Source organism: Notothenia rossii (genome assembly GCF_949606895.1).
Source record: "Notothenia rossii genome assembly, chromosome: 1".
Classification (NCBI taxonomy): Eukaryota; Metazoa; Chordata; class Actinopteri; order Perciformes; family Nototheniidae; genus Notothenia; species Notothenia rossii.
In genome coordinates, this window is record NC_136912.1 from 19504858 (window position 1) to 19565805 (window position 60948).

The window sequence follows — 60948 nt, forward strand, 5'->3', positions numbered from 1 at the left end:
GGCTAATTCTGCCGTCAATCCCTCCTCAGTGACAACATGTTAAATCTTGCCTCAGTGACAACATGTTAAATCTCGCCTCAGCAGGCGGTCAGCGCCGGCTATGGGAGGGTATTTTTGTTTGGTGCCGTGTACCGTACTGAGCAGCTTTCTGTTAAAGCCTCTCCAGGGCAGAGGGTGTAGTAAATGCAGAGCCAGGTTTACAGGATTGTACCTTGTCATGTTTGTCAAAGACGCTCTGGAGAAAGAGGTAGGCGTTATGGTTGAGCTCCGTGGTGCAGTCTGGAGGAAGTTTCAACCTAAAAACAGTGAAATATTAAAGCAAATTGTACGGTCAATGAGCAGAACCCAAAACAAACACACGATTAAACAAGAGGATACATATTATATACAGTTGCCTATTCAAAGTTCTTTAGCGGTTCTCTCTTGGCAAATCTAATAAGGGCACAGAATGACTTTTCTTTTAACAAGGCATGTCCACAGGATGGAGTTGGTGGTGGGTGACTAAGAAATTAAGCCTGAGACTCACGGGGGGAACAGGTAGTCTTGATTTAACTCCAGGTCATCGTCGTAACCAAACCTCCTCAGCACGGTCCACGTAGTTTCATGGCGCCCCCGCTGGATGAACAGAGTGTGGAGGAAGAGGAAGCCTAGAGAGGAATATCACAATAAACATCAAACAACACTCAGAAACCATTTGAAGATGTAAACATGATATTGAGGCCATTCCATGTATTCCTACCTTTCAGGGTGAGTCCGTTGTCTCGCACTCCTTCACTCAAATTCTTCCTGACCACATTTTTTACATCCTCCAACGCCTGGGACTCCAGTGGGATGTTGAAGCTTGTCCTCTGAAAGATCAGACAAAAACATCATTGTTGTTAAAGGGAGACAAAACAGGTCCTGTGCAAATTGTGATAAACCTACTAACCTTTGTACAGCAGTGATCTGTGGACTTACCTGGAAGAAGTTGAGCTCGTTATCATTGAGAATCCCATCATTATCCAGGTCAGACACTTTAAAGATTCGAGTCAGGGCTTTGATGCACAGTAACTTCATCTGGGAATCAAATAGGCAAATCAAAATGACTTCAACAGAATCATTTTGTAGTTCCCCTTTTGCTTAAATTCAGTTTAAAACCCACAATGACCTTCCATTTTTAGTCTGTGTGCTTAAAACCGCTACAACGTTCTGCATTACATAGCTCTGTCAAATCTGAATTCATTGGAGATTCTTTCTTGATGTAAAACAAGCTGACAGTGGTGCAGAATTCAAACAGCATATTTCTGCTCTTACATTTTTCTTCTCCGGGCAGTAAAGAGGACCTGTGGGGTGCAGCACGGCCTTTTGGGCGTAGTAGAACAGCTCTGAGATGTTCTTCAGGTTCTTTGCTGAACACTTTGAACAAAACAAGAAATGGGAGAAGGGAGTTTGGTTGTACTTTATACATACTGATTTACTTTTTAATAGAGACGCCTTTGCAACCCTGTCAATATATAGTGTTATGACAAAGAGGGGCTATCCCTATACACATACCAGTCTGTGTTTGTGTGTATATGACTGTGTTACTGTACATGTGTTTGTGGGAGCTAAGTCGGTGCCAGACAAGGTATAAGCAAACAGGATCAGTCTGAGCAACATGCCTGGTTTAATTAACACCGAGTTAACCTCAAGGTGTCGAGTATCAAATCATCTTGGCTTCCTCGTTGTAAACACTTTATATAGTAAACGTGCTTCCAGTTTGTGTTCGGGCAGCAGACAGCCTATCCGTTTTTAAGAGTACGCTTAAGACCTTCCTTTTTGATAAAGCTTATAGTGATCAAATAAAATAATCTAATAAGAGTGCATTGACGTAGATACATTGTGCCTCTTCACCTATACATTTTAGTTCTTACTCTTTCACTTAAATCCTAAAAACTTAGATCTTATATTTAAAACTTTATCCAAAAACTTTTCCCCTCTCTGACCTAACAGGTTGCAGAGAACGCCTAGCCCGGCACCGGGAGTGTGGAATGTAGCCACTGACCTACTCCTATACCTCTAACCAATTCAGGTTCCAGTGGGGACCTTTCTCCCTGCGTGTGCCTCTCCACCTCTGTTTCCTACTTCTTACTTGCTACCCTTTTCCCTCAACCTATCCTAAGGGAGTGCATGTATGTAGACACGTTAGTTTAGCTGCTATAGGCTTGGACTGTTGGGGGGGGGGCACCTTATTCCGTCTTTCTGTCTGTTTGTACCTGTGTACTCTCATGTTCCGATTAACCCAGCTTCCCCCAAATCTCTTTTTTGTGTCCATATATACGCCGGGATCCTGAGTCGAGGCTAATCCTGTTGCTGTGGTCGTGTGTCCTGGATCCTGAGTCCTGGACTTCGAGTCGTGGCTGAACCTGTCACTGTGGTCCTGCCTGACTCTCACCATACTAATTCCCTGATGGCTCCCACAAGATTGCTAACATCCTCGTGGATTCATCTTATTATTATAGACACATGCATTTCCAAACATTTGGTCTACCTACGCTGTAAAATGTATTATCTCTTTGATTTACACACGGCATCTATTGCACGTCTGTCCGTCCTGGGTGAGGGATCCCTCCTCTGTTGCTCTCCCTGAGGTTTCTCCCATGTTCCCCTTTAAACTGTGGGGTTTTCTCTGGAAGTTTTTCCTTGTACGATGTGAGGGTCTAAGGACAGAGGGTGTCGTATTGTCATACTGATATTCTGTACAAACTGTGCACTGAGACAAATGTAACATTTGTGATATTGGGCTATATAAATAAACATTGATTGATTGAAAGGGCTTTACTTAGATATCGCTGTAGAAATGACAGAAACCATTTGTATATTATCTGTAGATATTCTCTTTCCACATTGTCAGCATAAGAAAAAAAAATAAACCTCCATTTATAAAGAAAGTAATGTTTCTACATCAACTTAAGTGTTTAAAACGGGCTGAAAAAACCTGAAGAGCACTGCCAGTAAACAAGAAGATGTCAACAGCCAACCGATGGTTATTATTGAGTACAAACCTCTTCCCCACTTTATGTTCTGCTTAATGACTATATTATTGATTTCCATTTTTGTTTACATCCCTTTTGACTATGTGCACTGAGCGAAATATGTGTCTGCCTGATGTCTGAATCAATAGCATTGCTACTGCATTTATTCAATGTGGAAGCATTTATCATCAGGTAAATCTGAACAGATGAGTATTATCAAAGCATTTACTTTACGGTGTTACGATTCAGAAACAGTGGGAGCAGTAAAAAGGGCGGTTTACTCTCTCACCTCGACACAAGTCTCTATCTCACTGTGCCGGTTCATGATGGGAAGAATGGTCTCCATGCTGCTGTGCTCCACCAGGTCCGACTTGTTCCCCACCAGAATCAGAGGAACCCTGGGCACAACAAACACGTACACATTGCAAAGTATTCGTACAACTAAAAACGTAAACATATAAACATGTAAAATGTGGTTTTTATAGAAAAGTACTTTGGTATTTTCTCTCTCAGTAAAGCAGCGACTCATTCCACAGTGAAAACCTCTAAATACAGGGCAATTAAAGCAAAATCTGCTTACTCAAGCTCTCAGCTTACATAGAAACATTTGTGAGAAATGTTCCACCCCGTTACTGTAGGTCATTGCTTCAATCACAAGTTGTGTTTTATGACTGGCCTCTTGCTACAGGAAATGGTCCTTCACATAATTCCCCCCGTAATAATTGCCCAAAACTGAGCTAACACAGAAAACTCTGAACTCTTTTTATACAAGTTCCCACCTGCTGTCCTTGTCTGTGTTATCATTGATGAGGGGGAGCCAGTGGCTGGTGACCTTTGGAAAACAAAAATAGATCATCACCATTATGATGGACAAATTCATGAGTGACACATAAGTCAACAGCTTCACAAATGTTACTGTTAACCGTAATACAAACCAATTATTGAAATGCTAGCAGCCACAGAGGTAGCTCACCTTTTCGATGGAAGTCTTGTTGTTGACAGAGTAGACAATGCAAATGACATTGGCCTATGAGAGAGATCAACACAGACACCCATTAGGCTTAGAACTGAATCAGCACTTCTCTCCAGGTTAACAGGAAAGCATAATGTGTGGACTGACCTTGGAGATCTCCTGAAACAACTGCTCATCCGTCTGCTCTGCCTCTGTAGAAGGAAGACATGTGCAGTTTGAAGTAAAGTATTATTTAGGTTTAAAAAGGTGACTAAAGGAGTTTGTATATTTATGATTTCACAACAAAGGTCACCACAATTTAATGAAGTGTCTGGGGCAGTTCATGTCTAGTACTGTACCTGAATAGTCCACAATATGTGTAGGAACTCTCTCTGGTGTGACATCTGCAGGTATGGTGATTTCCTCAGCTCGGTAAGGAACCTAGGGTAAAAGCAAAATAGTGATCACTTACACAGACATCTTTATAACCAGGTAAAAGGCTTTAACTAGTAGCAACAATAAGACTTTCACAAATTACAGCCAGACCTTGTAGTGTTAAGAAAGTCACCATGCGATTAAGTTTCATTAACATCTGGCCAGTAGTTTTTAAAGTAATCATGCTGAGAAAAAACAAAATGAACCAGATAATCAGGTAAAATTAATGGTGTTAAACTCAACCCAAGGGAATTATTGATTAAGTTCAAGGTGGAGAGGCATCTTTAAGGATATACAAAATCTGATAATAATGTATACATACCACAGTTGGGAATTCCTCGCTGACCAGGGACATAATGAGAGACGTCTTCCCCACTTTGGCTGTCAAGGGAAGAAGAAAAGAGTTACTCAACAAGCTTTCTGGGCCATCTGACTCAGACACAGAAGGCCTCATTGTGGAAATCACAAACACCACAGGGCAATTGTTTATGGATGTAAACATGATTTGCAGCTTTCATGCTGGATTTGTTTCAAAAAGACTTAACCTTTAATACAATGAAAACAATATTTCTAACAGCACAATTCCCAAAATAGCTGGGCTTCCTGTGAAAAAAAAATACCCACAGAGGGAAGGAGGAAATATGGAAAATATAATTCACTCTCTGATGTTGACTTCCACTTAAAACCATGATATTTAATGAATTAAATACCTAGACAAAAAACTATTTTACACAGCACACATTACCAAGCTAGATTTTCAAAGTTATTTCTTACACTTGTAAAATATGATTTGTTTCTTAAGCTTTGCTATTAAAAAAGAGAAGTATCTCTGCATAAACCATATGATTTCAAAGTTATATTTAATAAAACAATGGACAGTCAGCTTGCAATAGCAAAGCATAGGTCAAAATATAAAGTCAGCAAGCTGTGTTTAGCTTAGCTGGCAGTTAGCTGTGTAATGGGGAGAAAAACTACTATTGTTTTTAAAAAGCTTTATCAATGGAGGGTTTTCTACGAGTGTCCTGGATATGACATGCAGCAATACCACTAAATTACATACAAGTTAAAGCAAAACAGCACACAACATCAGTATGATCGTGATGGTTTGTGTCAGTCAGCAGCATCACAAGTCCAGCTGGTAGCATCAGGGCAAAGTCACTACTGAAGGCTGACGCTGCAGACCACAGATTAACACACTGTGATGTGAATGTATGCTTTACTTACGCTCTCCCACCAACAATATCCTCACGTCCTTGCGCATCTTGTTCAGCGTCGGTAAACTGTCTTGTATGAAACATCTATGCTCCCGTCTCGATGAAGGATACAATCAGCCGGGCTCTCGTCGGCCTGGCTCGCTTGCTAACGGAGCTACGTTTGCATGACAGCTCCGGTTTACGCTGGTTCAGAAAAACACGGTGCACCGTAACGTGATGAATATGTGCAAACCAGTAGCTCTCTCAGTTACTAACAAGGTGTTTTTACTATAACCCCTCTGCTAGGACCAGTAAGCCATGCAGCTGCGGTCTTCAGCCAGCTAATCTTTAAACAAGTTACGAGCGCTAGCAGTGCATTCACTAACGCCCCTTCTGGCTGCGAGCAAAGATCGTATATTGAGAAATAATCACCTTAAGCCCGCCCATCCACTCGGTACGCAAGAGAGAATATTTTTGCAGTGAGTTAGTCAGAAAGGGGGTATGGAAGCCCATTCATGTCAATACAAAAATATGGTCCAAAAATAAAAAACACATACTGTAAGTGATAATAAAAATAAACTTCAAAAAATCTAAACAATAACAAACCTTCATTACAGAAAAAATATTTGTGTGTAGGCTATATTTAAAAGAAGTACAAGATATACACAAATATATTATTCAATACAATTATTTTGAGGTAGGCCCGCTCATTAATTATTTTAAGTCATAACTACACAATGTATACATAATTTCTTTATCTGTAAAGAAACATGCAATTCCAGTTGTCAGATAATTCTAGCAAATTTACATTTATACATTTACTTCCAAAATGTTAGACGTGGCAATATAACATAACTTCAAAGTTATAAGAGTACATGCACTTAAGTTAGCTATTTCCCAACGCTGCTTGCTTAAAATACAGAGATCTCAATGTTTTTCAGACTTATCTCTTCGGTGGCTGGTTAACTCTTTTTTATTTATTTGTTTACATTTTTTGTCCCCTGAAAATGGCCTGGAGTGAGAGATCTTAATTCTTTCCACAGCTCGACAGCGCTTGTCAGCCAATACTGGCCCCAGGCTATAACAACAATAGAAACCTGAAGTTTAGTACACATTTATTTAGACATTTGCAACATGTTAGCATAGTATAAACAGTTATAAGGCATTAAAACCAAATCTTGCACTTAGCTGGTATACCTTTCAATGAAATTATGGCATCCAGGTAGTTGTCCATGCATTAATACATTACTTATGATACATCATTACTGTACGGTGTTTATTTGTTGATGAATAACAAAAGAAACAACTGTTGCCCTCAAATTGGTGAACATTAAAGCCAGGATTACATTATTTATTCAATTTAATATAGTTTGAAGCTTTATTGACAGCTAAAATTAATATGTGTAAAAAAGACTTTTTCCTAATGTGCAAATTGAGTGAAATAAAAAAACATTTAAAAACAGAACAATTGCAAATTATACATAGGCCTACAATGTAAAACATGTTTATTCTTCTCCCCATATATTCATTAATAAATATAATATTAGTTTTGAGTGCATTAATAATGTATTGAAAATACTTCTGTGATGTCAATGTGGCCACAGCAATGTAAGGAATTCGGGCTAATGATGTGCAGCAACATCCCAGCTGGCAGTAACTTCTCCAAGGTCTCCATGGTGTCATCAGACACCGTATAGTCTGTACAAAATGTTGGAGCTGGTCATTTATTTGTCAGTGCTGTTAACCAATGTTGCCAGTAAATAAGAGAGTCTTTCACATCGTCAGGTTTAGGAGTATATTTTGGAACTAGATGCTTTCAGTCTGTTAGGTCCCAATACAATAATTAAGGATCCTCAACTCATGCAAACCAACAAGTAGAGCTGATCAAGTCATTTTCCTCTCCTCATGTTGGCTTCATCTGCATCAAAGAGAGAAAGAAGAGAAGAGTTACGACTCACAGATGAAGAAACTCGAACACATCACCTGCGCTGTATCATCTGTAACAACAGTATCTTACTAGCGTAGTCCTCTGGGGTCATGGGTTGGGAGATGATCTTTCTGAAGGCCTCCAGCCACTCCTTCTGCTCCTGATGCTGCTCACACATAAACACATACTGCCTGTCCGGAGTTTGCAGCATGATGCCACAGTTCCACCGGCCGCCCCTCGAACTCCGCCCGATGCTCTCTGAAGCAGAGTAGCTGTGGCTCTCCGTGCCGATGAAGACAGCACCCAGCTCTGTTGCATCCTAACGGGGAAAAGCAAAAAGAAGAGCATATTAAGCTACCATCTCCAAAATTACGCAATTTATAACAGATTATTGAATAAAAGTATAGATATGTATAAATGACATGTATATTTAATTAAATATTTTGTATGGAGGAACTTTATACAAACGTTGTGACACATGTGGTATTATCTGTTAATTACCAGGGGATTTTTAGAATACAGAAGTTTCCTGTTCATGGAGCACAGTGTGAACCACCTCTTCTTGAATGGCTCCCGATGCTAAAAAAACACGAACAAAAACAAACAGACACACAGACAAAGGAGATATAGGCACAGAGAGAGAGAGAGTGAGAGAGGGGGTGAACTCAAATATCAGACATAAAAAATGTAAATCATTTTTGTAATCAATTCAGATAGTTGACAAACCGTCGGCCCAGTTTTCTCCATGTACCCCTCCTTCAGGCAATATCTTGTTAACTGGGGTATTAACTGTGAAAGAGACACAGGCAACACCGATAACTGAACAAAAGTTGCAGTTCAACACAATTTATCTGAGCTTAATTTCATTAAAAATCTTTCTCACATCATTATCTCGAAGAGTGGGGTGTTTCCTCTGCAGGTAGGCCAAGCGTGTTGCCCGAATAGCGTTGAACAAGGACACAATCACCTATAAGGCATGGGACAGTTTAATATAATTTAGGTTAAAAAAAGAAAAATCTTTAGCTGAACAGCTGTATTCAACCAAACAAACAGTATAACACAGCCGCAATTTAACATATGGCAGGAAAATGCTTTAGTAGCTATTAGAACAAGATATCATTTCCACAATGATGATGTGACTCCTCTGTGACTGCAGGCCTCTTTGATAACCGATGCCTAAATGACAATTATAGACCAGAACTATTTAAAAATGGTTTGGTGTAGAAATGAATTGCTTCAGAGAGCTAATATTGGTCCATACACTAGTAATTAACCAGTAAACAAAGAGGATTAAGGTGTACATTTTTTTAATCTATTTTGAAAAGATTTTCATTACAAAATATGAATCATATAATTAAAATGGGTATTTTGTAATCAATCAATCAATGTTTATTTATATACATTTATTTAAAATGATATAAATTGAATTATAGCATAGAAATACTTTTTTTAATTAAAAAACTTAATTTAACATTTGGATCTGATTTGTTTCCATACTGTGGCATTATAATTCTATTTTTTTGGTTTAACCTTATATATTACATTTGCCAAAATAAAATTGACAAAAATGTCAGTCAAAGCATATTACTCAAAGCTTTTAGTAAAAAGTAGGACAAGAAGACATTTTGGAGAGTATATAAAGTCCCTTATCAATTATGCAGAAGGCAGGTTGGGTCCCACCAGGCACTATATCTAATGTCCTGAGGTTGTGTTTGAATAAACCGAGTGCAAATCATACCATTAAAGAGAAGGGGTATTCAGCACAGGTGAGAATATGTTCTCCCCTGGGATAAGAATCATTAGTTTGGGGAAATGGGTCAGAGAGACCTGTGAAGGATTTTAAGGCATTCATCACTAGTACTACCTCCTGGCTCTCTTTGCCTCATTCACAGAGTAAAGTCTGACATTGAGGTTATCTACTTTAATAGACCCTCTAATGGAATTGACTCTAGACCTTTCTTTAACCTTGTCACTGCACACTTGACTGTGTCATTAGTAGACGCTCAGAACAACAGACGTCTATGAAGAGTGCAGAAGAACGCTTTGGCATGGATGGGTCAAAGAAACACAGTACTCTCACCCAGGAGACCACCATTTGTGAGACAAACACTGAGTAAATTCTCCTGACAATGTTTTATTTCCTGTGACGTCGTGTAAAGCTACTGCTGCCCGTGGCGTCATTATAGTATAGCTCAGTCGAATCGGACCAGACCAGTGTGTGAGTCAATCAATAAAATGTTTAACCTAAGACACTTTTGCCCACGAAACTAGGAGATGAATCCATTCATTGATGGATTGAACACTAACGGTACGTCCACACGGCAGCGTTGCGTGCTTCAACGGAGACGCTTCCCATTCAATTTGAATGGGGTGACGTCACGCTTTGCCGAACTGCATTGTGGTTCCGTCGCGTCGTTTTGCCTCCGTTGCTCGCTTCGAAAGTTGAGAAAAGTTCAACTTTTCAAGCGTCGACGGAAGCGCCAGCAAATCAAATAATATGCCAGTACAAGCTCTAGCCAATCAAACCGCGTGCTTGTGTGTCCGGGGCGGGAGATTAATGTGATTGGTTGTTGGTCGCACGCCAGACACGCCCACCGGCAAGCTTCAACGCACGCTGCAGTGTGGACGTACGGTGCGTCCACATGGTTCGGTCGTGTGCTTCAACGGAGACGCTTCCCATTCACTTTGAATGGGGTGACGTCAAACTTCGCTGAACTGCATTGTGGTTCCGTTGCTTTGCTTTGCCTCCGTTGCTCGCTTCGAAAGTTGAGAAAAGTTCAACTTTTCAAGCGTCGACGGAAGCGCCAGCCAATCAAATCATATGCCGGTACAAGCGCTAACCAATCAAACCGCGTGCTTGTGTGTCCGGGACGGGAGATTAATGTGATTGGTTGTTGGTCGCGCACCAGACACGCCCACCGGCAAGCTTCAACGCGACGGAACCGTGTGGAGGTACTGTAGAGTTGGATTGTATCCCTGTGGAGTCTCGTCTCCCATGTTACTCTCTGCTTGACAAATTGAAAACGACTATAAACGATTATAGTTACCCATCACAGTTATGATTTGTATTTCAACGTTGTTTCCAAATAGAGCTTAATTCTATATAGTTTACATTAATTCTATATAGTTTACATTAAGTATATCATCAAATGTTCCACATACATTTAATTCATTGGTATCATCTCGCTGAGGAAATTGGGGAAATTATGTTTCTGGTTGTTAGGGTGTTTGTGTGTGTTCCGCTCATTTTTCATTCTAAGGGACGCATCAATTCTTTGATGATCATGTGACACTTTCACGTTGATGAAAGAATAGAATCCTTGATCATCAAAGCCGAATTATGTAGGATTCTAGAACTTTAAAACCCTTTAAGTCTAGAACTAGAGACTCAAACTTCACTCAGAAAACAGCTTGTTTCAGAGAAGACATGTACTCTCACAACTTAAACTGGAAAATGGAAATCATTGATTTCGACTCAACAGAGGTTGACCCTCCCATTAACTTCTACCTGAGTTACCTGGAAGAAGAAATCCAGAGTAAACTGCAGGACAGTGAAGCGAGGATCACCCCAGGAAAATCTGAGGGCAGAGTCCTTCTGGAAATACAAGAGGACTCACTGGCCAACTTCATTGATCTTCTAAGAGAAAGACAGGAAGTCACCAAATGCTACCCTGAGAAAGAAGAGATGCAGAAAGAGATTGGTGGCCTGAAGGCCCAGCTGGCTGAAAGCAGCAGTGTGCTAGAGCATCTGAAAACTCAGCTGTTAAAGATCTGCCCCATGCTTCGCCAAGCCCAGAAAGATGTCATGCAACTGACCTCCACAAACAAGGACCAGAACGTTTCATTGGAGCACATGAAGGAAGAGAAAGAGGCCCTTCAGAATAAGCTTCATGCTGAGAGACACTTTCTGGTAGTGTCAAAGACCAATGTGGAGGTGGACCTGGAGAGCTATCTCCAAACAGAGAGAGAGGAGAACAAGAACATCCAAGTTGCCCTGGAAAAGGCAGAATGTGTCTCACAGATGCAGTGCCGCCGCTTGGAGCTGGAGAAAACCACTCTCCAGGAGCAGGCCGAAAAATCATCAGCCGCCCTTCTCCTTTGTCAGGAGGAAAAAGCATCCCTGCTGACAGAGTTCCAGCAAAGAAAAACCTCCCATGTGCCTCAGCTCAGTGAGATTTTGAGAAAGGCTGAGCAGAAGTTGGAGCTTGATCGCATCAAGTCGAAGGATGACAGGTCAACCCTCCTTCAGGCCACACAAAGCCTCCAGAAGACTCTGCAGGAGAAAGAGCAGGAGTTGCAGAAAGCTGAGAGCGCCATGAAGTCGCAGGTCGAGGACGCTGAGAGCCAGATCCCCCAAAAGAGCGAGGGATGGTTCCCAAAGTTCTTCTAAATCCCGACCGGGCACATGTTGCTGATCTGGGTCTATAAGGCCCACTGAAACACCTTCAGCTTCAATAAATGCACATTTAAAATGTAATGTTTGTTTGGTATTTAAAATCCTAAGTAGCACTAGAGTATTGTGTGAAAATATTTATGAATCATGGGGAAAGCATTGAACTGAATATAGTTTGGCTTAACTGTTCTAATCTAGATTTTATGTTGATCAAAATATATATATTTTTTCTTAAGACTCAATAGCATATTGGTTTGTTAACTTTCACATTGCTTTACTTAAGTATGTGAACAGTAATGCAATGCATTTGAGTGAAGATTTTGTATGCGTGTTGTTGTATTAGTTGTCGCACTTCAGCATCTTGAATACTAACTTTTTTTACTTTTTTTTTAACCTGTGTGACTAACAAAACATGTCCTGGCAAATTGTTAACTTCACCTGATTCACAGATATCTTATTCTTTTAAGGAACTTACTGCTCACTGTAAAAACATGTTTTTACCTTACCTCAAGTCCTAAACACATGGAACAAATCAATGAAGATCAGACTCAAAGGAAAGATCAATAGAAATAAAGGGCTTCCAAACACACCTGTCCTTTCTCGTGATAAACAAACAGATTCCTGGTGCGTTCCCCATGCACGTAGGATATCTGCAGACCGTGATTGTGACCAATCTTCTCTGGCTGAAAAACTGCATTCAGGTCCTTCATGGAGATGATAACTTTGGGTAGCTTGGACTTGTTTTTTTAATGAGAGGATAGAGGAAGGAATTCAAAGATTTAGAAACTACATTTATTTCACTGTGTATGCTCATAACACTTTGCAGACTAAGTAATGATCTGGCAAAACTCACATCCTCTTTAATAAAGTATCGAAGGGTGAAGTCTTTCTGAGACAGCTGGAAGATCCTCTTTAAAAACTGCTTGTTGTCTTTGCCCTTTTTCCATAGAGTTGACTCAAACAGTTCTGCGTTAGATACATTACATAAATAAAAGAGATGAAGGGCAACTCAACTTTATATATAATCTTATATATAAAAAACAAAAAAGCATAATTCTGAATACTGATTGGAAGAATACAGTTATGTTAGTATAATGGCAGAATGATTACCTGAGCAATAAGCTTGCTTAAATAACTCGTTTTCTCCTGTGAATTCTCTTCTTTCATACTTTGCACGGATCCATTGATCCTTGAGAACCCTACAAGGAAGCAAAACACAGTTTAATGTTTCCTTATAGACAAAACAGAAGTGTTTAGGTAAATACCAGAAAAGTTTCTTTGATGAATGATTCTATTCATAGTCTGTAGTGAAGGCTCCACTTTGGTACCTAACTCTCAGTTCCTCTTTCTGTACCTCTCCACCCACATTCATTAGAAATACTTCACTTTTTACTTCCACTGGTCTAATAGGGTGAATGGATGGTGAATGGATGGTACGGTCACTCACATGCAGTCTTTCTGTAGCGGCTGGTAGAAGAAGGCAGGGACACACTTCTCAAATATGGCTTTGGCTACAGTATTTCCTCTTTCCTGCATGAACTGACACCACAACATTTAAAGAGATTGATATGTAAAAGTTCTAACAACAAATTCCCTTCATTTCATATTGACGGATGCCTGCCTTGCAAAACAGGTGAATTGTTTGAGTTAAACCAGAAAGATTTACATTTAAGACAGAGCTTAAAATTGTTCCTATTACAAAGAAAACATGTACAGTCCAAATGTTGGGATCAAAGTATACTTTTAAAGATTTAACTTGAACAAAATAGAGCACTAACGCAGTGAAGAATTTAGGATTCTAGACTTAAAATTAAATGGATTAACCGTCACATGTGCTAACAATAGATTTTGAATAATAAATACAATAAATGGAACAATAGCAATTTCAATTCGAATTAAAAAAATATATAAAAATACTCATGGCATCAAAAAAGTTCACCTGACTTCTAATAAAAAATGTGTTTCAATATTAATATTGCCCAACTATTAAATGGACTGTTCACATATAATATTATGGATAAGATAATGCATAATATAATGCTTAAATTGAAAGAATATTCAAACATGTTAATAGATCTCTATACAAAATGAATACAAAGGTAAACCTCTACTAGTGAATCGTCCCAGTGATCCAGACGTATGGATTTCATTCTGCTGACAGCAGGCAAATTACGATGAATCCCCGAGCAGTTCAGGCACACAAAGATACCAAGAGTGTATGAGGCCCAGTCAGGATCTGTAAGAAAGAAAGAAAAGGTTTACACTGTAGGAAGAAACTAAATACCGCTCTAATTGTATGAGCAGCAACTTCAGACTAGAATAGAGTACATTGAAAGTGACAATCTTGTTCACAGTTTATTTTGTAAGTTTATGTACACTAGAAATCTGTAGAACTAGGGAATATAAAAGTATTTCATGTATTGCTTGTCTCTCCCTCCTACACAGATTATTAACTGTCTGTGACAATGATTGTGGCAAAGTGTTAGAAGGAACAATGAAGTCATACCACAGAATATGCAGCAGCCACCACTTCCCCTTATGAAAGTTAATTATAAAACGTGACTTGGTTATACAACGTAGATATCATTCTGTTAATAAACAACATCACGTGGCCTGATGCCGAAGGTTACTTTTTCTCATTCTTTTAACTTTAATAAAGTAAACATGGTCACTCAAATAGAGTTAGGGTATTTGACAGGACATGTATAGTTGTAAATCAGTCACACAACACAATTGCTATCATATAATAATAAATTGTGGTTATGAATATTTGTCAGCGTACTCACCAGGAACTCCACAGTCAGCACAAAAGGTGTTGCCTGGCTGTCGCACCAAATCGAACATGATTTTGTTATTTCTCTCCACACAGGCCATCAGTGAAGGTGGTTTGCTATGTCAGATTGACAGACTCCCAACAAAAGAGCTACTTGGTATTACCTCCATATTGATCCTACGCTGTGATTGTCACAGAGCTGCTCTGCATGGTAGCAGGTGAAAAACATGACTTCTTCTCACTGCCCAGTAGAAGCATTTCCTCTTAACAGCACAACATCATGAAGTTGATTGTTCTGCACACAAGCGCAGAGGTCCACAAATAACAGAGAAAGGAAGTGAAACAAACGTCACTGTGTAAAAGATTGAGTGTGAGAACGATAGACATTGAAATGTGACTTTGACTGTGTGGAGAAGTTATTTAAAATACATTTTGTTCATTTAAGAATATTTCATTTAGTCCATTTCAATTTAAAAGCAATTGAATGTAGGGTAAATATATAAAAAAATATCTCTTTATTATAAAAGGCTTTGTAGATAAATACATTGAAGCATAACACAGTTTAATACCAATCTTAACAACCTTTAATAATAAAAGAAAATAATGTTATTACATAATAACCCAACTAGCCTAAGAATCTTCACCTGTCCTTATCTAAAAAAATAACATGGTCAGCCCTCTATCAAATTCTACTGACTTACAGTATGTTGTGATTATGTGCATTTAATGGATTCTTTTGTCATTTTCTAAAACAATAAACTGAATTACTGTCGAAAACATTACATAACTCTGAGGAAATGCTGTTCATGTGGCAATTACGACTACTTCTCAAACATCCAGATTTAGCAAAGGTCATATCCCTGACTACATATTGCAACACAATCCCCCAACAATTGTAGACAGGAAGTTAAAAGAAAAAATCTGAGACTAAGCACTTCCTTTTTGCTGAAATGTATACGGTCAATACAGATGGCTGAAAATGTAAAGCTGCACTGATGTTTTCTGGCCAATATACGGGACAGGCAAACGGCAAAACAAGCTAATGGACACACAATATTTTAATTCATCTACAGTGGGGCAAAAAAGTATTTAGTCAGCCACCAATTGTGCAAGTTCTCCCACTTAAAAAGATGAGAGAGGCCAGTAATTTTCATCCTAGGTATACCTCAACTATGAGAGACAGAATGAGAAAAAAGAAAATCCAGAAAATCAAATTGTCTGATTTTTAAAGACTTTATTTGCAAATTATGGTGGAAAATAAGTATTTGGTCAATAACAAAAGTTATACTTTGGTTTCATCTGAACATATGACATTCTCCCAATCCTCTTCTGGATCATCTAAATGCTCTCTAGCAAACTTCAGACGGGCCTGGACATGTACTGGCTTAAGCAGGGGGACATGTCTGGCACTGCAGGATTTGAGTCCCTGGCGGCGTAGTGTGTTACTGATGGTAGCCTTTGTTACTTTGGTCCCAGCTCTCTGCAGGTCATTGACTAGGTCCCCCCGTGTGGTTCTGGGATTTTTGCTCTCCTTTCTTGTGATCATTTTGACCCCACGGGCTGAGATCTTGCGTGGAGCCCCGGATCGAGGGAGATTATCAGTGGTCTTCTATGTCTTCCATTTTCTAATAATTGCCTATTACCTATTGCAGATTCAGTCTTCCCAGCCTGGTGCAGGTCCACAATTTTGTTTCTGGTGTCCTTTGACAGCTCTTTGGTCTTGGCCATAGTGGAGTTTGGAGTGTGACTGTTTGAGGTGGTGGACAGGTGTCTTTTATACTGATAACGAGTTCAAACAGGTGCCATTAATACAGTTAACAAGTGGAGGACAGAGGAGGCTCTTAAAGAAGAAGTTACAGGTCTGTGAGAGCCAGAAATCTTGTTTGTTTGTAGGTGACCAAATACTTATTTTCCACCATAATTTACAAATAAATTCTTTAAAAATCAGACAGTGATTTTTTGGATTTTTTTTTCATTTTGTCTCTCATAGTTGAGGTATACCTAGGATGAAAATTACAGGCCTCTCTCATCTTTTTAAGTGGGAGAACTTGCACAATTGGTGGCTGACTAAATACTTTTTTGCCCCACTATAGGTAGCTTAGCTAAAACTGTCTATTACAATAGCCCTTCAAAAGAAAATCTAAATAAATCTGTCACATGGTCATTGTGGAGGCTTTTGTTTTTAGCAATGTTCAGATTTAAAAAAATGAAAGTAGCAATACCACAATGTTAACATGCTTTGTCATATCCTGCATTAAAATATCCATTAGGGAAAGTTGCGAAAGCATTATCAGCTAAATGTACTTAAAGTATTACAATGACTTATTATGCAGAAGAGTAAGCAACATTTTCATATTAAAACTGGTGAAAATGAAGTAAATTAAATAAAACATGTATAATAAATATATAAAACACATTTGATAAACTATAGACCAATATTTGGAGTAAGATGTACAATATTCAGCAGTGTTGTAAAAATAAAAACTGCAGTAAAGTGCATCAAAATGTTGCTTATGTACAGCTATTGAATACTGTTGTATAGTAAGTTACCACATGAGCACCACATTCAACTATACACTCCCATACATTAGGTGGCACTATTAACCTTTAACGTCCATTTGCAATCCACAAGTAAAACAGAGAAGAAGAAAACCGGAACCCTTGTCGCATTGTTGTTCTAAGCCGACGTAATGAAACAGTCGGACAAGAGGGCAAACTCTTCAACCTGTATAATCATGGATGTATAAAGAGAGTATAATGTTGTAACAAAAACATATACATATTTATTTTAAATAACGAGAATGTGGCTCGCCAGGCGATTTCTGTCTCCGGTCGTTCAGAGAAGTAAGTTGTAAAATGATGTCTCTGTTTAAATTCCCATAGTAGCAGTGTGATGCTAATTAAATGTAGCTAGTTGTCACAGTTGCAGGTTCTGTTGCTATTTCAACAGTTTTATATTTTTTAGACTTTTTCTTCTCGAGTTTTCACAGTGAATATTAGGTCAGGGAGATAACAGTGAGTTAACAGACACTACGGCTTTCTTCTCACGTGTTGAGGAGTCAGCCTGTTAGCATTTTGTGTTTTACAAAAAACATGACACAGGTGGACAGAAAGTACAACTCCAGGATAGACATTTTAACATTCAAAATGTTTTATGTCATATCATAACACAACTACAGTATAGTGGTGTGTATGATTCCGATGATTATTTGCACTATTAAGTGTCATATCAGAAGAAGAGGAACCTTTATTGATCTCCCTCGGGGGAAATTCATTCAAAAACATGATTAAAAAGTCAATCAAAACTAATTGTGTATTTAACAAATACTTAATCTGAAATAGGAAACTGTATTTTTATTTTTATGTAATTGTCTTATTACTTAACATGTCTAGCCCTTTTCATATACAAGATATATGTTCATATATGTTCTTGAATAAATAAATACAAAAATATATATATTCACCAGGGTTGGTTTGTGTTTCCTCTGCAGGTCAGTATGTGGGACAGTCTGGTTTATTCCATCGTCCTCGGCATGGCTGCCTCCCGAAGCTGGAGCCGCGGTACCTCCAGTGCACAAGTTGCTGGCAGAGCCGGGTTCCCGTGGCAGGCTTTGAGACCCTGAACGCCTCCATCACCTCCACCTCAGAGCCCTGCGATGAGGCCAATAGATCCCTGGATGCCTGCTACACATCCGATCAAAAAGACACCATCCTCCAGATGCTCAACAACGCCTCACCGTCAGAGCTGGCAGGCGTCAAGCTCCTCCGAGGCCGCAAGTCAGTCAACATCGTGGAGTACAGGACTAAAAACGGACCTTTTAAAACTCTGGAGAGTGTGGTGAACGTACCGCTGCTGAAACACAAAAGTGCTGTCACTGTGTTCAACTCCATCCTCAACCCCGTGAAGAGGGAGAGGAACGTGAAGATTCAGTTGGCCAAGTTTATCAGGCCAGAGGTTGACAGGTCCTGGTTGGAGGTAAGGTCCTTGTGTATTTCCAAACACCTGCACTTGTCTTTACATGCATCACTGGCCTGAGGGTGCCTGTGGGGCACAGCTGGCTGAGAAACTCTGTTAAGTTATGATAACATATCTTATGGGATAAAGAACCAAATGCCACAATGGGCACAAAAGAATTACAGAAACATAAGCAGACAGAAAATACCAAAAGAGAATCAAAACAATGAATACATAAAACATAACTTGGGATGCGGAAGTCACATAGATGACTAGAGGGACAAAATGACTGCCAAGTGCCACAAACTAGCATGATCACAAAAAGACACACGACTACAGAGGAACAGCAAATGATTATTAAGAGACATAATCAAAGACTGAAAATGATGTCATAGAAAATCAAAAATACGTCTAAAAGACACAAACTACCACAGAGAAACTAAATGACTACAAAGGGGCTATACAAAGATGCCGTATTTTGTGTGTCTGGATGTCATAGCACTGACTGTCTTATTTCAGAAATCAGGATCATTCACTGTAACTATCATGAATCTCTATTTGTCTGCTTAGGAGGCGAATGCAATTGTGTCAATCGTGTGCGGGACTAATAAAATCGCCTGGGCTCATGTGGACCGTGAGATGAAGGTGTGGGATTGGCAAGAGCTGGAATGTCCACATTTCCTTAAGGGAACATACCTGGCTTCTGCTTACTTGAATGATGTAAGTATAATTACCAGATTTCCCCTGTTACAATTGAAATGTTACACTAGTCGATTCGTTTTGAGGAGAGAAAAATATATGACACCTATTGTCAATTTGTTTTCCCTTTTTGTTAACATCTAGATGTCATTTAAGGCACACAAAAAGAACCCAAGTACTAATAAAAAAATGTATACTGTTTCCTGTCTGCCTTCAGGTTTCTGCAGTTCTGAAACTCCTCCCCTCAGCTGACTTTTACATCATCGAGAAATCCTCCATCTCGGTGCAGAACACAGGTCTGTTCCCGATCATGGCCCACATGAGGACTGTGGAGGCCATGCTGTTTTCTCTGCTGGAGCCGAGAAACTTAGCCCAGGAGTCCAACATACCTCCAAAGTGAGAGAATTACAACTTTACCAATATAAAAGCTGCCTAAATACTGTACAAACACACATGACATTTATTGTGAAATGTACTTTGAACAATGACTTGTTCCATAATGTCCCCCCTTGACTTCCTTCCTCTGCAGGGTGTTGAACATGATGCGTCCCGCTGTGGGGCGTCACTTTGAACTCATGGTGGGCGACTCGCGGGCCAGTGGAGCGCGGGTAGTGCGACAGCTGATGTCAGATTCGGTGACTAAGGAGATCCCGAGGATAAACTTCCCCCCCAATCTGCTGATGAAGTACAGGAATGCTTTCCAGATGAACAGCAAGGGCGAAGGAGAGGAACTCTGTAACGCTCTGCTCCAGGCTGTGGCTTTTTACGAACTGCTCAGCAAATCCTCCGCTTAGCCGCCACATGGTCTGATCTCATCCCAGGAGCCAAAACAAACCTGGGAGTGGAATTATGAGCCTTTGTGGACTTTTAACAAACATGTACCTCTTGAACAGATTTGGGAGAAGGTGATGATACAAGATAATAAATAAGTTTGTTGTTACATGAAACACTCTTAATCCTCTCGTTTTGGTATGCTTAGCATGAGGGTTGCTGCAATGTTTGGTTATTGCTGCAGTGGACCTTCATCATAAAGTAAATGCTGTCAGGATTATGCAATAACTTTTAGGAAAAACACTGCAATGATCTCAATGGCAACCCACATAAGTGCCTGAACACTCGTCGTTTAAAAATGATCACTTGCAAAAATTGATTTTATTTACTTTTCACAGAAATTAAACGTGATTTCTCATCAGCTGCATCAAATTCATTTGGAAGTAATTAGGTGGAGATTGTTATAAGTTAAATGCACAGAAGTAAAATAAAACACTGACTGGAGTAATGTGAGGTTCTCTACGGGAAATCTTCTGCCAGGAGTTGGATGGTTGACTTTGAGAGGCCCAGGCGAGTGCTGCTGAGGTAGTTCAGACACCTACAGTGCGGGAGCAATCATTAGAGTTAGTCTGCAGGTCTTAAGTATTATTTGTCATCTGTCACACTGACTGCCCTGGTGTCACCAGTTTATTATAATGAAGTTAAAGGAACACTACAACCCAAAAATGGCCCTTTGTATTTACCATGATTTACTTACCATGAATTCTTAAATAAAACGTTTTCTAACTTGACTACACAGTGAACCAACAATCACAACAAGTAGACATAAGAACGTTTTTCAACACATCCATTCACCATCTCTTAAAACTCATACAATATAATCCAAGTCCTATGCCCACTCCCCCCAAAACAATGTACATGCGGAAGTGGTTTTAATATTAAGACTAGCTGAAATGAGTATGTAAAGGAACAAGGGTGAGTAATGGAGATACAATAGATAACTTTGCTGGTGAGGTATTTCTTAATAGTAGATTTAATTTGTTAAAAACAGTGCTGTCATCAGTGCTAAATTATTAATCACTTGTACTAAAGGTAGTTGGCCTCTTTAATTTAATTGATGTGTCCTGTATTGTGTCCGTCTCACCCGATTGGCTCCTCTTTCTGTTCTCTCTGAGACCGACAGATGTATCGGAGGACGGGCATGTAGTCCACACTGACGGCTCGTCTGTTCCCCAGCAGGCCGAAGGATTTACTGCCAAGCACTTTCCTGCTCAGCTCGTACCTCCGCCTGCACACACTGGAGGGAAAGACATGCATAGTGTTGTAAACTATTTGTTTTGCTAACTTCACTGTAAACAAAAAACCCTAACAGTCCTTAAAGGTCCCATGTCATGCTTTCCCGGTTATTACCCGTCCCCTTGTGTGTTATGTAGCTTTTTCTGCATGTAAACGGTCTGCAGAGTCACAAACCCTCAAAGTACACCCTGCAGCGAGTAAAACTCTAACACAGAGAAGACCTTTCTATGCTGCCCCAGAACGCCTCGTTGGACATTTCTCTTTTTCCATCTTTTTCTTCCTGAGTATAGTGACGTAACCATACCCAGGTCCAAATGGACCAATCCGCGGAGCTCCTCACACACACTCACTCAGCCTTATCTTTTCTCAGCCGCACTACTCCGCGGAGTTTCGCCGGCACACACCTTATCTTTTCTCAGCTACGGCTCCGTGGATCTCCACTCACAGTTCGCCACACACTCCCGTGTGTGTGCTCAGGCTGAGTTCTGCTGTGTCTCGCAGACCCCACGCAGTAACCAGCAAACGACACCAGTAATCCAGCTCACACTGTCCGCTCCTTGAGCCTCAAAGGGCGGAGCAGCGACCCCTGCAAAGTCCCGCCAACACGGCACCCAGACCCCACGCAGCATTCTCATCTGTTTGTCATTACTGGTGTCCTTTTCTGGTTGCTAACAAACACCATTGTAACACATAAACACACATCAGAGCACACTGGGCTCACAGGGAGGGGGGGGGGGGGGCACATACTATACAGAGGTGCTGTATGAGAAAACCAATGTGATTTTGGAACATTGAACAATGTAAATCTATTCTAGTAGACCTCAACAATGGAATTATGATCAGTGGAAATGGCCATGACATGGGACCTTTAAAAAAACACTGATATGCTTGGTAGTAAAAATAATAATAATTCAGAAGTTAGGATGGAGAGTAGACTCACCTTGCTGTACACGGAGATTGCAAACTAAAGCTGAGGCTCTGGTGTTTGGAAGAGGCAGGTAATGTCAGTCTCTCCACCAGCCTCCGCCAACTTGCGTCTCCCACTTCCTGTTTATATTTTTGGGCTTCAGTCCACGCCTCAGACACTCGATAGCAGCACCTGTGAAACCCCAAGCCCTCAGCAGCAGCCTGGACGTCCAGCAGCCCCTCCTGGCTCAAAGTCCAGCACACATCATCGTCTGCACTCATCTCATCCGTCGTCCCATCTTTTATCTCAGCCCCCGTCCAGACAAAGGTCTCAGGTCGGCCTGAAACCAGCGGCGCTGCTGCAGCTGGCATTGTTGAGTCAAGGTACGACATGAGGTCAAAGAAGTCTGTCAAAGCGTCCAGGCAGTCGGTTTCAACTCTGGCTGCTTTTTCTTCAGTCTTGTCTCTTTTAGTAGCAGCTGCTGAAGGAGCCCTTTTTGATGATGATGAAGTTCTTTGTGTCAAACTGGAAGATGATGTGACGTCAATCATTGCTGTGATACATTTGTTTCTGCTAAGCCTGGAGATGTTCTTAACAGATTTGCTGTTGGTGGCTGATGCCTTAACACTGACATATCCATCGAGCAGCTTGATGTGAAGATTGATGTCAGGAGGGTCCGGCTTGTTCTGCAGCGCAGCACGAGACCCCGGGGCCCCGGCGGGTAGGAGAAGCTCCAGGTTTGAATACAGAAGAGGAACACCCCCTCTCCAGCTCTCTGCCAGGAGCCTCAGGAGCTGCTCCGAGTCATTTTCAGACCAAACATTAGACTAAAAAGATCAACAGACGATGTCAGTTTTTGCCCTGATAAAAAGTGAAAGGAGTGATTAAACACGATCTTAACATATCAATACTTGCCTGTAAAAGGTTTACCAGTTGGTTTTGGGTAACAGTGTGGAGACCCAGCATGCTAGCAGCGCAGCATGGGTCGGATTTAGGAAGCTGGAGGTCTACATCTTGTCCTATTTTACGAACACTCAAATCTAGATAAGAGAATATAACATAAGTTGGAGCTTTATATATCCTGAGATTGCAGAGTAGGGATTGCAATACAAAGTAGAACAATCTGCAAATCCTGCAAATTTGAATTGATGTTATTGGTAACACAACTCTTGTCTATTAGGGGAGTGATTGTGATTTATTTAGAGTAACTCACGCTGTACATGAGTAAGCTCCTCACAAGATGTCTGTCCTCCTCCACTCTGCAGCCAGAGCTGCAGCTGCAGCAGACAGCGCCTGACGTCTCCTCTGCACAGACTGACCAGCCTCTTGACAGCGTCCGGCTCCAGCTGCACGCTCTCAGCCAAAGCCACCAGCTGCAGGTAGCTGCATACATTCACCTTGTAATGCATGAAGTTTTTGACAAACTGTTATTCATGCTAATATTTGCCATCATGATTCTGCATGTGTGGGAAGCCTTTTTATTTCACTGTAGTACCGTCTAATCCAACATTTTACGATCTGAATTTCCGGATGTAGCAATAAGCTTGACTCCAACAAAAGTAGGTCTCAGGAAAGTTTGATTGACTGTTTACTTAAAGAAAAAGGTATTAGTACAAACACATCTTTTCAAAGGTCAAAAAACTATTTTGTTCCGTGATTCTTTTTCCTAATTAGCAGCAGCTGCGGTCGGCTATGACGTAAATTGTATTACAGCTGATTTAAATAAATGATATAATAATACTAATAACACAGAAACACAATGTTCAAATATATATATATATATATCAAATTATACATTTTAACATATGGCTCCTACAGTTACAAACATACACTGGGTGAGCTACTTCAGGAAACATCTGAGTATGCCACACTGAAGTTGTACAATATTGTAGAAATTAAAGTCTGACTTACCACTGATGGGGGTTTGAAAATGATTTCCTCCAAGCTGCAGTTAAATCTCTCCCTGAATAAGGGATCTAAAGAAGACATTTATTTGATTTAGTCATACTTATTTATTTTCCATCACAACTTGTTCTGAAAGCTTTTCTAAAATGACACAGTGTATGGGTTTACCATTGGTGGTCAGAACGACCGGTCTTTTAGTGGTCGTCATGAACGTTTTGATGGCCGAAAAGAAACCCACATCATCATGAAATATGACATCAACCTGCGGTGGCAGACAGATGCAAAAAGGATCAGACCAGCCTAAACATGTGCAGACTCAAATCCAGATAATGATATGTGTTACAGTGTGGGTTTGCCAGATGGTTTACCTCTTCAAACAGAATGAGCGACGTGGCAGTCTTTTTGCTCTGCGGCACCGTTTGATCAGAGCCTGGTGATGGGTTTACGGATTTCCTGCCGTCTGGTTCATATGATGGCAATAAATCCCCAAAGTGTAAGCGATCTGGTTTGGCCTTCATTTTAAAGTAGTTGGTCAAAGTGACGTTTGCTTGATTTGCTTTTCCTTTGCGACTTGGGTGACCTAAGTTCTGAGCTGCTTTCCTTTTAGAGGTACAGGTGATGTTTTTGGGACGCACTGTTTTTCCTGTGAAAGAAAACATATTAAAGCCTATCAAATATGGAGCATCCAATTCTGTCTTCATGTATCCATTTAAACACTATTTAAAAAGGTCCCCTATTATACTGTTTTTCACCAATATATTATAGGTCTCTAGATATATACAGCAAATGCTCTAGGAGGAGATTCAGGTGATAAGGTGGGGGGGGTTGGTTATTGGCTAATGGTTGGTTATTGGCTAATGGTTACACAAGCCAAAACGTTATGACATCATAAAGTGGCCTAAATCTGATCAGCTCATTTTCAGATAGATCAAGACAAAAAGAGAGCAAATCTTTTTTCCTGACACGTTCAGAATCTCTTTACACAGAGGGGACACATAACAACGTATAAAAGACATGAAAAAGTGGATTTTGCACAATAGGTGACCTTTAAATCCAGCACCATCACTTTCTTACAAAATAAACTGTTGCGAGTTTGTCTCAGTAAGTCAGTAAGTAAGAGATGATTATTATGTTTATCTGGACTTCAGAACACACAGTGTATTCTCACCAGGTAAAGTGTCAGGTCTAGGAGGGCAGCTGTTGATGCTGTAGTTGTTGAAGTAGGTTGGTTTCGGTGGGTCCTTCCCTGGCATCTCCACTAGATGGGACTGGGTAGCTTCCTTCAGCTGGGACAGAACATGGCGGCCACTGCGCTGGGAGGAGCAGTTCACCTCAAACACCTTTGTTTGGAAATGAAAGATGAAATAAAGTCGAATTCCTCTTAGTTAGGTTACATAGCCAGTTGAATTGGTCAACTTGCTTTAAATTGGTGAACAGTCAGTGGGATAACCTCAGATCTCACTGATTATGAAACAGTTTATTTAGTCATTAACAAACTGTTCATATTATCCTTTTAAATCTTTTTGTATTCTTCTAAGTCTTCTCTTACTGTATTTTTTGGATGACATTTTTGTTATCACAGTTGTTCAAAGAGGTGAGCAGAAACGGAGATTTTCAACCCTACCAGGCATCAATTATTGGTGGAAATGAATAGCACATTTTTTGGCATGCATGATTATATTTAAGATATGTATGGATATTGTAGATGATCATGATTTGGCAGAAGAGATACAAAGATATTGACCCAGTTTGAACCCAACCTTGAAGCCAAGCTCCTGGGCGCAGGCGTACACCGAGGCGGTCTTTCCCACCCCTGGAGGTCCGGTGATCAGCATGGTGTTGCAGAGCGGCTCCTCTCGGTCGCCCTCGGCCCCCCCCTCACCCTGGAAGTCTCCACAGTCCCATGAGTCTGCACAGGAGGACAGGCATGCATTTTCCAACCAAATAACCCCACACATGGAAAGTTCTATAATATCCTGAGTCATTAAAAGTCACGTGCACATTATAAGCAAGCTTGTCACCAATTTGTTGCTATACTAAACATTTGAAAATGCCAAATTGACCACATTAAAAGTTTAACCCTGAGATACAAGAGCAAATGGGATAAATACCAGCTCATACCATTGCTGTTATCTTCTTGCTTCTTCTCCTCCATTTTTCTCCTCTCATCACAGTCAGCTTTTAGTTTCCATTTCTTTAACCAACTGAATTCAATAAAAACACACAACAAATGAAAAGATTATGCCCTCACGGGTTTTTCTACTACAATATCAGTAAAGTCTGAGGGGGCGTATTGTATAAAACCAACTTTTGTAGTTTATTCACAGAGGCGGAGTTCCCAATGACTTCACTTATATGCTGAGGACTGTATTTGTCTGTCCAGAGAACATCCTCAAAACTGGAATCTAGACAAACGAAAAGGAGGAAATGTTATGTGTGTGTGCTATTAGAGGGCATGAAACATGTCATAAACCAATCGTAGTTTGACAGGTTTACCTTTTTGAAGGATGTCAGAGGTTTTGAGTGGCTGGATGCAAGACTCTGATTGATTTATCAGTAGAGGAAGGGGCTCACAGTGGTTCACCAGGCCTGCTGGGCCCCCACGTTGCTGCCTCAGCCTGTGAGTACGACTGAGCTTGTTGCTTCTGCGCTGCTGTTGGACCAATGGGACAGGATATTCCTGGATAAAATGTGTTGACACGGGACAGTGACCCATACCAACGGTATCCTCTTCTGTGACATTAGACCTCAGACGTTTGAACACCCTCTCAGAGTTTTCATTTACCCGTTTTCTCTTCTCAGTTAAGTGGATTTGACGAGAACTTTCTGCTTCGGAAAGAAGAGCAGAAGTTCAGTTGAACAAAATCAAGCTTTAACTTACTTTTTGAATGCATAAACTAAACTAAATCATAAATTGAAAGCACACTCAACATAAAAGACTGTGACTCAATCTAACCTGTGGATCCCACATTCGGCAGCCTCTCACTCGCTTTCTTCTGCAAAGTATTGAACACTGATTGCACTGATAACGCTGGGTTGGAGGTTTGGATTTCCTCCATGCAGATGTGCAGAGCTGAGGCTGACAGCTGTGCTCTCCAGGATCTCTTTCTCTCTGTTGGTGATGCATGCTGCTGACTTTTCCCCAGCTGCATATCAGGGAGCACTAATTGCTGCACCTTGTCTGCAGGCTGATCCAGTTTCACTTCCCGGCTCCGTTTACTCTGGCTTTGCTTAGTTGTACGTAAGAAAATTGGTGCAATTTTAACGTATTTTGGGCAAAAAGTCTTCCTCTGCTCCTGAACTGGTTTAACTTGTGTGGTGGAGATGCCTGCAGGAGCAACATGTGTGTCTCCTGCAGCCAGCGAGGCTGAATCTTTCTCTGGTGATGTTTCATCATAGGAACAACTCGAGTCTGACAACACCAACCTAATCACCTCGGCTGTTCTCGGCTGCTCTCTGCTCGGACACGGAGCATCTTTACATTTGTTGCTCCGCTTGAGTTTGTTTCGCATCGTACTCCTAATTTAAAGACTCTTGGCATTATGCTAACGACAAATTGCTACACTAACCAAGCGAGCGAACTAAATAGTTCACTCCTCCGACTCCCATTCATCTGCTCCACAGTACCTTAATTCATTGTAGCAGGGAATTGAAAAAGCCAAAAATAAAACAAACTTCTGATTTGAATCCAGAAACATCCCAACTACCCTGAAGTGACGTTTAAAACGTGCGCGAGACGGTATGATATAACCAAAGATCGTGTTCATACAAACAATGAGGAGGCTCTCGTTTAGTTTAGCGAGGCTACCAAACTCACGATGCATACATAGGGGCATAGTTTGAGTTTTTCATCACATACGCCTAAACGTTGTTACAAACTGCGGACTTAAATACATAAACAATACTTGGTGAAATTGGTGTAAGATACAGATGTTCGTCGAAAATCCCATCTCAAATACTCTTCCTCGGAACTCATTGCAGAGTGGTAGCTCCCTCCCGCTGTTGTCACCAGATATTGTACATCTGTAGTGTAGATCTTCTTTTTTTTTGCCTTTACAGAGATGTAAAAAAGATAAAAAGTTGAAGATAACTTTTAATTGATGTGTTTTTATTAATCTTTCGTTTTTGTAAAGCGCTTCGTGCTGCATTTCTTGGATGGAGGGTGCTATACAAATTATTAATGAAATAAAATAGCTTGCCACAATGTCTAAAAGGCTCTATATTTGAAGAGTGAGTTCCTTGAAAAATAAACTCACTGCTTATTTCTTATTTAAAAAATCACGAGACAAATAAAGAAAGTCTAACTAGGTGGGACAGTGACAGCTTTGGCCAAAACAACATGTTACTCTCTTATATGAACCTAGTCTCTGCCTTGAAAGCCATTTAAAGCACATGAATGTGTGAGAGCCACCTAAATATGTTCATTACAGCCAGACGGTGGACGATGGAGCACTCCCTTTCCTTCACAGTAGCTTGAGTAAAAATATGGCTTTGGAGTGTCAAGAGGTCAGGGGAAATATTTATTGACACTTTTTGGAAACTGCAGGAACAGCAGAACAACTTGCAATATGGAATATTTCTTCCCTTTAGAAAATAAGCTTTCTCTGGATACACCTAATATATCTGGGAAATTTGCAAGGTCAGAATGATGGGTAACCTTTTTCCTTTAATATTCACTGGAGATACAAAGTTGACTTGTTATACATATCCAATGTTGCCTTGTTTGAACATTCATTTTAAAAAGGGGTCTGATCTTTAAAGCTTATTGACTAAAAATGATGGACCAAACTACATTCAGCTATGTGGTCTGACTATGTGGTCAAAAGTTCAAGAAAAAAGTGACTTTCAAGTTAAGAAAAGCCAACTGTTTTGCAGGTCTTAATTATATCACCTAAAACTAAAGACCTATAACATAATATGCAGCTGGTAATTTCTCTCAAAAGACAGCTATGCAATTAATAACAACACATGTAATTCTTTATATTATAACATATACAGTATGTCCTTTTTAAGTCAAGGTCCACGCAGATTCAAATTGAGTTATTATTTAACTGGAATTGCCAGTCCATGATAGAATGTAATAATGACTAGCGTCCATAAATCACTCAAACATGACAGCCATGAATAAGGTCAAATGTATTTTATTTCTTTAAATATAAAAGTCCCCCTAACCAGAGTGTACATTTTTTTTTTTTTTACATAAAATGGTGAATATGTCAGATGAAAACAGAAACCTTCCATGAAATGAGGAGTATTGTCAATTTAGTTGTCCCATACAGCCAGAAAAGAGATGTCTGTTGAACGAATGAATGTTGATGTGCACCAATTTAGGAGCACCCAAGAAAACACAACTACAGCTGCTTTTTATGTTGTGGAATGAACAACAGAAAATATGCTAAATAATATGCAGAACTAAAAGACTGATGAAATATTCCCCTTTGGCATAAATTGCACCCCACGGGACATAAAACTGATTTGGATCTGAAAACCATACATCCAATAAAGAGCATATCGCGTTGAAAGAAAAACTGATATCTGTTCATTATTCGATTCATACCGGGACAGAGTTAAACATTTGATGAGATTTCATTTCTATCAATAGCTTCCGACATTCATGTTGAAAGAAAATGAAACATGTTGAAACCTCAAAGTGAAAACAAACTACAGGCAATCAGAAAAAGTTGATCACTTTTTATCTTGAAAGCTATGCACGATAAATGGGATGATGTGCTGCTGGTTGTTTTACGTAAATAAAATATTCAGAAACAGTGATTTCCCTGGCTTTCCTTTAGCTGTTATCAATGCAGGCCGAAAGGCTTAGGGGTGATGAAGTAGGAGTTTTCGCATGGACCCAAACCATAATTGAATGTGGTTCCAGATTCCAATGCTTACAGTACAGTACAGTACAGTACTATAGTCATTGCAACCATTGGGTTCCTAACAAGCTCTACAGGCTTTATATAATCTATAACTTGGTGCCAATAGTGTGGACTTTGACTGTAACTGTCAGACCCTTAAAAGGAAGTCTCATTCACAACAGTGAAATTGGAGCCCGAAAGTGTCTCCACTGATGACACTGGGAAAGCTGCATTTAACATTTGGTGCAGCAGGAATAAAAAAAAAAAAGAGGAAACAATGTCAAGTTAAACTCTCTAAATACAAACACCAAGTGCTAAAATAATCAGCTAAAATGATAAGTTCTCAACAAGGTTATTGTGTATGTGTACAAATAATTAAGAGTGACAATGTTACCAGTACATTTTTTAACTGTAGTCATGATACAGTTGTCTATCACATACCAAAGGCAGTCGCGCCACATCAGACCGTTTGTTCACTCTCTCACCCAAAGGCAGATAGTTCAATGGCTCCTACACATTAAGTAGGTTCAACTCACATTCCACAGTCCTCATCATCTTGGTTTGTGTAGATGTGGGTGATTCACTTTTTTTTTTTTTTAATTGTTCATATTTGGTTCAGTTCACAAGTTCCCAAAACTTGTTTACCTTGTATACTGGTCTGCTTGTGGTCAGATCCTCAGCTGACCACTTCTGCCACCTATCTAAGCACCATAGAGTTGGAAATGTTAATTCAGGATGAAACGAAAAAAACAAAAACAATACGAGAATCGTTGATCCATCCATCCGTCATCAGTCTGTAAGTGTGCTTTTTGTCCTCTTGCCCAGTTTCCCTGCGGTGGAGGGGGTGACGGTGCCGTTGCAGGCTGCTGCTGGTGCCAGACTCTGGCCCGGCTGCGCCTCCTCCTCCTCCGTGTCTGGAAGCTCCTCCTGGATCTGTTTCAGGCGGGCCATGGCATGGTCGATGGTGGCTGTGCTCACCAGGTTGAAGTCATGCATGCTGACTAGATGCAGGAGGAAGTTGCGGCAGAGTTTGCGGCGGATTATGTGAGCTCCATTGTTTTCCGCGAAATGCAGGATGGCCTGATTCATCTGGTTATCTGCTATGAAACTGGAGAAAAGAGGAACTCTAAACAAGAGTAGAGCTGCAAAGATTAGTCCTACTGTATATGTGACTAAACAAAAATTTATCTGTCAAGATTAACATTCATAATTATACACATTAACCAACAATTATATTGCTTAAAGCTTAAAGGTCCCCTATTGTACTGTTTTTCATCAATATATTATAGTTCTCAGTTATTTACAAAACATGGCTCTAGGAGGAGATTGAGGTGATAAGGTGGGCGGGTGTTAACTTGGTTGGTGATTGGCTAATGGTTACACAGGCCAAAAAACATTGTGACATAAAGTGGCCAAAATCTGATCAGCTCATTTTCAGAAAGGTTTTTATAGAAATGGATCAGGACAAAAAGTGAGCCAATATTTTTTCCTGAAACTTTCAGAATCTCTTTACACATGTTGATGTATAAAAGACGTGAAAAAGTGGATTTAGCATAATAGGTGACCTTTAAGGAATACTTCATGAAGATGCAGTAATGTCTCCCACGTACCCATACTTCATGACGTGCAGATTCCACAGCTTCATCACTTCTTTCTCTCCTTCATTGACATCTGTGAACTCATCCAGTTGCTGCAGGTAAGAAAAGATGTGAGATTAGGGTGATGCAAAAACACTGATGACTAACTACCATGCACCATGGTTATTCGCAGTGTAATTTATTTTTTGTTAAAACCTTCGCTGTTATCTCGACAAATACTCACATAAACACATTCTAATGACAATTGGCCTTGAGAGCAATGGAACAACTTTAAAAAGCAATATTAGCAGAATCAGGGAATCAATACTAAAATATATAATTGTGTACGGGTGTTAGAGCAAGCTGAAGATGTGTTCTGTGTTGTTCAATAGTTGTTGCTCTGAGCATCTTTAAGTTATTTATGGGAAGAAGGACTGAGCCAAATGCTTTGACCCTTTGTTGCCATGGTAATCCGAAACCAAAATATATATTCACTCAGTATGAACCTCCAAAACACTTGCACAGACAAACCATTTTTATGAAATTGTTACAAAAAATTAATGTAAATCAAATGACAATAAACCTAAACATGGCAGAACGTGACACGGGGATAAAACAGTAACACCACCCATCCCTACCCCTAATCAAGAACAACTGGGTAATTATACACAGGTGTAAAGACTCAGCCAAGGTGAGATCATAAATTTGTTTTTCTTTGTGGGAAATTGAGCTTAAAGTGTGCGTGTACACCCAGTTCAACAGTGAGGCCAGAAACCAAACAGCAGATGAGTAATGGCTCCTCACCGTGGCAGTCTTCTCTCGGAGCCAGTCTGGATCCCTCTCGTCCTCGCTGTCCTCATCCATCTCCTGGGGCCGCAGGGGCATGCAGCTGTCACTGTGGAAGTACAGGCGGTTGTGTCCGCTGACATAAGTCCTCTGCTGCTCCAACTCTCCGTCCTCAGTCTCAAGGAACTCTGACAGACTCGCTTTGATCCTTTTGGGCCTAGTGGACAAGAGAGAGAAAGCACATTTTTGTAATACTCTCTCCCTTATTAGATATTATATATGCTGATACGGAATACTGCCACAATCTCTTGGTCTTACGGCCCGTCCACACACAGGCATGAAAAACATCTTGAAAAATCTTGATGCTGGGCGTGTCTGAAGCTTGGCGATTTCAGGCGCCCAAGTCGACCAACAACCAATCAGGAATCTCCCACCCGCCCCCGGCATACAAAGCCGTCCATTCAATGTTAAAACGAAGTAAACTGGATATAAACTCCCCAAACTGGGGGAAAACCTACCAGTTTCACCAACTGTCTCTGCCACCTCCCTCCGGTTTAGGTCCCGGTAGGTGAACAGAGAGCAGTCGTAAAGGACCGGGACATTTCCTACAGCGATGATTAATTTATCCTCCATTTTATGACATATGGAAAAGACCTACGGTATCTGCATACACGCGGTTTGATTGGCTAGCGCTTGTACTGGCGGGATTTGCATAAACGGGATTTGATTGGCTGATGCAAGCTTCGAAAGCATCGGGAGCATCAAAAGTTGAACATTGGTCAACCTTTGATGCTCACGATGTTTGCAAAGCCATGCTCCGCTCCCCACAATGCAGTTCGGCGAAGATTATAAATCTTCTACGTCACCCCATTGAGATTTTTTTCATGCCTGTGTGTGGACGGGCCGTTAGTCTGTTTTGAGCGGGCTCCCTGTTGATGACAGCTCCTTGATGTTAATTTAATGAATTACTAACTCAACCAGACTGTGAAAATCAGATTTAACTGATAAGTTAATTGCATTGTCCAATTTGAGTTCAATTTAAACACCGCTTCTGAACGGAGGTCACAAGTTTACCTGCAAACCAGTATGTGAGTTACAGCCGTCCTCTTAACGGGGCCGTTGCGGCTGAAAGCGAAGCCGGGCTGGCTGTGGATGTCCTGAGGGTTGCCAACGTATGAGCCGTCATAGCTCTCATTGATGGACACGTCTATCCGCGCTCCTTTGGGGTGAGGCTGCAGAAAAAAAAACAAGTACAAAAAGAAAAGGAACATCAGAGAAACTCTTGAAGAAATTTGCTTTAAAATTAGGGGCAGGTTATCATTCGTTATACACGTGATTTCTCACTTAAGGGAAAGCCACACTGTGCTTTGGATTAAAGTGCTGTTCAGACAGAGAAACAAGGGTTCCCTAGGGAACACAGCTCTGTAAGAGAGTAGAGAGGGTAAGAAAAAGGAGCGTTTAGCTGCTATTATAAAAAGGTAGGTATAATAGTTTTCCTAGACCCCTTGTTTATCTGACCCTGATACTGCCCTGCAGTCAGGTCAGGTGCAGACAACAGATCTGTTTAAACTGTAAATAGCTCAGAATTAAGCTGCAAGGCAGATTACAGAGAGAGGATACAGGGCAGTCTCCCATGTCTGTATTCAAAAATGAATTATGTGAGGGTAGTCTCACTTCCTGGCAGGCCAATAGGAGTTATTTATTGAAACAAAAACCTAGTAAAGATACAGATTTGAGGAGCCTTTACAATGTGGCCCAAGTTACTCAGTAGACACATCAATAGTAACCTACATGGCTAATAATGTTATATATTTTTTAACTTTATTGGTCTTGCACATTTTTCTTATTGTGGCTATATATGTGTAACGACCTGCAATTACTGCTGGGACAATATATAGTCAGACCAAAGTAGTTATCGTTGTTGTGTCAAATTATCATATCATCATATTATCACATATAAGCATATATTATGTACTCTGTTCAATTGTATGTGTTTGTCTTGTATGTGAGTAACAGACATATGTTAAGGACTGACATTCCACGGGGGCTAAAAGAAATGTTTGCAAATGGTTAAAGGACTGGGGGTTTTATGGTGTAATGGTGGGGGTGTTTCGAAAAGCCTAAGGTAGTTTATGGGTGGGACTAGTTGGCTGCTTCCTTTCATGAATATATAGTGTGACTGTTACTGTATTCTGGGTACAGAACCTCTTTATCCTCTGAAGATGAAGTTGTTCTGTCCCTGCATTTGAGATCGATTTCACTTGTGTTTCGACTTTCTTTATTAAACACAACAAAAGACAAACGTTATCAAAGAATCATTTATCAGTTTCCCTCAAGAGGATTAGAATTCCATCCACAATCGTGACAGGCCTAACTTAAACGTTGCTACAAATCAGCTGGCGTCTTGTTAAGATGAGCAACAACCACACACACACACCTACAAACAAACACATTGGGTTTCTTACCACGTAGTTGAAGATGAAGCGCGAGTGGGACATTTTGAGGTGTTTGAGCAGGCTGTAGAGTTTGCTGCAGTTCAGGGTACACCAGGGACAGTGAAGGTCATCCCTCGCTTCAGTTTGCTGCCTTGTGTTATTGTTGTACAAGAACTAAACATGGATATATTGCATTAGTTACAAGGTGAACGAGAGGCTCAGGTTCCATCAGATGTAAATGGATGATTCTATTCTATTCTAGCATAACATCAGCGTTACTGTCACATTTTGCTACACAGACCATAGACTGAGTGACACACAGGGTCTGAACAGTGAAACGTGTTTTTTGGCTACATTTACGAACATTGTACTAGTCTTGATGTACATTTATAAACCAGTTCAACTCTCAAAATGTGACAGTAATTCCAAACATGTGACATTATACGTACATTTTGAGCAACCTCACCAAAAGACTCTTGTTAATCAGTGTCCCAGGCCCAGTTGTGTTTCTTACTGTGTTGTGGTGTACCTGATAAAATATACGTAGCTTCTGCCGCGGCTCACACAGGACCTGCTCTTTCCTCGTCTGAATGTCTGTGCACACTGACTCTTTCACTGCTGACGGGAACAGATGAACAGGTTACTTCTTTGGACAATCGCCAAATCATCACTTTGATTTCACACATTTAAACTGAGACAAACAAGCACACATTTCCCAAACACTTAATACACAACATAGCAGGTTTCATCTTCATGTTAACGTTATTGCTTTTTAAACAATAGGTGATTTAACTGGTTTATTACACGTCGAACAGATAACATGACCATTGACCATGCAATATTTGGTTGCTTTTTGCCTTCATTCCACAACCGTTGTTAAGTTCAGTTTAATTCGAGGGGAAACTTTTCTTTTTTAATGTTTCTCATGGGATGCATCAGCGAGGGATATTAGAAACAAATTCCTCCGCTGTTGAATTCATGTTTCTCTGTGGCTTCATTAATGACCAGTGCTAAAGAGATCCTTGATGCCATTTCAAATCTTTGAGACCCTAATATACATATCCTCTTAGTTTATAATTAGAAACAGTATAACATAGAATTCTGCTGTATTTTTCAAACTAGTTGTTTACCAATGCATCAATGAATTCCCATAGCTCGTAAACAGTAGGCACACATTTTGTTTGATACTAATATACACAGACTTCGTGCATGACTTCTACTGACTTAGAGCCTTTTTAATTTGCCAGCAGTTACATAGTCACGTAAATATTGCACAGACTCAACAGCAATGACTTGCTGGAAGCCTACTGCCAGATTCAGTTATAAATAAACCATCCCACATTGGGCGGAAAAATCTAAAACCATGATCCATTCGGCTTTTTTCAGAGAATCTTGACTGAAATAAATAGATTTTATTGAGGCCTTTGCTTGGTATTATCTAGAAGCATTTGGAATAAGGCAGACATGTTCACTATGTACTATTCTTCCCATCATTCATCATATATAGACAGATGTGTTTTGCCCCTAAATAGAAACATAATATTTAATGCAATTCAAGTGATTTCCAGACAATGATATTTATATCCTCCTATTATTCTAATTCAGCCTCAACTTATAAGGTTCAAGCTACCCTGCGTTGTTGATGTACTTACTCATGAGGGCAGCTCGGTGATTGCTGGTTCTGGTCTCCATGGGGCTGGAGCTGTCGGAGTTGCGTGTAGCAAGGGGTTTTGCTACTGGGGCAGTGGACTTTCCGCTAGCATCGCCTGTCCAACGCAACATGAACTGCAATGTGGGTCCCTGAGAAAAGGTCTCAAATGGTGGCCGTTTCTGCAGGACAGTAATAAAGAGTAATGGTCAGCAATGTGTTGATGTGAAGAGGAAAACAAAGACAAGAAAGGAAGGCTTACAGGAGGAAACCCTTAAACACGTTATGTACAAACCTCCCCCACCTTTCCATCGAGAATGGTTTCCCACGTAGCGCGCTTCTTGCTGACAGGGCTGTCCTCCATCCCTTGCATCGACACTTCGTACTCTCCATCCAACAGCTGCAATCTCCTGCAGATTAAAAGCAATGCTTTATAAAAAAAAAAGGTAAAATCAAAGGAACGACAAAACAGTGATCTTAAAACTGAAATCTTACCTATTCTTATCGAAAACAGTCATCTGTGCAACAAAGGTCTCTGTGGTCTCTCCTTCTCTATGGGATGAACTTCTTTTCTTTCTACTAGGTGCATCTGTAACTTCTTTGCACAAGAAAACAAAATACAAAAGTAGTGTGAGATATTTCATAATAAACCAGCAATTATTTGAGTTACATCTATCCATCTAGGGTGCCCACACTTTTTTGGCTGGTGAGCTACTTTTGAAATGGCCAGCTCACCGAGGTCTACCAACCAAAAATAAAATCCCAAATTGCAAGGGTTGCTGAATAACACGTTTTATTTATACATGGGATATGGGACTACAACAGGGCTGCAAAAAAACGACTAATTTGATAATCGATTAATCTATCGATTAATGAAACGATTAATCGACTATTCAGACTATTACTGTGAACCTTGCACAATTTCTCACACGCTCTTATTTAGCAATCAACTTTTAGATTTAGCTTGAGGTTGTTTTAGGCATGTGGAAACTAACAATGAAGACAATAAAGATGAATACTTGATTCAAAAATACAAATATTATTAAATTAACTTAACAAATTGTGAACAAAATTAACATTGATTTTTATTAATTATATAAATAATATTTCACATCAAAAGAAACAACAACGTTTTAACAAATCGTATTAAATAATCTGATGACAGAATTGTAAACAGAATAGCTGAAACTTTAACAAAATAAATAACTCCGTTACCTCTAATCATTAACCCATGTTTGTATAATGTAGTTAACTCCGTGTGTTGCTGCTAGCATACATAACACCTGACGTGGAAACGTTACTCGTGGATGGGGCTACAGAGCTACTAGAAAGACAGTCGAACCCGGTGCATTCCTCTGTCTGGATGTGGTGCACTTTTGCTAAATGTTTAGACAAATTGCTCGTGTTACCGCCCTTACATGCTAAACTCTCTTGGCAAGGAGCATTGTCCACCTCAAGACGGGTAACATGTAACCACACTTTTAACGGAGCTGGATTTTTTTTTGTATGAATGACTCGCGATCTACCAGCATTGCCCCCGCGGTCGACGTACTGGGCACCTCTAGCATATGCTTGATTTACACTGCATGGCTCAGCCCGATTTACTTCAGATACCAGCCCCTGGAAAAGGACAAGCGGGAATATATAATGATCGCAATAGCAATGCTGCATGAGAGTATAGGACGGTAGTGTATATGGCTTATTGTGCGTGCCATTTAAAAAAACAACAATCAGTGGTAGGCACTGAGTTAACTCCAACTCCTTGTATCGGCTCAGCCACGGACGTATAAATAGACCCCAATACAGCGTTTGAGACGGGCCCCATTTTTCCTAATGATTGTTGCTTAATGGTGTGAGAAGCCAAAATGGCTCAACTACTTAATAATGAAATTGCCCAGATTTTCTGCAGCTTTGGGGCCTTAAAGCAAGCACACCAGGGTTCCACTTAACTCCACTTACCAGATATTCAGTCTTACTGATATAAAGGGAGGTAGAAAATACCTCCAACGTCAGCCATTTGTGCATTTTACAACTAGCTAACAGAAAAATAATAATCTTCTGATTTAAAGATAAATCTTTCCAAATTAATGTCTATGGTAAAAAATATATTTGGGCCTAATGGCACCACAGGACAGACCTAGAAGTGATCATTTCACAGATTGAAAAATGTGCAGCTTTTCTTGGGGAATGGTGGACGGCGTAGAACACAAACTTTTTCTAATGGAAAACCAAAAAAAGAGTTGAGTTGAGCTGTGCTGTGCAATGCAGTGAAAATTTAGCAATTGTCTCCTTATGATGATCTCTTAACAACATCCCAATGCAAACTGTACTTGGTCAAAACAGATAACAAAAGACTTCAATGTGGATTTCCTACCAATGTTCTCGTTGGCCTCTCCATTGACCAGGCCATTGGTATCCCTCCTTCCTGTGCGTGACACCCTGAACAGGAGCGAGTAAGACTTGACCATGTGGCTGTTGCTGGGCTCAAACTCATTGCTGGAGACGAGTAAGGAGGGGTAGGAGCCATGCTTGGTTTGGTTACTCTCAGGATTCAAAGGCACCTGCTTTTTACCTGTAGGCACTTGCTTTACGGGGCAGCTGACATCCTGAAAGAAAAAACAACCAAACTTAATTGAACAAACAGCACGAGTAAGTAAGACAACATGACTGGCTGCTCAAGTGAGAGACTGTGTTAATATGTTACTTTACCTTGCGTTTTTTATGGCAGACTTTGACAAGTAGTACCTCTAAAGACACAGAATTTTGTTCATTTTCTGAATTCTGAGATGGCTTTTCTGTAAGGAGAGAAAAGGTTAAGTTCAGTGTCAGTCCTTATATCCCTTTTAGATACACAACATAATATTAAAGTGAAACACACATGATTGTCAGAGCATAACTAGAGTCCAAACAAAACAAAAAACACAACTTTGATTTGATTTGTTATCCCTTTGAACAAATTCACAACACGGTAAAAATCCTGCTCACCATCCTTATGGAAGAACCCAGTGAATGTTAGCTGTAGATGTGAAGACAAACTGAAGAGAAAAATACGAAAGTGAAAATAGGTAAAATCAAGCACTCATACTATTAACATGAATGTTCATTCTCATATGTTCGTAAATGATGTCAATACAGTTTCCCTAATAATTAAAGTCCCTTGAAAATACTACACCATTAGGAAGGGACACAACAATGCTTGTACAGTAGAGCTCTGTTACCTTGGAGAATCCTGCTCTACCTTCATCTTCTCCACAGTCTGCAACATATCATCCACTTTGAATGTTTTTCTAAGAGGAAAGATGACAAGTAACAAAGGTTCAGAAATAATACATTACAACTGTGACAGAGCATACATCGGATTAAACAAAGGAACTCTATTAATATGTCATAACTGAAAAAACATCGTCAGAGTTTATACCTTCTGACATTTGATCGGCTGTTTCGATGAGACATGAAGGTGAGCGTCCTGTGCATAAATATGGGCTGAAAATTGTACAAAAAAGCATTAATTAGTCACTAACTTTTAGTCCGATGGGTAATTAATAATATGTACAGTAATTCACTCACTGCAATCAAATTCCTTGTGCGGAGGAATCTGTATATCTGAGTTGGTTCTGGAAAAAAAAGAAAGTGGTATTATGATATTTGGTAAATATCGCACTGCCGTTACTATGTTTCCTGGTTACGTTTAACCAGGAATCCACTTAAATCTGTAACATAAGCATAAAAAACGGGCTGCTCTCATTTTGACAGAGTGCTTCTGCCCAACAACAACAACAACAACAACAACAACAACAATAAGCTGCTAATCCCATCCTGAGTCAGCATCTAAATACGTCATCCATATTGTTGATTACACATGCCAAAATAAGGGGTGTTAACAGGTGGTGGATTAGAAGCTAAAACAGCCAAAGTTAAACTGACAATATAATAAACTATTTATTTCTTCCAGTCTGTTAAGTGCCACCCTTAGAACAGCTAAAATGAAATTAATTTAGTTAGAAAATAAATAATCAATATCTGGAGCTCCCTTAAGGCTGCCAAGTAGGGAGGCCTGTCAGTCAAATGCAGTTTTTGTAAACAAAATATGCAGCAGCAAAGATAAATAGGTAACAAAATGCTAATTGAATATACTGAAAAGTTATTCTCGCGTTACCAAGACAGAAAAGTGAAATTACAAAGTGAGGAGTGTTGAAATCTCACTTTCAAAGGCCTGCAGGAACAGCTCATGGTCGGCCTGAATCTGCTCCATCTTCGGCTTCTTCACAGAATTCATCATTGCTGATGAGGCGGGGTACACAGCGCCGTTAGCTTTGCAACTCGCCCCACTCATAATATAACCTGAGTTCTGCGAGTCAGACGACGGCACATGTTAACACACTCATCATTACAGAACAAATGGTGGCAATACAACATGTTAGCCGGTAGGCAAATACTCGAGTTAGCAGTCGAGCTAACTAGCTTGGGTAAGAGCACAATGCTAACATGTTAGTTAGCTTGGTATTCCAGCGAAGTATTCATCCGTGTTTTCACACTATGATTATCAAAAATCATAACATCGGCATGCCCTAAATGTCGGGCATAAATAAAGACAACCCACCCTGGCCGATGGCATTAATTGGTTAGCCTCGCTGCCTCCAGCACAAGCCTGGCAGACTCAGCAGCAGGAACCCATGAAGATGAGGAGGAGGCGACGAGACGCTGGCTAGTTAGCTAGCAATGCTAGCATGGTTTACTAGAAAACAAGCCTCTGTATGTCTGAGGTTCTCCAGCATTAAACTGTTATAAATAACGCTTTATATCGGAGCTGGTTGGAGTATTATGGATCAAATGATTTATTATCTTTGTGTAATTTATTCTCGGTTTGGGTTCCTTCAATTTGTACTGAACAACAGAGCAGGAGTCAGTTGTCAGCCAATAGGACGCGGACTGAGAGAATCCAGCAATGTGATTGGCTGCTGACCTCCGGAGATAACATACAACCCGCTCTCGCTTTCTGTGATTTTGCGGGAAATCTAGTTGATCAGAAAGCTCATCAAACTCAGCCAACAGCTCAGAGTCTCTTTCTTATTATTATTCACATGATACTTGTCTTTAAAGTTTGCAGTAAACCCTTATATATAGTATATGAGTCCAACCCATCATTCGTGTGTTTATTCTCCACCTCATTTCAAAATGATGGCATTATTAATGTTTTTATTTTTATTCAATGTCAATGTTCCCTATGGTAAAGAACTTTGTTCTGGATGTTTTAGAAAAAGGGCTTAACAAATACATTATCACATTTTTTAATTATTATTATTATATAGAGAATTGTATATCATTTACAGCATCATATGACATATTGGGAAAATTGCATTATATTCGTTTTTTATTAAATCTCACTATTGATTTAAATTGAACTATATAACTGCATAAATGCATACAACATGATAAAAACACACACAAAAACGTCAAAAATTAATAGTCACACACCTTTTTTTCTAAGTTTCTGTAACTTATTAGTGTCAATTAATTGATCATATTATAAATATTTCAGTGCATTGTAAAGAGAAAAAGCCTATATTTAATTGTATCATATTAATAGTTAACACACCTTATGTATTAATAAAATAAACATTATAAAAACAATACGGATAACATACTAAGCCTAATTTAAAAAAATAAAAAAATAGTTATGTTATCCCCATTTCAATTTATTTAGCAGTTGTCTATTTAATTTTCTTTAATATCAAACTAATCACTTTGTTAGTAACATACAGAAACTGGCCAGAATTACATGTGGTCACAACGCTGCTCACACTGATCGTGTTTCCAGACGGAGCTATTTGCAGACAGAACCGGAAGCGATCGGCGGATCACAACTTCCACACATGTGTGTAGGAGAAAACCAGCCTCATTGCTGCAAGTCGTTGGGTATTCCATTATAAAGTTGACATTACTAGCTTTATTATCACCGAATAACCCGTAATAGCTGCGTGGACAAGATGGCGGAGATCGTTCAGCAGCGGATCGAGGATAGGGTCCCCGAGTTAGAGCAGCTGGAGAGAGTGGGGCTGTTCACCAAGAAAGAAGTCAAGTAAGACAACATCTGATTTACCGAGGGTTTCAAAATGTGTGTATTCAGCAGACAAACATCTCACATTTGTTGTGTTGGCAATTTACAGGAATAGGGATAGATTAAAGAGGAAAACTTGACAAAAACATATATTTTGTCACATTATTACTTTCTTGTTGCAAAGAATAAGTTCAAATTGGGACTGTCAGATTCCATCTTAAATAAACTTGTGTTTTCTTTTTATTATTTCAGATCCATAATCAAAAGAGCCACAGCTCTTGAATACAAGCTGCATAGGTTGATTGTAAATAAAGAAGACTTCATTGCATACATCCAGGTAGGGTGGCCTAATCATCATCTATAAGGTTTTTCTTGATCACATTGTTCAAGCTATGACTGATAGTGTTAAAAGTACTAACAACAATTTCGTTTAATTGCAGTATGAAATCAATGTGTTAGAGCTGGTCAAGAAGAGAAGAGTGGTAAGTGGCAAATGCTTTGTTTTTATATTCATATTAACTTTTTTTGTATACTAGTGGTACACTTTAACATACATGCGCAACAATTGGAGTGAATGTCACATCACTTGACCGTCTCTAACTTTACTTTTGCAGCACATACATTACCAGTTCAAAAAAGAGGAGATCGAGTTCCCAATCATCCATAGAATAAATAGTGTCTTTAAAAGAGCAACAAATAAGTGGAAGGTAATGTATACATTCATATTACATTTTTGGTGCATAATAATGAAATCAATTCATTAATCTATTACAAGAAAGTATCAATATGCTTTGTCCCTTGACTCACAGTTTATTGTAAGCATAACTGAGCGAATAGTCTTCTCTCCACAGGGTGATGTGCAGCTGTGGCTCTCCCATGCTGCTTTCTGTAAGAAATGGGTATGTAATGATCTATTAATTTGATTGAAGTCCAACTCTGACCAAACACAGTGTCTTCTCATGGTAACAATGATCTTTAACTTGCTTTTTCTTCAGGCTACCAAAGGCCAGATCAGCAAAGTGTTCTCAGCCATGCTTGCTATACACCCGGACAAACCAGGTAAAGAAGATAATGCTTTTCAGACAGTTTGAACAAAGTGACTATAAACTGTATTTTAATAGTGACACTGTAATTCTCCCTCTTTAAGCCCTGTGGATCATGGCAGCCAAGAGTGAGCTGGAGGACAGAAGTTCCTCAGAAAGTGCCAGACACTTGTTTCTGAGGGCTCTGCGCTTCCATCCAAACAACAAGAAAGTCTACCAGGAGGTACAATAAAATATATACTTGTTTCGTCTTATATCCAACACTATCACTTCCACTGTAATGAAACCTGAGGAGCTTACTTATCTAGTTTACTTCTACAAAGTTTAGTGAAAGGAGCCGTAGATGTTTTTGAAAGAGGGATGGTTATTTGTCAAATATTATTTTCTAATTGTATCCAACAACTTCTTTATAAGTACTTCCGTATGGAGCTGCTGCATTGTGAGAAACTGAGGAAGCAGAAGAACGACCTGGAGACAGCTAAGATGGACCTGGTGAGTGTTTCAAAATTCGCTAAAAAATAAAGTAATACACACAGAAGCTCTTACTGTTTTCAATGCCTGAATACTCTGCTTCTCACTTCTTTCAGGGGGAATATGAGTTTTCTCCAGAGATTCTGAGTGGCAAACTGGCTGAGGTTGTGTATAGAGATGCTACAGGGAAAATCAAAGGTAGGATTTTTCTAAAAATAATATCTGATTCTGTTCCAGAACAAAACCACCATAACACATACATTTCATATTTAATTTTCTTAAAACATTTAGTATATTTATATTTTGAGTAAGAAAGTTATGCATTAGACATAAGCTTTGTCAAAATATTTGTGTACGTCACTTTTTTTCACTTGGCAAAGATTATACACATAACCCCTTGTATAACCACAATCTAATTTGTTCACACATTGTTTCCCCCAACATCACTCATTATGCTAAACTATGCTAACTGGCGGTGACCACTAGCGTCACAGCGATGATACAGACTGGAAAGTAGTGTCAATCTATACATCCAACTTGCTGTAAAAAAGCTATTCTAAAAATGTCCAATCTCCGTTCATCAACAGAAATGGCCGGATTGAGACATCTAACCTTTGAACCACTTCTCTTTTTGTCCAACAGAAGCAGAGTTTGTCATCTCACTTCTGAACATAGCAGCTATCTTTGACTTCACCAAAGAACTCCAGGACTTCATCCTGCAAGAGTAAGGCAGCAGCTCACTCAGCCACACAGCATTCATGAACTCACACAGGACTTCATCACTAAGCATGAATGTACCTGCTCCCCTCCTCTTGTATTGCAGCTTACAGGATAACTACACAGAAGACAGCTTGACGTGGGACTTCATGGCCAAGAGGGAGCTGGAGGCCCCGGGGGCCGGGGAGGAGCTGCACAGCGCCAAGGGCCGCGCCTCGGATATCAACCGCAGAGAGGAGCGCTGCTGCCAGGTGTATGAGGAGGGGGTCAAGAGCCTCAACACCGGTAGGTCATACATCCACAGTGAGCAAGTAGACATAACTGGGCTATTTTTTCAAAGGCAAATGTTGGATTGAGGTTTGATTCATAGTTTTGATCAATGTATTACTTCAGGGGCCTGTGGGGTTTAACAAGTATATAAATCGCCTTTGGATATTTCAATTGAGGTTTTATTTAGAAAAGAAGAAAATCTTATCCAGGCAGCCTGAAAGTTTCAAACAACCTTAAACTGCCTTTCTGAAATCTATGCTGTATTAATGCCCTGCTTGCATATACCCTGCCAACTCAATGTGTCTATATAACCAGGGATGCACATAACTTTCTCAGTGAGGTACTCAGATGAGTACCTGGAGTCAGTGTTTGGTACTCCAACTTCTGGCTCCACTCAAAGTTATTTGATGAAGCCCTCTGTATCGCAAACGTCAACGGCTGTTTTAGCGCAGTTCTCCAGTGAAGGGGCGGGGGGGAGTCTCCCTCCGCAGCCGGTTGGTGTAGTTTCGGCACAATACCGTTGTACAGACCGACGTTAACAGCAGCCCTGTCTGTGCACACGGAGACCGACTCTGTCGTCCGGTGATCTAACCGCCCTCTGGAAAAGCTTCACAAGTACGTCGGTACGCAAATGCGCTTTGTGACACAAGTTACGGTACGCATTTCAGATTGTTGCCGCGCATGCGTACCTGCGTACCACTTATGTGCACCCCTGTATATAACAAACCTTTGCTGTGCTCCGTGTCTAGAGCCCATGTGGACTTGCTATGTGGCCTTCTGCTGGGGGAGGCTGAAGAGGAAGACCAACGTCCAAGAGCTGAAGGAAAAGGTAAGTGCGTTTACACTGAAAGATGTCAGTGGATATAGTATTTTTATAGGTGGCTGTTCAAGGGTTAAATCCTGATGTGCATCTATGTATTTGTGTGTAACAGAGGAATGAGAGGCAGCTGGGAGTGCTGCAGCGTGCGCACGACTCCTCACTGCTGAAGGAGGAGTTTTACACCACCTGGGTAAGATAATGACTTAATTAAATCTGTTAACCTGTTAGGCCCCAAGCCTGTTTTTCAGGTTTCAGGCTCGAAAATGACATTCCCAGAACAAATGACTATATCTTCCCTTCTAAAAGGGTTAAGTTAACAATCTTTTTTCTCAAAGTAATGATAAACCTGTGAGTTGGATGTAGAAAAGTCAGAATCGTTATAGATGTTTTTTATTTTAAAGAAAATTCAGTTTGAACATGGTAAAAAACTGTAAATTATAGTGTCCGTCCAAAGAATATTTTGTACTTATAGTGAAAACTAACCTTGGATGATGGGTTAGTAGACTAAAAGCTTTAGTAATCCAAAGCACAACATATAATAAGTACCCTGTATCAAGATTGATGCAAAACAAGTGATATTTGACCTTTTTAGACAGATTTAGCAAAGAAAACCTCTTCTGGGGCCATTTGGGTGGACTTGACCTATCTCTGGCCCCCCTTGGTCGATTTTGACATGTGACATCTCTTTCTGACGGTTAGAGCCAATAGAATCCAAGGGAAATCGTCCCGCACACACTCATGTAAAAAAAAAGGTGGCGTCTCTGCGCATGCTAGCTTGCAGCAGAGGGGAGAAATATCCTGCAAGCAATATCCAGGGTTCGTACGGGTGCTTGAAATCCTTGAAAATGCTTGAAATTTGACGTGGTGTTTTCAAGGTTGGGAATGGTGCTTGAAATTGAGATAAAGTGCTTGAAAATGTAAACGCTTTACTTTTACAATACATTTCTGTCTGACCGAATAGTTTGCTTTTTAGATTAAAAGAAAATAATTGCTTTGCTTTTACATAAAACAGCTCCGCTCAGGCCTTCCCGCGCTACAAGTGTTTGTGTTACGTGTGACCTGGGCATGCTGATGAGAGTGATAGATGACAGTGTGCCAGGAGATTGCAGTTTCAACGAGCGTTGGCTAGCAGAAGGCAAATACAAGCCATGGCTAAGACGAGGGTCAAGCCCACGAGTAGCCTCCTGCAAAGTTTGCAACAAATAACGATGCGAGAGTCTGCGCTGACGAGCCACATGAAAGGTACGCCGTAGTAGAGCATTTTAGATTAGGCTAACGTTGCATGTTACGTTTATTTAAGCTAACGTTAGCGAGCTGAATAGCGAACTCGATTGAGGGATAATAATAATTGCAGGGGACAATCATTTCAGAGGAGCGTACCTATGTTATGTGCGTTACAACGCCATCGTGTGGTTTTCAGAGGATGAAGCACTCTCTTGTAATTCAACCCAGTCTCACGGCATTTCGTGTTATAGTCACGAAATATAATCTATTGATTCGACACAGAGATTTTGAAAGCAATGTATTTCTACTGGTAGTATGTTTCGTGCCTAAACCAAATGTGACTTGCTCTATCGAAATCAGTCACATTGACCCGAAGACACATTTTCGTTTGTATTACTGGTCTGGGGGATTTATTTATCATCTGAATTTGCCGAAACAAGTTTAATATTCTGAAAGCCAATACTTTGTTTATTTGAAAACAGATGAAAACAAACTGTCTTTTATATAAAATTGAAGTGTTATACAAGTAAAACTACATTTTGCTTTAATCCCATGTAATTGTAGAATGAACACAGTCTTCCTTTGAAGGTGTATAAGTCAGGTGTCTTGAGTAGTCAAAATTACATACAAATCATTGTACACATTTGTAAATATTATTTTCCACTTGTTACCATTGTGAGTCTATTTTTATGTAGCTCTGCGTGATTTTGTGGCTACAATTCAGGCTAATACGCTACCAGAGGTGGAATAAGTACTCAGATATTGTACTTGAGTAAAAGTACAAGTACTCAGATCTTGTAGTGAAATTATAAGTACTCAGATCTTGTACTTAGTAAAAGTACCAGAGTGTAGGAATACTCTGTCAGGGTAAAAGTCCTGCATTCAAAATGTTCCTCAAGTAAAAGTAGAAAAGTGTCATCATCAAAATCTAGTGACAGTAAAAATAGTCATTGTGCAGATTGGTCCATTTCAGAATAATATATATGATATGTTTTATAATGATTGATCATGAAAGTGTTTTCTCAAAGCTGTTAAAGGTGCAGCTAGTCTGAATGACTTTGTATACTGCAGGGTAGCTTGTGGATTTACTCCAGGTGGAACTAAAGTCTGATTTAAGACTTGATTAGATTTCACATCATTCATCCACATCTGTGAAGTAACTAAAGGTATTAAATACATGTAGTGGAGTACAAGTACACCATTTACCTCTGACTTATGTTTACTGCCAACCTAAAAGTACCTCAAAAATAGTAATCAATAATGTATTGAAAAGTTATTTGGCTGATTGTTTTATATTTGCTCAGCCAGGTTATATGGGATGCCCAGTCTACGTACAGATCACTAATTTTGAAATATTAAACTTAGTTTTCTTTTCTTTCATTTTTCATCCTCGTGTAGAAGGCTATCACGAAACACACATTTGGTTGTTTATAGCATAAAGAACATCTGATTTAATGTGAGGTAGGGAAATAATCCTTTGAATATGTGTATATAAATATGTAATTTACAACAGCTGTAAGATGCTTGAAAAGCTGGAAAATGCACCTTGAAAATGCTTGAAAAGTGCTTGAATTTGACTTTGGAAAAGGTGTAAGAACCCTGAATATCAAGCAACGGAAAAGCTGTTTTATTGCTTATGGATTATCAGAACATTTCAAAGGGGACACATTCACATTGGATTAACCTATGGATTAACTACAGCATTGTTTTTATCGTTTTAATACCATTGAAGACCAGTTTAGACCAGACAAAGACGAAGGTAAGCCATGTTAGCGTTGTAGGCTACCTAGCGCCACTTGTTTTGATGTACGTTTTTGTTGATAACGTCGCAAGTTTGTATCTTTCAGTGTTGAGGTGGGCACCGTTAGATTCTGTGTCTTTACGATCATAAACGATGTGTTGGATGTGCACCTAGGATAAGTAATAAGGGAGCTAGGAGTGATTATCGGTGCAGTAATAGGTTAGCATTTTTCGCTCAGGGGTCATTTAGATGCTTCTTATGAGACTTGTGTTTTGTTTTGGTAAAAATGGTTTGTATCGTCACTTAGTTGAGATTATTCCCGTTAATCTGGTATAACACATTATAGGTTCTTAAATATTAAGATCCCCTGAGACAGTGTCGTGGAAAAAAAAAGTACCCGCCGGCGGGGAAATTGGGGTTAACAGGTTAATGGATTTACAGTCTCCCTTCATTGGAACACTGTCTGATCAAATGTCTGTTGACAAAAAGCATTAGTGTAGCTTGATTGGCGTTGTGAGAACAGTGCTATTTAAGCATATCCGGAGGCCAATAATTGTTTTGAATGATGGTCGGTTTCAGTCCATTTCCAAATGCACTTCATAAGGCGTGAACATGTCAAAGTACAAAGGGTTCAGGTGGGCCTGGCAAGAGGACCAGAACAGGGTAAATAGGGAATGTGATGTTGGCCTTTCGGTTAAAGCCAAGGTTGTTTCTATAAGTGAAGAATAACTTCTCACTGTCCAATAATTTGTATCCACTCCAAATGACTAGTTCATTGGTATTCATTCATTAATGACTGTATTAAGTATTTATTTACCTTTTTAGATACAAAGCTTAAATAATAAATACAAAAAGAGGAGACGGAGATCTAATTGTGATTTACATTTCTTTTATTTCAATTTAAAGTTGAAGATCCTGCTCTCATCTGGAGATGATGAGGGAGCGGCCAGCGTTGCCATGGCTGCCACGCAGCGCTACAGCAAATCAGTGTCAGTGTGGAGCCTGAGTCTGCGGACGCTCATGCAACTGGGGAGTGGAGATGTGGGCAGGCTATTCCAGGAGGCTCTCACACACACCAATCCCAAGGTACACAAAACACACACACTTTTACTCTACATAATATTTCCTCTATTACATCCCGTTTAGTCATGTTGTTTGCTTACATTAAACACACACACACACACACACACACACACACACACACACACACACACACACACACACACACACACACACACACACACACACACACACACACACACACACACACACACACACACACACACACACACACACACACACACACACACACACACACACACACACACACACACACACACACCAACCACTGCTGTATAAGTGGGTCATCTCCTTGGCCCAATTAGGATCTATTTCAATATGTCAAAGTTATTAAATAGGCTTCAGCTGCCTCCTTCCATATGTGAGGATAGCTGACGGTGTGTGAAAACTACTCAAGTTAGAGGGAAAACAGGCAGGATAACGATTTAACCCTACACACGAAACGATAGATTTTTTTAGAATTGTAAGCTTAGGTGGGATCATGAACTAATCATTAAAAAATCCCCTGCAGCACATCAGATATTTGGGCTTAATCATCATTTTTGCCTTGTTTTTGTGTTACACTGACACCATTAATGTATAATGCTGTATTTCTATGAATATACATGCTTCGTCTCAGCCTTTACAGAAATAAGCAGAATAGCTGGTTATTGTTGTGGTGGCTGTTTCACAAGACTAGCAGTGTGAGGAGGATTACTACACTCATTAGGCCTTTTCCCTCAAGAGAAACTCTCTCCTTAAGTGGTGGGAAATGGTGTAAACCCTCAGAGAATGTCAAACAATAAAATGTTTCCATATTTCACAGCACAGAAGGCGAGCTTAGTAAAAAAAGATGACGTAAAGGCACGTTGACATGGAACCAGCTGAGAACAAAGAGAGGGGATTTGTAACTCAGATGCTACACGAGGTTACTGACTAGTTTTCTCTCCATATAATTGGAAGAAACCGTTCTTAAGTCTTGAAGCCTTAGTTTGATCTAAGCTTGGCAAGTTTAGGTATATTTGCTCTAAGTTTAGGATAGGATGGAGATATCATACAACACTAAGCCCTGCTCAATGCTACAGAAAGCAACACTGACAGTATGCTGATTAGAAACCAACTGATGGCTAAATCTTTTCCGTTTTGTCTCGACAGGAGAGTCTTCCTCTCTGGCAGCTGCAGGTCCAGTGGAGCGTGGCCAACCAGAGTCCTGAGGAGACAGAAGCTGTCTTTAAGGTAGTCCATATCAACACACCTGATTCTCTTTGAAACTAACTGCTGCTGCTCCTCATATCTTTTGGCAGCATTAGCAAGTATGTATCTTTTCAGTGATAACTAACTAACAGGTTGTAAACTTAGCACAGATTTACGGGTATTTGTTTGCCCTGTAACAACGCTTTTGGCTTAGGTGGAAAAGCAGGCAGTCATTATTTTGGTTAGTTATGGAATATGTTGTACACAGATATACTGAGGTCAGAAAAAGCAGGTTCTTTTCTGGATAATACCGGCAGGTGAATACTTAAAAGATGAACTGGAATCGATGAATAGCCCCATACATCTGCAGTGTTTTGGCCTCCGAAATGAGGATGCCTTGCAGACAGTGTGTTCTGTGTTTGTTCCCAGAGAGGTCAGCTGTCTGCAGTACCGGCTGTTTCCATGGAGATGAAAGAGAGCTACCTAGATTGGTCATTCTCCACCGGAGGCTACAAGAAAGCAAGGAAGGCCTTTACAAGGTAAAAACATTTCACTTTGTCTGCTGCTGTTTAATTTAAATGATGAATAACAGGAAAGGGAATTTAATCAGTCCCAAAACACTGGTGTGAATACAAAATAAAGTCTGGAGTGTTTCCTGTAACAAAGCTGTACATTTTAAATTAAGAAATGTTTTATTTTCTTCTGTAGCTTACAGGAAGATCGTCCCCTGTCCAAGGCCTTTTTCACCACAATGATTAATATCGAGAAGGAACAAGTGAGTATAGAAACTACTTTTTGTAACGTGTAAAATCTCCTTCATAACCTGCACCTCAATCTTTAGGTCTGAGGTGGAGAACAGATCATGTGACAATAAGCGGAAGTTCGATTTACAAATTGTTACAGATGTTGCGGAAGACTTTGAACAAAAACCAAGAAATTGTGGGGACAGTTATTTGGTGAACTTGATATAATTTGTACTACCAATAAACTTAGACAATCCTGAGCTGTAAACGTTGTTTGTTCTTCCAGGAAACTCCAAAGATGAACTTTCTGAGGGACTACTTTGAGAGGGCCCTGCAGGAGTTTGGTACCTCAGATGATGGTGAGCAGAGTTTAAATTCCTCAAAGTAACTAGAGACAAAAGGAAGAGTAACGTTTGTTTAAAATATTTATTCACAAAATCCTGGTAATCAAGTATAGAGGACTAAAATATAACAAGACGTGTGTCAATTCCAAATACAGTATTAGTTATATGACCAGATATAGAGTGGAGGAAATAAGTATTTGATCCCTTATATATATGTCAATTTCTGGATTTTCTTTTTGATATTCTTACTCTCACTGTTAAAATAAATCTACCATTAAAATGATAGACTGTTCATTTCTTTGTAAGTGGGCAAACTTACAACATCTGCAAGGGATCAAATGCTTATTTCCTCCACTGTAGCTGACATCTGTTCACAAAATACATTTAAAATACAATCTTAGACTTGAAATGTATCTGTGGCTGGATCCCAAACACACTTTTAATCTGGTTTCAATGCCAAAGGAAACCTTTTTAATTGGGAATCAGATTGTTTTATTTTCCTGGCACTATCTTTCCTTAAAATGTTTTGTTGTTTTTATTTCTCTGAAGATCTGTGGCTGCAGTACATCCAGGAGGAAATGGGAACCTTTGGTCAGCCAGAGAACAGTGGCAAGATCCACTGGAGAGCCATGAAGTTCCTGGAGGGGGAGAGCGTGGAGAGGTTCACCTGCAGGTTTACTCTGATGCAGACTGGACACTTATGAGTCAACTAAAAAGGTCCAAGTAGTGTCGTAAGTTCCCATAGCAACAGCCAGTGTTCAACAATTTTGTGGAAGTTTATCAGCAGGGTCATGGTTGGTGCTATGACCATCTATGAGTTCTTTCATTGCCTTCAGGCCTGTTGAATATTCTTCAATTGTTCCAGCATTGTTGGGTAACATGTTCTTGAAAGGGCAGTTGTATTTTGCAGCTGTAATTTAAAACGTTCCATTTACGACCGTTTGTTACCACATTTGATACCATTTAATATGGTAAGGATGTCCAGTTTTATAGAGTTCCACATTTATTTGAAATGTTGTGAAGCCAACTTTGATGCTGTTAATAATATTAAAACAGTCTTTCAATATATCCTGGTCCCTCTGAGACATTACACATGTACACAGATAAACACACTTTCTCTAAACTCTGGATTCACACAGCAGTAGTTTTGAATGACCCACCACTTCTTCAAATAGTTATCTTGACAGGAATAGTTGGTTAATTAAGTTACTATGACAAAACATCCTTTATCTTCTTGAATTCACAAATGTAACCAGTAGGTGCAGTCGGTACCAAGAATATATTTCAAACTCCAACCCGAAAAAAACAAATACAAGCAGTAGCACTTTGAGATATCCATCACGTCTATACAATAATGCAATGGACAGCTACAAGAACTGTCCATAAATATATATTTATAACTACTTTTTAAGGACACTTCAAATTGTCGCATATCCCTGCAGAGGCACCCTCAGTAAAGTTTAAGCTAGGAGGTATAACATGACAAATGTAGGATTTAGAGTCTAATAGTGTAGATAATACATACAATTGTATCTCAAAGGGATTTTAGGATGCAATTTCTTTCATTGGACAATCTCAGACAAATGAAATATCTTTACATGCTTGGTAAAAGTTATCACAAAACGTACTCAAAAATAATAGTCTCTAACTATCGAAATATGTTTATAGCAGAACTATGATGACAGTTAAGTAAAATATCAATAAACAATTTAGTTTTAAATTCAACACTATTAAAGAAGCTCTGCACTCAGACACTAGTTCCTCCTGTTATCTCGGTCAGTCCTTGAGAATATTAGCGCAAACTTAACAAATAATATCATTACAGTTAAAACAATGTGCTTTAAGGCAGAAGTTATGGCTAATTATTATTTTCATTGATGTTCCCTTTTGAAAAGTTGTGAATCACGATGTTGAGGCGTTTCCTAGACACATACAGAAGTATTCTCTATTTAATTGGATTATGAATAACTTTTTGAGGTGTTTTTTCCCATCATGGGACACATGACACAAAGACAGTGTGCCCATGTAGATGTACCCAATGTGTAAAAATCCCTCATTACATGTCTGGTCAATGTTCTCAACCACACTGAACCCTAATGTCTGAATCTGGTCAGTCCACCCCTTCACACATCATCAGAGCTTCTTGAAAAAGACGTAAGTAAAGAGTACCAATACGCCTGTGGACAGAAGTCCAATCACACACTGGTGGATGGTGATGATGTCCTCCAGGGCGTGGATGCGCTCCTCCATGGCATTGGTGTGAATGTAGTCATAAATGGAGGCCCCGATGCTCCAAATCCCCCATACAGCATCCACCAACGCTTTCATGGTGGGAGAAACCATCGTGAGGGGCGCCCGCATCCACCACCACTGCACTGCATGGAGAGTGAGGAGAGAGCACCGTGTGGGCACACTAATATCCACCAAAATACACATCAAACATGAACAGACCATGTGATCCTGAGTGACTCCATCCGAGAAGATTATAAAAAATAGTAAAATAAAGAGACCGTGTGAATAGTTAAACTTCTGATCAACAAACCATCTTTACACCAATGCACTCTTTTTCTAAGAAACATTTTTTGAAGTATTCAACTTTTAATCAAGGTGAGTGTTTCTCTTTGATGCTTTTTTAAAGTTCTACTTCACTAAATTGCAGAGGCACGTATTGCACTTTTTATTCCACTTGATTTATTTTACATGTACAGTTATATATATCTGCACATGTGAATTTAATTTAAAAAGTGTATTCTGGGTATAAAATAAAAGAGAGATAAGATAGTAGTACTAGTACTTTATTGATCCCAATTTGGGACATTTTTGTGTTGCAGGAGCATAAAGACATGGCATTGTGCAATACAAATGAAAAGACTAGAAATAAACAAGAAAGTAGAAAATATACATGTTGAATTTACAAATTAACAAGATATAAAGCAAGTTATTATATTCACATAAGTATGCGAGAGATGGAATATTAAATATTAAGCTGAATATATATGTAAAATGTACAGTGTGATTTTAAGTCCAAGAGAAACTATACATTAAAACTTGCTCAGGCTATAAAGTAAATGTACTTCAAGTTGTTGCACTAACATTCAATAGATTTAACACTGAAAGCGGTAATTCTCTTTATAATGTGAGTGCGTTATGTTGACAGTAAAAAAAAAACAAGATTGATTGCTTGTAATGTGTAGTCTTTATCTGCTTTAGCTACAGAGTCTTTCTGCCTTAAACGCAAAGGGGTCTTTACATACGTCTCCCTCTATCTCTGCACCAGTAAACTGACTATTGGCCCAGTACTAAACTAGTTTCACGTGATCTGACATGAGATTAGAACATATAATAACAAGACGAGGATTGTGTATAGCCTGTATGCGATGTCATTCATTTACAGAGAGAGACTCACCGCCGGGTGTCAGATGTTAATGTGATGGTGAAGACGATGAAGGACATCCGCCCTGATGCTGCCGGAGTGATGACACGATGCGATGTTTAGGAGAAGCCGGGTGTGTTCCTGTCAGGTCGCCTCCAGAGTCGGACATTGCTGTTTGACGTCGAATCAAACACTTCGCTTCCGGCCAAACCTTTTAAAATACGATTCATCTATTTACCAAGCAGTTAGACGATATTTTAGTAACAAAATGTGCCCAAATGCATATAAAAAGAACACGAAAGAAGGAGTGTGACGGAAAAAAAGGTTACATCTGCAACTCGGGTAAACAATTCAGGACAAAAGTTTCAGGTCTTTCAACAACCAATTTCCGGTATTATTGTGGGCTTGTCTAAATTAAGCAGCTGACTCAAACCATTAACCATATGATAGCGTACGTAACCAACTGAAAGTGAAGCATGACACCGAGAAACAAAATTATATTGTAATAGAATGCAACATGTAAAAGTATGATAGCAAATAAAAAATACTAAAAACAATGATAGAAATACATTATATCCCGTTAGATAACAATATAGTTAAAAACAACAATACAAGATGACATGATACCATAAAGATTATACAAAACATAATATTATATTGCAATGCAGTGGTGTAACGTTACTAAGTAGGCTACATTTACTCCTGTACTGTACTTCAGTACAATTTTGAGGGACATTTACTTTACTTGAGTATAACTTTTTGCTACTTTGTACTTCTACTCCACAATACAAATCAGAGATAAATTGTGTACTTTTACTCTACTATATGTATTTAATATATCTTTGGTTACTTGCAGATTTGGATTAATGATGTGAAATATAAAAACACTTAACGACGACTTTAGTCACAGCTTGAGTACATTTACAACCCTGCAGTATATAACGTCTTTAAAACTAGCTGACCCTTTACCAGCACTGATAAACACATTATTTCATCAATAATTATAAATGGGCCAATCTGCATAATGAGTACGTATAATTACATTGAGATGCCACTATTGTACTTTAACTTGAGTAACATTTTGAATGAAGGACTTTCCCTTGTTCTAGACTCTGCATGCATTTCTACTTGTATTTAAGTACAAGATCTGAGTACTTCTACTTTATTTAAGTACAAGATCTGATTACTTCTAATTTTATTTAAGAACAATATCTGAGTACTTTTCACACTTCTGAAGCAATGTAAAACGGACTAATGTGAACAAATATTATAGCAAAATTACAATAATGTTTTTATAGAAAACAAGTCCATTCATAACATACGCAGGATAGAATTGTTCCTGTTTTCTCCGTGTGATGAACTCACCGAGTGTTCAAAACGATTCAACTGTCACGCTGTTGTAACCCATGACTTGCATATTTACGTGACAACACTCACGTGAATACAATTGTGAGTGTCACATGCATGTAATGAAGTGTCATGGCACTTTCCTAACGGCAGGGGTCGCAGCCCACTAACATGTTGTCGGTTCAGGGAGGTAACGTGAGAGGTGTGATGAACCTGGGATGTTTAAAGCCTCCTGAAGCATCGATAAAAGAGGGGAACACCTCGAGAGAGGCGCAGAGGAGCCGCCGGAGACGCAGCTGAGCGCGGCAGAGACCTGCATGAGGACGGGCGAGCCAACACACCGCAGGAATGTGTGCCGTTACAGCCAAACACACATGCTTGGACAATACTCAGTGTATTGCTCTTGGATGTTCTAAAAGTCCTCTTGCAAAATAATTGGAAATTCGGGGCCATATTGCTGCTCCCCGACGGGAACCTATAACTGGAGAGGAGCCAGTGACGCGCTGAAAATAACCAGGTTACCACTTTGCACCGGTCCATTTTGGGGAGGGCCCAACACGAGGGCGCAGCACCATATATCAGCTCCTTCCAGCTGTTTGGGAATATCTTGCTCATAAAAGCCAGGCTGCAGCATGGCAGTAGCAACAGCAGGGTCCTTTCTCTCTCCGCGGCTGTCTCTTCCCAGTATGGATATTGGGTGCCTTGCTGGGTGCGCACCGGGGATCTTTCGGGGGAGAATCGAAGAAGATTTTTTTTTTTATATATATATATATATATAAAGAGGGGGGGAGTGAGGGGTAGACTGGTACAGGCGCGACACTGTTGCATGTTTTTCACCCCTGACAGAGAGGAAAATATAGGCCGGGGGGGGGGACTGTCCGACTTCTTCCGAAAGACAATTTGTTCCCCCCCACGCCTCAAAAGGATAATCTTGCTCAATCTGGGATGCATGCAACACCCAGTGATCAGATATTGCTGGGGTGGCGGTGGTGCTGGAGCTGGCGGTGGATGGACGGTGAAGTTAAACTTCTATTGCAGACGCGATCTCTTTCAATCAGCCAGACAACCAACCAGACAGGCGGCGCTTTTTACGCAAAGTCCCCATATGGCTGCGGGATGCTGACACCTGCACGGATCGCAGGTAACAACAACCGGACAGCATCGCCTGCTCCTGGAGACACTGACAGATCCATTGGTATGTATCGGCACGGGAACGATGCTTAATGACCCTACTAGGCTATTATAACACCCGCATTCCTTTATTATCTCTTATGGAAGTCAAATTTGGTGGTAGGATATTTAAGACATTTCCAGAATCCATAGATAAGCCTTTGTAGTTTCCTCTACGCCGAGTCCCCAGTGATGGGACTGATGATGACCATGACGATGATGATGATGATGATGATGGTGTGAGTTAGATGCTGGGTCTTTGCGGGCAAGGTGAGTCCTCACTTCGTTCAACTGGCCTACAAAGTCCCAGTTTCTGGCTCATGTAACCACCAAGTTATTGAAAATGCACTTCTGCTTCGTATTAGGAAAATAAATAGGGAACAGATGGGAAGTCTTACGGATAATATAAAAAGGTTTTTTTTAAAAGCACACGCAATTCTCGGCAGATAAAGTCTCACCAAAAACGCTCGATAAGGTCAGTAAACACACCATTTAATAAATGCTCTATAATATTTTGTCGGGAATAATATGGCGATACTATCAAAGAACAAAAGGTACAATAATAGTACAATAGGTCATCATGAAGCCACTCATACATGGGCTACCATAAGACCCATTAAAGAGAGCATAGTATACGAACATATCTCTTAATGTCTTAAATGTATGAAAAAAGCTTCAGGCAGTTAACTAATCAAAGAACACAGGAGCAAAAGAGCATTGCATTTGCAAACAGCTGCAGATACTTAACCAAATGAAATGTACATGAAATATTTACTTTTGAATAGCTCAGAGTCAAATGGTGAATGACAATGCTTACTAATGGGCGTAACCTTTAATAAGTAGAAGTTGAACTGTACAGCCTTGTGCAAGAAGCATGCTTCTTCAAAGTCACAAAAACCAGAGGGTGTTTTTATTTGATGCTTACAATGAACAACTTTCACATGACACTTATCTAGAAAGAAAAAAAACGGCCATGCATTTCTCAGCTGACCTTGTTCTGCTGCACCGTTTCTGAATTGTTTTCCTTTTTCAAATATTTTTTTCAGGCTTTATTCTTCAGCCCAGACATAAATTGAATATAAATTAGATTAGAAAGAAACCCAAAAAATACAATAAGTTATTGAATTAATCCATCTTCAAAGAGCGCCAAATATAAAACAAATTGGTTACGTTACAGGCAAATTACCCCATTTGAATTTAGTTTAATATAAAGTTTAACCATTTATATTGAAGCTTACAGCTCAAACTTTACACAAACTGCTTGAAATTGATAAAAACACAACTCCATTATGTAGAACACGTGTGTCAAGTGGGGAAGAAGTTGTTTTGGAGGCCTGTTTCTATATCTGTCCGGACTCTAGCATGCCACACATACCTCACTAATGAATTTAGCATCCTGACACTAGACGCTTTATGTAATTAATAGAGCAGAGGGCCAGGGTGGCATCTCCATGCTGCAAGTGACACATAGGTAAGACATTCGCTGAAGCATGAGGTTTTTATTTTAAAAACAGGAGACCTCCGTGATTATTACAACGCACCTTAAACAGTCCTGTAAATGAAACAGACTCCCTTGGCCTCACGGTAGGTGGGAAGTGGTTACATTAATCTTTCTGTCAGTTGTATTTATTTAAACGTTAAAGCCTGATCATAAGTTATTTTGAGGCTGTGTATAACTGATCAGTGGCAACGTATTCGTTTTTACAGACCCGCTACCATTTATTGCTTCTGTAAGAACACTTTGTCGTAACCCCTTAAGTTTTATTACCAATTTAATTATTGTGATTTTAGGCGATATCACACTGCTATCTAACATTACATGTAGAGCATTTTTTAAACATGAAAAACATATCCTATATCATAAATGTACTTAAATCAAAAATAGAGAATAGATGAAAATATTTTCACCTCAGATCGAGATCATCACTGATTCCCTCAAACGTAGCCCACTACTATGACACATCACAGAAAGCAGATAAAGGCACTCCAGCCAAAAGTTCTCCATATATGCTGCAGGAGAGTACGAGCCAGTGTGAGTATGAGAGCTGAGGGCCTAGTAAGGGAGGCTTGGAGGAATGAGCCTGGTTTGAATAAGCATGGCTACGGGGAGCTCTGGGATAGTCACCAAGTGTGCTGATTATAGTTGTGATATTAAACAGTGCTGGCTGCTACTGCCTGCCAAGCCTCCCTCAGTGGCATTTCACGTTGTTTAAAAAGGCCCAATCGGACTCATCTCCCCACTTGCTGCACAGTTGCTTACATTTTTTTCCCCCGCCATGGCTGTCTCATATTCTCTCCTCATGCAATTTGTAAGCAGAGTTGTGGACTTAGTTTAAGTAGACTTTACCTACATTTTCCTCCAGGTCGTTTTCGGCTCTGGGTCACTGGGTTCACTTAGTTCTCCATTACTACATGTGTTATTGTGAGAATCATATAGAAAACTCTGCTAAGGTAAAAGCTTCTCATTGTGTTTACCTTCTCTGTTAAAGCTCAACTTCTAATGAACACATGGAGAGCTCCTTCTCGGAAATTCTGCTCTGAACTCATTCAACCCCCTTTAAAAACGTCACTGCAAATCCCAATAAAACTCTGCTATTATAAATATACAATTCATAAATACTGGGAGGCGTGCTGGCTTTTTATGAAATATATGACCTGGACCCCCTTAAAAGGTCAAACTTCAGACATTGCGGTCACTCCTGGTTGTTTCATTTCTTCAGCCACGATTGAACAGATACCAAAGCTATGCACCAAATCGCACTCGAGGAGCCAGCGAATGTTGTAGTTTGATCTCAAAAGTCTGGAATGAGACATAGAACAATTATGCTAGAAAGGGAGAGAGGGAGAAAAAGGCAGCAAGAAAAGTGAGGG

General features: G+C 39.8%; 6 protein-coding genes and 1 long non-coding RNA gene across 15 annotated transcripts in view; 2 read left to right on the forward strand and 5 right to left on the reverse strand.

The window, feature by feature from the left end:
- The window catches only part of rhot1b (ras homolog family member T1), a 13959-nt gene extending 7985 nt beyond the window's left edge, over nt 1-5974 (reverse strand). The window contains exons 1-12 of one of the 2 annotated variants that reach the window (XM_079682303.1): nt 5605-5974; nt 4703-4761; nt 4305-4386; nt 4114-4157; nt 3967-4020; nt 3773-3825; nt 3283-3391; nt 1294-1395; nt 958-1056; nt 740-848; nt 527-647; nt 212-296 (exon numbers count right to left, since the gene is read on the reverse strand). In XM_079682303.1, the coding sequence (XP_079538429.1) occupies nt 212-296; nt 527-647; nt 740-848; nt 958-1056; nt 1294-1395; nt 3283-3391; nt 3773-3825; nt 3967-4020; nt 4114-4157; nt 4305-4386; nt 4703-4761; nt 5605-5641 (954 nt within the window). In that variant the 5' untranslated portion in view covers nt 5642-5974. The remainder of the gene's footprint in view (nt 1-211; nt 297-526; nt 648-739; nt 849-957; nt 1057-1293; nt 1396-3282; nt 3392-3772; nt 3826-3966; nt 4021-4113; nt 4158-4304; nt 4387-4702; nt 4762-5604) is intronic. The other variant, XM_079682304.1, reaches the window with a different exon arrangement.
- Nucleotides 5975-6671: 697 nt separating this feature from the next.
- On the reverse strand, nt 6672-15117 carry LOC307044631 (arf-GAP with dual PH domain-containing protein 2-like). Its single transcript, XM_079689942.1, has 11 exons — nt 14680-15117; nt 13999-14129; nt 13341-13432; nt 13004-13092; nt 12747-12859; nt 12484-12630; nt 8384-8467; nt 8227-8289; nt 8002-8079; nt 7591-7819; nt 6672-7491 (listed from the first exon to the last, which is right to left on the reverse strand). Exons 1-11 carry the CDS (start codon nt 14765-14767, stop codon nt 7463-7465), a joined length of 1143 nt encoding a protein of 380 aa, XP_079546068.1. The 5' UTR covers nt 14768-15117; the 3' UTR covers nt 6672-7462.
- A 1911-nt stretch (nt 15118-17028) lies between these two features.
- tefm (transcription elongation factor, mitochondrial) lies at nt 17029-20512 on the forward strand. Its single transcript, XM_079689887.1, has 5 exons — nt 17029-17510; nt 18158-18642; nt 19192-19341; nt 19538-19716; nt 19850-20512. Exons 1-5 carry the CDS (start codon nt 17468-17470, stop codon nt 20112-20114), a joined length of 1122 nt encoding a protein of 373 aa, XP_079546013.1. The 5' UTR covers nt 17029-17467; the 3' UTR covers nt 20115-20512.
- On the reverse strand, nt 20215-27948 carry atad5b (ATPase family AAA domain containing 5b). 2 transcript variants are annotated; one of them, XM_079689869.1, is made up of 14 exons: nt 27156-27948; nt 26696-27028; nt 26508-26604; nt 26321-26403; nt 25960-26108; nt 25368-25539; nt 24568-24842; nt 24368-24461; nt 24206-24270; nt 23508-23691; nt 23210-23334; nt 22328-23121; nt 21236-21388; nt 20215-20689 (listed from the first exon to the last, which is right to left on the reverse strand). In XM_079689869.1, the coding sequence occupies exons 1-14, from the start codon at nt 27709-27711 to the stop codon at nt 20611-20613; spliced, it is 3159 nt and encodes a 1052-aa protein (XP_079545995.1). In that variant the 5' UTR covers nt 27712-27948; the 3' UTR covers nt 20215-20610. The 2 variants fall into 2 exon arrangements, with proteins under 2 accessions (XP_079545995.1, XP_079545996.1); XM_079689870.1 differs by having other exon boundaries at nt 26696-27025; nt 27156-27947.
- Nucleotides 27949-29324: 1376 nt separating this feature from the next.
- suz12b (SUZ12 polycomb repressive complex 2 subunit b) lies at nt 29325-41403 on the reverse strand. 7 transcript variants are annotated; one of them, XM_079679427.1, is made up of 17 exons: nt 41104-41403; nt 40707-40851; nt 40071-40117; nt 39922-39986; nt 39722-39790; nt 39489-39538; nt 39213-39298; nt 38878-39109; nt 36999-37101; nt 36808-36913; nt 36508-36685; nt 35385-35470; nt 34886-35029; nt 33495-33652; nt 32439-32637; nt 31668-31747; nt 29325-31165 (listed from the first exon to the last, which is right to left on the reverse strand). In XM_079679427.1, exons 1-17 carry the CDS (start codon nt 41116-41118, stop codon nt 30847-30849), a joined length of 2082 nt encoding a protein of 693 aa, XP_079535553.1. In that variant the 5' UTR covers nt 41119-41403; the 3' UTR covers nt 29325-30846. The 7 variants fall into 7 exon arrangements, with proteins under 7 accessions (XP_079535553.1, XP_079535552.1, XP_079535550.1 ...); XM_079679426.1 differs by having other exon boundaries at nt 35385-35473; XM_079679424.1 differs by having other exon boundaries at nt 29325-31183; nt 35385-35473.
- A 919-nt stretch (nt 41404-42322) lies between these two features.
- utp6 (UTP6 small subunit processome component) lies at nt 42323-53253 on the forward strand. The gene is made up of 19 exons (XM_079681908.1): nt 42323-42582; nt 42814-42898; nt 43002-43043; nt 43176-43268; nt 43413-43460; nt 43557-43620; nt 43709-43827; nt 44019-44096; nt 44192-44273; nt 44718-44799; nt 44899-45077; nt 45812-45891; nt 45995-46072; nt 49754-49933; nt 51062-51142; nt 51530-51639; nt 51809-51875; nt 52130-52202; nt 52737-53253. The coding sequence occupies exons 1-19, from the start codon at nt 42491-42493 to the stop codon at nt 52889-52891; spliced, it is 1788 nt and encodes a 595-aa protein (XP_079538034.1). The 5' UTR covers nt 42323-42490; the 3' UTR covers nt 52892-53253.
- Nucleotides 53254-53447: 194 nt separating this feature from the next.
- Nucleotides 53448-56872, reverse strand: LOC307039655. Its single transcript, XR_013808316.1, has 2 exons — nt 55594-56872; nt 53448-54562 (listed from the first exon to the last, which is right to left on the reverse strand). It is a non-coding gene; the product is annotated as an uncharacterized lncRNA (long non-coding RNA).
- Nucleotides 56873-60948: the final 4076 nt, after the last annotated feature.

Coding starts and splice junctions, on each gene's coding strand:
- suz12b (XM_079679422.1), bottom strand. Junction 40,118..40,706: donor GTTCCTGCAGGCCTTTGAAA/GTGAGATTTCAA, acceptor TTTTTTTTCCAG/AACCAACTCAGATATACAGA. Junction 39,987..40,070: donor GCACAAGGAATTTGATTGCA/GTGAGTGAATTA, acceptor TACAATTTTCAG/CCCATATTTATGCACAGGAC.
- utp6 (XM_079681908.1), top strand. CDS start 42,491: ATGGCGGAGATCGTTCAGCAGCGGATCGAGGATAGGGTCCCCGAGTTA. Junction 44,274..44,717: donor TGCTACAGGGAAAATCAAAG/GTAGGATTTTTC, acceptor TTTGTCCAACAG/AAGCAGAGTTTGTCATCTCA. Junction 46,073..49,753: donor AGGAGTTTTACACCACCTGG/GTAAGATAATGA, acceptor TTCAATTTAAAG/TTGAAGATCCTGCTCTCATC.
- LOC307044631 (XM_079689942.1), bottom strand. CDS start 14,767: ATGGCCTGTGTGGAGAGAAATAACAAAATCATGTTCGATTTGGTGCGA. Junction 12,860..13,003: donor TAAGCAAGCTTATTGCTCAG/GTAATCATTCTG, acceptor TATCTAACGCAG/AACTGTTTGAGTCAACTCTA. Junction 12,631..12,746: donor GATACTTTATTAAAGAGGAT/GTGAGTTTTGCC, acceptor TAAAAAAACAAG/TCCAAGCTACCCAAAGTTAT.
- atad5b (XM_079689869.1), bottom strand. CDS start 27,711: ATGCGAAACAAACTCAAGCGGAGCAACAAATGTAAAGATGCTCCGTGT. Junction 26,605..26,695: donor CTCTGACATCCTTCAAAAAG/GTAAACCTGTCA, acceptor TCGTTTGTCTAG/ATTCCAGTTTTGAGGATGTT. Junction 24,843..25,367: donor TAGACCTGACACTTTACCTG/GTGAGAATACAC, acceptor TTTCTTTCACAG/GAAAAACAGTGCGTCCCAAA.
- tefm (XM_079689887.1), top strand. CDS start 17,468: ATGTGGCTCGCCAGGCGATTTCTGTCTCCGGTCGTTCAGAGAA. Junction 19,342..19,537: donor CTTCTGCTTACTTGAATGAT/GTAAGTATAATT, acceptor GTCTGCCTTCAG/GTTTCTGCAGTTCTGAAACT. Junction 19,717..19,849: donor GAGTCCAACATACCTCCAAA/GTGAGAGAATTA, acceptor CTTCCTCTGCAG/GGTGTTGAACATGATGCGTC.